This window comes from Nelumbo lutea, chromosome 1, assembly GCF_056320005.1.
Source record: "Nelumbo lutea isolate HS-2025 chromosome 1, American lotus-T2T, whole genome shotgun sequence".
Lineage (NCBI taxonomy): Eukaryota > Viridiplantae > Streptophyta > Magnoliopsida > Proteales > Nelumbonaceae > Nelumbo > Nelumbo lutea.
Genome location: NC_142684.1, coordinates 167,303,818 through 167,375,906, shown reverse-complemented (window position 1 = coordinate 167,375,906; position 72,089 = coordinate 167,303,818). Strand labels below are relative to the sequence as shown.

General features: G+C 38.4%; 1 protein-coding gene, 1 long non-coding RNA gene and 1 other non-coding gene across 7 annotated transcripts; 2 read left to right on the top strand and 1 right to left on the bottom strand.

Annotated features, from left to right (window-relative positions):
• Window positions 1-12,182: 12,182 nt before the first annotated feature.
• Window positions 12,183-65,515, top strand: LOC148879007 (magnesium transporter MRS2-I-like). 5 transcript variants are annotated; one of them, XM_088960370.1, is made up of 13 exons: window positions 12,210-12,267; window positions 12,450-12,863; window positions 12,980-13,009; window positions 13,324-13,474; window positions 13,808-13,929; window positions 26,353-26,427; window positions 40,919-41,146; window positions 41,229-41,273; window positions 64,213-64,257; window positions 64,355-64,384; window positions 64,616-64,735; window positions 64,824-65,015; window positions 65,179-65,515. In XM_088960370.1, the coding sequence occupies exons 2-12, from the start codon at window positions 12,621-12,623 to the stop codon at window positions 64,908-64,910; spliced, it is 1,176 nt and encodes a 391-aa protein (XP_088816496.1). In that variant the 5' UTR covers window positions 12,210-12,267; window positions 12,450-12,620; the 3' UTR covers window positions 64,911-65,015; window positions 65,179-65,515. The 5 variants fall into 5 exon arrangements, with proteins under 5 accessions (XP_088816495.1, XP_088816492.1, XP_088816497.1 ...); XM_088960369.1 differs by having other exon boundaries at window positions 12,183-12,863; XM_088960368.1 differs by lacking the exons at window positions 64,213-64,257; window positions 64,355-64,384; window positions 64,616-64,735; window positions 64,824-65,015; window positions 65,179-65,515 and adding an exon at window positions 48,793-49,177.
• Window positions 53,932-54,038, top strand: LOC148879008 (small nucleolar RNA R71). Its single transcript, XR_016106068.1, has one exon. It is a non-coding gene; the product is annotated as a small nucleolar RNA R71 (small nucleolar RNA).
• A 1,668-nt stretch (window positions 65,516-67,183) lies between the features above and the next one.
• LOC148879006 (uncharacterized) lies at window positions 67,184-69,539 on the bottom strand. Its single transcript, XR_016104097.1, has 2 exons — window positions 69,384-69,539; window positions 67,184-67,680 (listed from the first exon to the last, which is right to left on the bottom strand). It is a non-coding gene; the product is annotated as an uncharacterized LOC148879006 (long non-coding RNA).
• Between the last annotated feature and the right edge of the window lie 2,550 nt (window positions 69,540-72,089).

The following is a 72,089-nucleotide window of genomic DNA, read 5'->3' as shown; positions in this document are numbered from 1 at the left end:
ACGGAGGTATGCAAAAACTTTGCGCTATCTGGTATTACCTTGCTTTTGAAAGATTCTAACTTGAGCTTCGGAGCCTCTACACCGGGTTCCCCCCGGAGCTTTCCCATCTCTCCCATTTCAGGATCCCTGCTACCTCGTTCGAAAGCAAGGCAGCGGACAGCTAAGACCAGCCGGATCGCGCTCCATCATATATATTTGTTAATTATCTAAAATAAATAATTAATCAAATTCAAATTGTATTGAATATTCGAATATTTAATCAGATTCAAATTCGAATATTAATTTACAATATCTGTCGGATACCGAAGCGTATTCGGATATTGGATTTTCTAATCTGATTCGAATTCGGATATTGCCTGATCCGATTCGAATTCAATCACGATTTTCTAATCGTGAATTTTGATAAATACCATCTGATCGACCAAAAAAATCCCTTTTTGGTTTCAAATCCTAATTTTAACATTTTTTTTGCAAATAAAAAAATAAAGAGTGAAAATAAAATATATAAATTAAATATGAAATAACACATATATTACATATAGCATATATTTAACATTATTTATTGACGCATGCATATACATGTATAAATTTAGCATGCTGACATGTTACGGTCTGACCCATTTGGTCTAGGCTGTCGAACTAGTGACATGTGACCCAAAAGCAAATAAGGGTTTGGCCTTTCAAACAGTTTTTTAAACAATGCTTTTATGATACTAGTCAATTGGTTATTCTAGGCCAGTTGGGTTGATAAGTTTATTGGTTTTCCTATTAAGGGCCCATTTGGGAGAGAGAAAGCTTTAATTGAACTGCTTTTTGAAGAATATACTAAAAGAAGCTACACCGCAAAACCCTTTAGCTTAACAGCAACAAATATGGGCTTTTTGAAATTTTCACCAAATTGCTTTAAAGAAGTGCCTGTTTGGCAAGTCTTTTCCAGAAGATCTATTACAAGATCTAATAGTCAAAAGACATGATGAGCTTTTGCAAATAGATCTTGGAGACAAAAGGTTGTTTGGTTGAAATATTTTTCATAGATATCAGGAAATACCATAAAAGCTAGAAGATTGTTTGGTAATGTGATGAAAGTATGTGTATTATGTATGAATGAATATCTTGCGTGTGGGTCAACGAACCTTTCATTTAACACGTGGAAACCACACATATTTTCTAAGGTGGGCCCCACATACCATTGGTGGACATGTATGTGGGCCCCACATTCATTTTGCAAGGTTGGCTCTACATACCATTGGTGGGAATGCATGTGGGGCCTACATACATTTTTAAAGTGGGCCCCACATACCATTGGTGGACATGTATGTGGGCCCCACCTTGTATATTTTAATATATTATTATATTATATAAATAATATAATATATTACTTTATAAATCTAATTTCTAATCGAATCGGATATCTGATAATATATTCAAAATCAAATTCAAAATCATAATTTTGAAAATTTGGCAGATCCCTATCGGATTCAGATATTTTCTTAACGAGTCGGATCAGGTATGCCCTTACCGAATCCGATCCGATCCATTTGCATCCCTACTGGGATTGAATCCTACCTGCACCTAGGTTTGGGGGTTATGGGTAAGGGTGCAACTTGGGTCGGGTTGGCTCAAATCCAACCCAAATTTTTTGAGATGGGTTGGGTTGGATTGATGCTTGGGTTAGGGTTAGGGTTGAAATGCATCAACCCGACTTTACTTCGGGTTGGGTTAGGGTTGACCCCTTCGGCAACCCGACCCAACCCAAATGGCCAAACCCGACTCTATAGTACATGTCACATATAAACATATGTTATATATGATATATCAAACATTGATTTGTTTAGTTGCATGATAGTTGTATAACCCCCATTACATACTAGCATGCCTTTCTTTCAAGATAATCACTTCACTTAATCCTAGTCATAACAACTAAAACCTTAATAACATATGTTTATGTTTTTTGAATATTTTATTCTTTATTTCCTCTCTACTTTTTGCTACCCAAAGCTTGCAGCCCATAAAAGATCTATCATAAATTATAATTCATAATAAATTATAGTCATTTCAAATACTTTTTTTTTTATTTTTTTTATTTTGTACTAAAAGAACTAATAAAACCAAGGTTCAAAGTATCGGAAACACAAGGTGTATTAGAAAGACAACTTTAAAAGACGTATCGGGATACGCTTTGGATACACATAGATATGGACGAAAAATTAAGATATGTATAAATATGTTAGGAAATTCAAATATATCCTAAAAAATATATTACTAACAACAATTACAAGTTTTAAATGATTGTAAATAAAATATTAAAATGTGAAAATCCATATTAACAATCATTTAATTGTAAATAATTACAATTAATAAGTGTTGAAAAATGATGGAATAAATAAAATATGAGGAAACAAAAAAAAAAACTAAAATATGAATGTGTATACATCAATTTTCAAATAACCAATATAAATGTTATGCGTGTACATCAATTTATATTAATGTTTGTTAATATATAAGTTTTAATAATTAATTCTAGCATTTATTAATAAATATATATTAAGAAAATAGAAATTTTACTTAAAAATAATAATGCATACGACCACAACAAACAAAAGGGCGTGGCCTAGTGGTTACTTATGGTTGTTAAAACTTAGCGGCTAAGTTCAAATCTTGTCATTGTTTAAAATAAGTAGATTTTATATTAATAAAATGAAATTAATGAGACATGATCATTAATTAGCGGAATTAATGAGAGAGTATCATTAATTAGTGGAATTAATTAATAAAACATGGTTCATTAATAAATACATTATTAAAAATACTGTTAATTAATAAATTACTGTAAATTAAAAATATCATTAAATACTATTATTTATTAAAAATACTGTAACTATTTTTCATACTATTTTTTGATAAATATTGTAGTTACTAAAATACTATTAATTATTAAAATATGTAACTATTAAAAATATTGTTAATTAATACATAGATTATTTTTAATAAACCCTGTTTATTAATAATTTTCTTGAGAATACTACTAATTAATAGATAAAGTTACTAAAATATTATAATTATTAATACCATTCTTGAATAGATACTATTAATTAATACATACATTGTTAAAAATACTGTTAATTAATAAATATTGTAATTATTAAACTAATGTATTTATTGAAAATACGGTTAATTAATACTATTCGTTATTAACAATATTGTAGTTTTTGGTTATTTTCTTTGCTAAAACTAATTTATAACAATTTTTTGGTAATTAAGTGCAATTTTCTGATAATTTTTCTTGGCTAAAACATTAAATTAAAATGAATGTTGAAAAGTAATTAGTGTTAATTATAAAATAACCATTATATTACTGCTAATTACTTTTAATTATATTATTGTTAATTAATAAATACTATATTTAAGTTAACGTTTTGTTCATTTGATTAATAAATACTATATTTAATTTAATTATTCAAAATACTGTAATGTTTTGTTATTTCTTGGCCAAAACTAATCTGTGACAATTTTAAGTAATTAAATGTAATTTCTGATAAATTTTCTTGGCTAAAACATTAAATTAAAATTAATATTAAAAGTATTTACTGTTAATTATAGCATAACCATTATTTTTATACTATATCTATCAAAATACTATTAATTATTAAAAATACTATTGTTTTTTGTTATTTTCTTGGAAAAAACTAATTTATGACAATTTTTGGTAATTAAATGTAATTTTCTAATAATTTTTCTTGACTAGAACATTGAACTTTTTCGAAATTAAATGTAATTTTCTGATAATTAACAGTAATTACTATTATTTACTGTTTAAAAGTAATTACTAATAATTATGTTATTGTTCATTAATTACTGTTAATTTTTGAAATAAAGTAATTATTTAAAATAAACTAATTACAGTTTAAAAATAATTACTATTAATTAATGTATTGAAAATACAGTTTTTCTGGAAATTAGATGTAATTGTTAAATTATAATTACTGTTAATTACAGTTTAAATTATAAATGCTATATTTATTTAAAATATGGTTAATTAAAGAAATTATTTAAAATAAATGTAATTACTATTAAATGTAATTAAATTTTAATTATTGTTAAATTAAATTTTAATACTGTTTTTACTAAATAGTATTAATTAATTAAAATATAATTACTGTTAAATACTATTAATTAATAAATACAGTAATATCTAGAAACTAAATGTAGTTTTCTGCTATTTAACCTTAAATTATAATGAGTTACTTGGCTTGATACATAGTGACTTTGGAGATATGAAAAACACTATGTTTAGAGGAGGAAAATCATATTAATTTAATTTTGTTGATGATTTTTCAAGATTTACCAAAGTTTATCTTCTTAGAAATAAAGATGAAGTAGAATAAATGTTCTATAAGTAAAAAAAAAAATGAAGCTGAACTACAACTAGGAAAGAAAATAAAAAAGACTCAAAACTGATTGGGGAGGAGAATATGATTCCTTATCTCTCAAGAAGTTTTTTGAAAATATAGGAATAAAACATGAGATAACCTCTCTCTTCTCTCTCGAGTTGAATGGAGTTGTAGAAAGAAAAAACTATAACTTTAAAAGAAATGATGAATTGTCTACTAATAAGTTTTGGTCTATCACAAAATATGTCGGGGGGGGGGGCATAATAATTGTTTGTTACCCGCAAAACAAGATTTCTTATAATAAAATAGAAAAAAAAAACACCTTTTAAACTTTGGGAAGGTTATTTAAACCAAATCTGAAATTCTTGAAAGTGTGGGGGTGCCTAGCAAAAATTTGAACCCCAAACTTAAAAAGAGGAAAATTGGACCAAGAACAATAAATTGTATTTTTATTGGATATGCACAAAACAATGCATCTTATAGGTTTCTAGTCTTAAAATCTGAAGGCAATATTATAGAGACTAATACTATCTTAGAGTTTCAAGATGCAGAGTTCTTTAAAACCATCTTTCCCCATAAAAGGGATGAAACCAATAATGAAAATAGAATTGGCAAACTAACTAAAACACCTAACACCTAAGTACCTGATAATAATTCTGAATCAATTTTTTACCTTAGAAGAAGCAAAAGAGCAAAAAATAAGACCTATAATGGTAAAAACAGACATATCAGATTGAGACATAAATGTAGTGAAAAGGTTAATTTCTGATGAGATAATATCCCTTTATTTTGTACGGTCAAAAAAGAACATGGAAAATCCTCTGGCCAAAGTTCTTCCTAGGAAGCTTGTGTTTGAATCTTCTGGAGGTATGGGACTTATGCATATTTCAGAGGTCATTAGCAATGGAAATCCAACATGTGCAAGTGGAGATCCCATGAGCTAGGTTCATATGGGAAAAATGAAGTCACCAGATGACCCATTGAACATAGTTAATTTATTTGTTCCTATCTCACTTTAAAGTGCTTATTGCTTTTAGGTTGAGTTGCATACTCTTAATGAATCCTTGCTAATTTCATGATTGCTTATTATGTGATTAAGCAACTCACACTTGTATTGTACATTTTGGATTCACTTATGTGAGCTTGGAGGTGAGGCCGCCTCATATGAAAACTTAGGCCGGTTTTCTAGTAAGCTCATGAAACCATGATGGCGTAGGGCCTATTTAGTGCCACCCCGTTGAACATGCAACAATTATAAGACATCTTTGTGGGTAGAAAATCAGTAGACCTATGATGAAGAGGACTAGTTCATAGGCTCAGTCCACCAGATCTCTATAGACGTGAGCGTGGGGGGGAGGGGCGTGGGTGTATACTTTTATGACCGGTTATCTTTTAATTTGAATAGTTGTACTTTTCATTTTAAACTTGTTTTAATTTTGAATTCAAACAAGTGACTATTCATTTTCTTCTTTCTAATCAAAACTGATGGTCTTGACTTAGGCGTCTCTTCATTACAACCTTTAATGGTGTTATCTCAAAAGAGTCGTCACCTCTTTCTCTTGCATTAGAAAATCTATTTATACCCTATAAGTTTTATTCCCAGTATTCATTCATTCTCAACATATTGCATTCATTTTCCGAGTTGAGAGATTGTTGCAGTTCGTGTTACTCAGTATTCCGAGTGCACTGTTACTGAGTGCCTTGAAGGTTGTTGAATTCTGGAGCAGCACGCTGGGTTTCTTGTACTGCATTAGACATTATCTAGAGGAGGTGAAATTCTGCTTAAGGATAGTGTTACAAACATGCCTCAGCCGATAAGTCTTCAAACTCGATTTACCTTTATATCCTCTGCACATTCATAGTAGCATCCACTTTCACACACAACAATCATCTTCTATTTGTTGTGGAAAAAGCACTTGGTCCAGTATTACAAAGTTCTTTTTGTTACATTATAAATCCTCCCCTTTGGCTAGAATCATATTTCTATACTTGTAGCCAAGGAAAACTTTGTAATTTGGCTCTTGAGTAATGCTATCTCTTTTCTTTGCGAAAAAAAAAGCACTTGGCCCATTGGTCATTTACAACATGAGCAATGTTGATGGAATTCACATCAGCCCCCCACAAGGGGGCACCCCACAACGTCCCACAACACATGTGTATTGGGAACATCTCCTTATGATACTTCATCATTTTTTGTACTATCATTGGGAGATGTTCTCAAGACATTGCTGGGATGTGCTATGCAATGTCCCCTTGTGGGGGGCTGATGTGAATTCATGTTGATGTATAATGACAATATTTTTTTGGGTAAATTACAAAGACCCCCCTGTACTATGGGGTTTGTGATAAAGACCCCCCGTACTTTGTTTTGCGACAAAGACCCCCATGTACTATGATCGTGAGACAAAGACCCCCTTTCGTTGAAATCCAATATTGCAATATTTTTTAATCCCCATACTACCCTTATAATAACTATTCGAAGAAAAACACTGTTCATCTCCCCCGACCTCATGATACATGAACAACAATGGCGGTAGTTGTTGCAGCAGCGACGGACTTCCAAAGTCCTCCCTCTCTCCCTCTCTCTCTCCCACAACCTCTCTTCTTCCCCTTTCCCTTTCTCTCCTCCCCTTTCTTCTTCCTGATTTCCTTTGTTTTTCATTCCTTGCAGGTGAATGATCTAAGCCAGATGAGGAAGTGTATCCTCCTTGATAATGTAGATTTAGAGCTGAAGTTGTTTTACGACTGTAATCTAATGGGGGTTAATCTAATGAAGTTGTTAAAACAAGAAGAAAGTGGTTAATCTAATGGAGTAGGGATCTAGTGAGGGACTTATGTAGGTAAATAATTAAGATTACTCGTACTTGTAAGATTACACTTACGAATCCCATTCTTCTTGATCCAATGTGTTATTAATGAATTGGGTTTTTTGATCTTGAACATGACTGTTTCAGTATAGAGTTGGAGATGTGCTTCGACTCGCGGGGCTCAAGAACAATGCCCCACAATTCAACTTCATATATCGAAAGAACATTGTCTTGAGCATAGATTCGGACAAGACCGACGAAGTTGAGCTGTAGGCTGCGATGAAAAATGCCATCAATCATCTGGTGCCATTTGACATCTCTTACTAAGTACACAAGACTAGGTGTTGTATCAAAATCATAATCAGGTCCACCAAGGCAATACACACAGATGTTCTTGGTGGTAGCGATGTGTAGAAAATGATGGGGCTTCGACATGATAGCCACAACGGCAATACCAGAAGTGGTGTGGGCGGGCTTGGCTCAGAGGCGAGGGAGCAGAGACTCGCGTTCCAATTTTGGCACCACTGCTATCGTCTCGATGAGTCTGGGGGCAAGAGAGAGGCCATATTTGCGACAAGCTACGGGTTTGAGGGCGTTCATATCAAAGTTCTCTCCTTTATGCGAGCGCTCCACCATGCTATTCACGATCTCTGTGATTTTCTGGACTCGTGCTTCCTCTTTGCTGAGCCCGTGGTCGACCACCCTGCCTCGACCAGGCTGAGGCATCTTCCTTGCCTTAATGACTTCGACCATCGCCATGGATACACGAGTGAGAGAAGATGGGGAACACTCTGTAACTCGACCGTCGCCATTTGTGGACAACTAGAACTCTCTAAACGGACAAATGGAAGGCTCGAGAGTGGTTCAACTCAAAACCTACAATATCAAGGAGGATACACTTCCTCATTTGGCTAAAATCATTCACCTACAAGGAATGAAAAATAGAGGAAATCAGGAAGAACAAAGGGGAGGAGAGAAAGGGTAAGGGAAAGAAGATAGATGGGGGGGGGGGAGAGGGAGGACTTCAGAAGTCCGTCGCTACTGTTCGTGTAACGTGAGGTCAGGGAAGATGAACAATGTTTTTCTCCGAATAGTTATTATAAGGGTAGTATGGGGGTTAAAAAATATTGCAACGACGGATTTCAATGGAAGGCTAACGGAAGGGGGTCTTTGTCTCACGGTCATGGTACATGGGGGTCTTTGTTGCAAAACAAGGTACGGGGGTCTTTATCACAGACCCATAGTACAGGGGGTCTTTGCAATTTACCCTTTTTTTCTAATTTTTCTAACGAGTGCATTACTGCATTGTGAGCTGTGCATTTACAACATTTTGTTGGTGAATTATGATTTGTTCCTATACCAATCTGTTGGTGCATGATCTAGAAGCTCCTAGTTGAAAGATGACCTGGAAGTTGGTTGCATAGTGAGCTGGTTCGAACTGCAAGAAAACAGATCAGAGAACCCGGGGTGGGCTAACCCGGCGAGGTCACTTCGATGCTTAAGTCAGTATTGTGTTATCTTGGTTGCGAGCTAAAAGCTTGAGTGTAGAGAGAGCTAGTGAGCAAATAATCGTGCGTACCTTCTCGTGTCATTGGGGTTGGTGCCTTTATATAGGCTTTGTTTGGCGTGGGCTTCATGCACCGCATCCAAGGTTTTTGGGAGGTCACCTAACTGGTCTGAGACCCTCGGAGGTAACCGCCACACATGTTGACCATCCTCTGGAACACTCAGCGAGCACAACTCGCAGGTCGCTTCCTGGACCTTAGTCAGGTCGGCAAGCCCTCGAGGGAGGTCACTCCATTTGTCGAGTCAAATCGGCCAATGATGAAGTGCTAAAGGTCGTCCCTAGACGAGGTGCTCCTACCTAGCCTAAGTTGTGGTCGAAGTTGTTAGGTCGGAGTGAAAATGAACTGCGATTTGGGATTCCAAATCATTGCTTAGTTTGTGTCCATGTGTCATACAACCGTTCCAAGATGCCATGTGTCACGATGTGACTGGAGGGCCTCATTTATTTATGGTGCATTTGGGTTACCATCAGAATCGGAAAACCCCTTGGAACCTGAGCCAGTTGTTTGGTTTAGACTATATTTGAAATGAGAATCAGAATTCACTGGAATGAATTTTCATTCCCAAAGGAAGGGGGAGGGAATGGCCATAGAAAATGCCATTCCACCAAAAATAGAAATGAAATTCTAATTTCACCCAACCAAACAGTACCATTCCAATTCCAGACCCTATTCTTGCAAATAAAAGCAGCCTTAAACCGGTAAAATTTTAACATGAAAGTTTATGACAACAATGAGGACAATTTGAATACTAGAAATTTTGGCACAACGTTTTAGGAGGTATTTTGCCGATGGTAATGGAATGGTTTTCTTTTCTATAACAAAAACCGCTGTGACATCATTGACCGGTAGTGACACTTGCGTTTTAGAAATAGAAATCAAAACCATTCACATTGGTAAAGACACCAAAACCCTATTTTTTGTGTCAATAGGGGTTTATAACACTTTGTAGCAATTGACTATGAATTTATAAGAGTTTGTAAAGATTAGATATCGGTTTGTAACAGTTGAATAACAATCGAATTCAGATAATCATATTTGTAACGGTTTGTAGTAGGTTCATAAAAGTTTGTAAAAGTTGAATAACCGATGCACATACCAATATCGAGGTAGAATTTTACCGAGGTTGATGATTTCCTACCCTGCCACATATTAACATCAAAAGTCAATAGAATTGATACTTAAAATCATGGATTTTGAACTGATTTAGACGGTTAGACCGTTTGGCCTTGTTCAGTCAATCAATTATATTTTATTCCAAATCTAGTTTTTGGCTAAAACGTTAAATCAATTAATGTTTGTTAATTTGGACAGTCAAACTTCCTATTTAATAGTTTTGACTAATTTTTATTTTTAATTATTTTATTAAATTTTTAATTTTTATTATCAGAATGAGCCATCCATTCTAATTGAACGGTCCAACCAAAAACCATGGTCAGAATGATTCTATTTCCGAATCGTTTTTTAAAATCATGCTTAAAACCTTTGACTTGACATTGGATTGAATTGTTACCGGATACCTAATCCAATCCAATCCAATCCAAGCGATGTAATAAGTTATGTTCCAATCCAATCCAATAGGCATAACGATTTATCCATATCCAATATATTTTTGTTGGGTAGAAATCCATATCCAATACCTTGACAGCCCTAGTTTAAGATCCGATGATTTGGACTACTGATTGGTCTATCACTAGAGAGTTCAAATCTGCGCCCCACCCGGTTTCGCCCCACAATTCCCCACGTGCTCAATGTGTGCCACCTGTCCCTTCACACGGTTTTGCTAGTAGCGCATGCGGGGCTATTCCGTTAGCCCCTTCAGTTACCCCTCAAAAGTCTTAAACCATTTCATTCGAAAGACTAGGGTATCTCAAAGTTCCTTTCTCCCTCGTCAGAGTTCCCTTCTCCTTCTCTGACACCGGTGACCTACAACGATAACCGGCGGTACTCTCCAGTTCACCTTTTCACACATTTTTTTCTTTCTTTTTTTTTTTTTGGTATTTTCCTTTTCCAGAAACCAACGGCAGAGTTAAAAACGATAAAGATGCCAAGCTCTTCTTATGAATACCTATCTATTTGCTGCCTGCACAATTCTCTGCCTTGTCAATGGCTTCGCTAACTACTTATATGGCTTTGGTTTGTCTCGTCTACCCGTCTCAACCGATGGTTTGATAGGTTCCACTCAGTTGATCTTCACAGCAGTGTTTGCATTCCTTCTGGTTGGGCAAATGTTCTTGTTTTACTCCATAAACTCAGTTGTTTTGTCAACCATGGGTGCAATAGTTCTTGCCCTGCGTGCAAGCTTTGACTGCTCTACTAATGAATCCAATACACAGTATTACATGGGTTTCACTATGACAGTCACCGCAGCTCTGATTAATGGATTGATGCCTCCTCTAATTGAGCTCATGTACAAGAATTGAAGCAGGGCATAACCTATTCTCTGGTAATGGAGATTCAGATTGTAACATCCTTCTTCTCCAATGTTTTCTGCACAGTTGGAATGCTGGTCAACAATGACTTTCAGGTCTCTCTCTCTCTCTCTCCATGGGGCTCTTGAGAAGGATCCCAAAGAGTTTACTTTTGGTTGGTCATTCCATGGGCGCAAGCATCCTTCGGAGGAAATGGGCACAAAATCAGGATTTTCTTTTTGCCTAAACACTCTCTTTCAGGTCTGATGTTCAGGCCTAGTCCTGTGTCCATCCCTGGGAGATAAAAAAGATGCTTGCTTCTTTCATGGAATGAGCCAAATTAAAGCAAATTAATCCCAAATGACCTTGAATATCCACTTGGCAACATGGTTTGAAGGATTGATATCACTCAGAAAATTGCCATGAATGAGGTATAGCTTGTGGATAACCGGAGAAGGAGAAGACAACTCTGCTACCGGCTTCTCTGATTTTTGGAAAACGAAAATATCAAAAAACAAAAAAGTGTGAAAATGTGAGCTAAAGAATACCGCCGGTTGTTATTGTAGGTCACCGCTGTCGGAAAAGGAGAAGGGAATTCTGACGAGGGAAAAGGGAACTTTGAGATATCCTAATCTTTCGAATGAAATGGCTTAAGACTTTTGGGGGCTAACGGACGTCCCGTTTGTGGGGCGAAACCGGGTGGGGCGCAGATTTCAACTCATCACTAGGGTCTTATCTCGTGGCGGATCTACTCATAATTCCGACGAGGTGAACCGTATGGCTATAATTATGTAGCACTCGGTCTTCCAAGATCCAAACCGCTTGTTTTCGTCGGTGGGCCTATACTTTGTTCCGTTACGTGGCATTCGTGATGATTCAACCTTGAGGCGGGGGCGGACGGAAAGGCACGTGCCGTGAACATCCTTCATCTGTATCCAACGGTTGCGAGTATTTGGGGTCGACCTCATTGTATAATACAATAAGGGTAATTGTATGTTAATATTTCCCAGTTCCGTCATTAATTAATGCAGGAAATCTCAGCTCATTTTTGTATTGTTTGCTGAAGACTATCGAAGAAAGCAAGTCTCCGGTGGTAAGCCTAAAAAGAAGACTATTTTAAACTGCTCACTAATTACTCTCTTTCTCCCTCGCGCCGTCGCGCGCCTATACGCCATGTAACGACCTCAGAGCTTCGGCGTATCGGTTTATGGCGATTTGTGGGGTTTTCTCTCCAAACTGAATTTTAATTACAATCGTTTTTTGCCAAAAGAACAGGTTATTTGTCAAGGTTTTCCGCATGGTATCGGATTCTCGGTTGATTGCGGGAATCCTCCTTTTCGGGAAACCTTGGGGAAAGCTCGTTAGCTTTTTTTACTGGTTCTGGGATCTATATGCGCAATTCGACTAGGGTTTGTTTTCCTGGGATGTGATTTGGGGTGGTTAGGGATGGCTCGAGACGGATACATCGTCCCTGTAGATCCTCAGGCCGCCTTGAAGAAGAAAACCGCCGTCTCGAGGAGTTGGATTTTGTTGGATTGTACCGGAGAGGGGACGATCCTGGATGTCGACAAGTATGCCATTATGCACCGGGTTCAGATTCATGCAAGAGATCTTCGGATCCTTGATCCTCTGTTATCATATCCTTCGACGATATTAGGCCGAGAAAAGGCCATTGTGCTCAATTTGGAGGTGAGCTTCATTTATCTTTTGTTTATTTTTCGGTGGCTTTGCGTTTTTGGGTATCTTTGTGTTGCTAATTTCATTTTACTATTGGGGGTTTTGTCTTGGACTTTGGTATTCGTCAGCACATTAAAGCAATAATCACTGCAGAGGAGGTGAGCTTTTATTGGTTCTTTCCTTTTCCCTTATTATCCTTACTTGTTCATTCTTGTTTCTGTAGTCTCAATATTGCTGGTGCCTGAATTCTTAGCTGGAGAAGTTAGATTTTCCATTTTTAGTGACTTGCTCGTCGTGTCCTTTCATTTTATGGTTGAAATTGTGAAATTTCCTGTCTGTAGATAGACCTTATTTAGTTCGAAGTAATTTCAAGCTTGAGTGTCCAGCCTGTATGACAAAAAAAGCGTTAAAAAATGAAAAGAAAAGCCTGTCTTCTCTCAGAAGTTAACTACTTGTATTGTCTTTTGAATAGGTGTTTCTTAGAGATCCGCATGATGATAATGTTATTCCCATTGTGGAAGAACTTAAAAGGCGATTGCCCCCTGTAAATGCCCGCCATGCCCAAGGAGACCGGAAGGAGAACCAGGATAGGCACAATGATGCTGAAGTGAGTGAAGAGGATGGTATGTTGTACTAAGTGATACTTCATTCTGTTTCTGCAAGGTTTTATTTCTCTTTTGTAACTTTCTGTTTTTAATGATTTTGAGTTGGCCCAAAACAAATTAAGTAAAATAAAATAAGATAAGATAAAGAGGGAAGAAGATTCTGAGTGAGCCAAATGAAAAGATAATAGTTATATTGATTTTTTTGGGTGGGACATGGCACCATTTTCTTGTTAGGATGTTGCCTTTCCTTTTTAGTTTAAAAATTTGAAGCAATTTTTCTTTGTTTTTCCCTTTAAGTATGATACTTGTTACTGTGTGGCATCTTTAACCATGTTAACTGATGCACTGTAGAGTCTCCATTCGAATTTCGAGCCCTAGAAGTAGCACTTGAAGCTATTTGTAGTTTTCTTGGTGCACGTACAACGGAACTGGAGACTGATGCTTATCCAGCCTTAGATGAGTTGACCTCCAAAGTAAGTGACTTACTCATTCTATATCAAAATTGTTTGTTCTTTTTTTTTTTTTTTTTTTTCTGTGTTGGTCAAGACAGTGTGATTTGGTAGCTTCTAGGCTTATACTGTCCACAGTTGCCTGTCTTTGAAGATGGGCATATGATGTTATGAATAGGGGGAAAGAAGATGTCTGCATGGTATCACACAGGCTTTTGAAATCTTCCTTTTTGGGCTTTCCAGCTTTTAAATTCTATGGTTAGGATAATATGATCATACAGAGTTAGAATTGTTAGCTAGATTATTTTCAGTTGATGAACTTTGCATTTGTGTTATAGAATTGTTGTTAGATTTGTTTTCCAGGGGTATGCTAGGGATGCTCTACTTTCTATTTAATATTAACCCATGGATCAGATCAATTGGCTGCACCAATAAGTTAGAATTTGTTAAATTTAGTTTTGCTTGTCATGGAAAATGGGCTTCTGATTATTCCAGATTTTTATTGAATGGCCACAAAAGGACTTAGAGAGATAATTAAACAGTTTTCATTAACTTAAAGACTGAAAAGAAACTGGCAACTTGGAAGAGAAGCTATATTTCTTTGGAGGTAGGATCCTGATGATCAAGGTGTCACTATCAAATCCACCTATATATTTTCTATTGGTCGTTATGAGCCCTTCTTAGTCCAAAACGATTGATAAGATAATAAGGAATTTTCTGTGGGAGCCAAGTTAGTCTACTAAGGACAATTTAGTTAACTAGAAGACTATTTGCAAAAGCAAGAAAGAGGGTGATTAGGCTTAGGGAGGATAGAGTACAAGCAAGATTCAAAATTTTGTCACGTATCGGCCCGTATTGGTCAATACGTATCGTACCAGTGGGTCACCGGTACACGAAATAAGGGGAGTTTCGGGGTAAGACCTGTTTCATGGGGTAGCCAGGTCTCTAACTGACCCCTATGAACATGTTTGAACATGTTTGATACAAAGTCTGATACGCCTGTATTGATACTTTGAACCTTGAGTACAAGAACTGTTCTCTCCTAAGCAAGTGGCTATGTGGTTTCCTTTGGGTTTAGGTGGACTGTGGCATGAAGTTATTAAGAGCATTTTTGGTCTTTCTTCAGATGATTGGGTTCCAACTTAGATGCTGGAGCATCTTTAACTTATCCTGGAAAGCTATTTCAGCCTTATTCCCTGCCTTTTCTCAATTCTTGAGATATGGCGCTTGCAATTGGAATAAAACTAGATTTTTGGAGGACCTTTGGTGGGGTGATATTTCTTTGAAGGACAGACTTCTCTCTCTTTACTCTTTTTCTTATCATCATAATAAAACCATCTTTAGTGTGTTTCTTCCTACTCACAAGGTTTGAATTTGGACTTGGGACTTAAAGGGTTTAAGGGACTTCAAAGTGTCTGAAGCATTGGCTGTTTTAGACTACGTTAAAGATGTTCTCCTTGCTTGAATCTTGTACTGACCTTAGGATCTAGACTCACCTCACATTGGCTGTTTTAGACTACGTTAAAGATGTTCTCACTTAGTTAAGCTTTCATGGCAAAATCAATACTTGCGTCATGATTCAATGATGGAGGCCATCTTGGTCCCACTTTTTCTGTTCATTGTTCAGCTGTCGGTCGATCCCAGATGATTTGATTAACTTATTTAGTTCCACTTACTTTTCACTACTATAAGAGAGCGGTGGATTCTTATGGAGGTGTGCTAGGGCGGCCATACTTTGATGCATTTGGGAGGAGAGACATGCACAATTGTTTACGGAATAAAGCAAGGGAACTGAAGCAATCAGTGGAATTGTTAAGATATAAGTCATCCATTGGGTCGAGACTTTGGAAACCTTCAGACACTTCTCAACTGTTGATATTCTCAGGAATTGGCAACGGGTGGCATTCTCCTTCGCATCAATAACTGTCTGACCTCAAATTGGACCAAACTGAATTTCAATGGATGTAATATAGGAAATTCAGGCCCACCAGGTATAGTGGCTGTCATTTGAAATTTGAGGGGAAGCATATTGGCAGTATATTCAGGACCAATAGGAATTGGTGATTCTTTTGAGGACACAAGTTATGGCTGTTTTATAGGGCCTTCGGTTGGCTAAATCTTTAAACTTCAATGTTATTTTGATTGAAGGGGGACTCACAGGTTGTTATAGGATTGATGAAATATTTTGGCACGGGATAACTTGATAATGAGGGGCATTTAGGTTGATGATTTGGGGTGTGTCCTGTATCACAGATTTGAGGAATCAGATAATCACCTTTTGCTACATTGTGAATTTTCTTACGGAATATGGATGAAAAATTCTTCAGCTTTTTGCAGTAAAGGGGTATTTCCTGGCAGATATGATGAGTTTCATGGGTGGTTTGGTATTTGAAGGGACTGAATAAGAGTGGTAATGTAGCATGGAGGGTCACTCTGGCAGCTGTCTTTTAGGCAACCTGGGCTGAAAGGAATAGCAGCATATGAGAACCAGCAAAGGACAGAGGATGAGGTGGCTAAAGATGTAATGGGAATGCTGTGTTCATGGATGGCAAATGACACTCTTTAAGGGAAGAAGACTATATAGCTCTTTTTTGCTTTTGATAATCTTTTTGTAAAACCTTAAAATATACAATCTATTTTTTTTCTGTAATTGCTTTTCAGATGTAATGGTGTATATCCCCATTTGTACAGAGATCCTGCTTGTAGTTTTATCTGAATTTAGTACAGAATCAATACTTTATCCTTTTTAAAACAAAAGAATGGATGAAGAATGATGAAATTGAAGCATGGAGATACAGATATTTGATGAGGGAAATAAAAAACTGGCAGCTGAACTAAGAACATACAATTTTTATGATCAGTTGAACTGAGAACATACATTTGGATTCCTAGGTCATCAAATAACATGACAGAGCTAAGCTAAGATTAACTGAAGTTAATTGTTTTTGGAGTCTGTGAGTCAGAGGTAAGTCTTAAGAAGGCTATCTGAGGCTTGCTATATCTTAGGGGAGTTAAGTTTCTCTGATGTACATTTGCCGAATATCATTAATATTGTAATTCTGACTGTAATTGGTAAACTAATATCGTATGTATGTATATGTATGTCTGTGTGTAGGGGAATCTTCATTTATTTCCACCTCACAAATTTTTACTTTACCATACAGTTGGGAAAAGTGACACGGGGGGGTATGGTGTGATTTAGTGGGAGTGTTGGAAGTTTTAAACTGTTGTGAGTGTACGGTGAAGTAAAAATTTGTGGGGGCATGCTTCAGTGAGATTTCCCCAACAGTAATTTGAAAGAGTCTAATTCCTTTGCTTTGTTAATCCTTCTTGATCTCCTAGGATAAATCTCCCCACCACAAGTAAAAAAATGTGTTTCAGAAATTATAACTGGATTGCACTATCAAGTTATTTTTTGGTCTATTTTCTTCACCACTTTTCTTGAGAGTGGTTATGTAACGATTGATAATTGTGCTTGTTGGATGTTTTGTGGCCCTATTTTCGTATCCTAAAAGAATATAATTCCTTTGTGATTGTGATTCTGTAATTCTGTGTTTCATACCTCAAAGTAGAAACAATACATTGCAAGAAGTTCATGACAGAACAACATGCTTATACTTTTTTTTTTTTTTTGATTGGAAACAGTAACTTTCATTAATTCTTTAAGAAACTTAGTACAACTGTCACCTTCAAAAAACAAGGTGACCCCTCCACAGATTACAAACAGGCCCAAAAAAGGTTCTGCCTACTAACTCCTTGCTTTGCTAAAGTATCAGCCATTGCATTGGCTGATCTCCTACTCCATTTAAACTTGACTTCAAGCTCCCTTGTTAGTTGTATAATCTCCCTTACAGGTTGTTTAAGGGACCAAGCACCTAAGCTGTTTGTTTGCATCCAACCCATTACCAATTTCGAGTCTCCCTCCACTTCCAACTGCTGAAAACCCAGCTATTTAGCCAGCTTGAGCCCTTGTAGGAGTGCCAAAACTTCTGCTCTAAGAGAGTCCCCCAGTCCTATCGGGCCAGAATAAAGGGCCAGGACATTTCCTCGCCCATCTCTAAAGACACCCCCAATTCTAGAGGGGCCTGAATTACCTATAGAACTGCCATCAAAGTTTAACTTAACATCCAAAGAAAACAGGGGCGACCAGTCCTCTTGAATAGCTAAAGAGGGGCAGGAAGAAGCTGCTACCGCACTCCACCCTCTAGTTAAGCCATCTACAGGGAAGTCCTTGAACAGATCCAGCGATTTCAGCCAATGTATGATCTTGATGGTGATCCCTTCTATGACTTCATGTGTTGATTTTTCTTTCTTTCCCTTGAAAGGTTATGTTATTTCTCTCTTCCCACACTGCCCAAACAACTGCCGCCCTCGTTGCTCTCCACATTACCCTTCCTCTTTTCTTTGATTGACGTAAAAAGCTAGATTCAAAAAGATCCACCACGCTTGTAGGAGGAACTCACCTACACCCAAAGAGAGAGGAAAACCAATCCCAAATAAGAGTACCAAAAGGACAAGATATTAGTAGATGATTTACCGTCTCACCACTCTTCAAGCAAAGGCTACAAACATGAGGGGATAAGAACCAATTCGGTCTTTTTTCTGAAGCAAATCCAAAGTGTTGATTTTTTGGAGAACCACTTCCCAACAAAAAGCCCTCACCTTTGGAGGTACAGGAGCACTCCACACTTCTTTTATAGGAAAAGAGTAAACTAATTTGGAAGAGTGCACTAAAGCATTAAAGAAAGAAGATCATGAAAAACAACCGGAGGGCTCTTCAGACCAAATTCTATTATCAGGTCAAGAATGATCCGAAAACACTGAATTTAAAAGGGAGAAAAGATCATCTATCAACCCTATTTCTGACTCCCTTAACCCTCTCCTAAACCCTAAATCCCACACCTCATTAGAAACACGAAAGGTAGAGATGACTTTAAATTTGTTCAAGGACAAGGAGTAGAGGGCTGGGTACCTATCCTAAAGAGTTTGGTCCCCAACCCAAACGTCCTCCCAAAAAAGGACCTTATTACCCGAACAAGCGTCATACCTGATGAAAGGAGAAAAGGCGGGCAAGATACCAACAATGCCTTTCCACGGAGAGGAACGAGAAGCCCTTGGGTTGATACCAACATCCCATCCATTTGCTGCCAATCCATGTATGCTTTCTATCACTCTATGCCACAAACTTTCTTGCTCCTTGGAAAACCTCTACAACCACTTACCAAAGAGTGCTATGTTTCTTAGACGGATATTTCCAATCCCTAAACCCCCTTTGTCTTTTGTCCTAGAGACCATTTCCCACTTCACTAGGTGATCCTTTTTTGACTCCCCAGGTTCCCAGAGGAAACCTCTCATTACTTTTTCCAACCGATTTGCCACCTTGACAGGCACTTTGAAGGTAGACAGGAAGTACACTGGAAAATTTGCTAAAGTTGACTCAATTAAACTGAGTCTACCTCTTAAAGAGATGTAATTCCTCTTCCACCCTGCTAGACTCTTTGTGAATCTTTCTAAGACTGGGTACTAGAAACTTTTTGACTTTGGGTTTCCCCCCAGGGTAAACCCAAGTATTTTATGGGCCAATCACTCCACTCACAGCCTAACAACCTAGCCAAGGAAGACACCTCCTCATCTGATCTATTAACCCCAGCCATACAACTTTTATTTCAATTCACTCTCAAATTAGAGACCTTTTCAAAACCTTGTACCAACGATTTCGGATTCATCATCTCCTCAGGCTCTCCCTCACAAAAGAGAATTATATCATTTGCAAATTGTAAATGAGTAACCACTACTTCTTGCCTCCCTACTCTCCACCCATGAAAAATATTTTTGGAGTCATCTCTGGAGATCATAACACTCAAGACATCCACTATTAAGGTAAAAAGGAAGGGGGGAAAGAGAGTCCCCTTGTCTTAGACCTCTCTTTGCAGGGAAGAAATCCCTAACTACCCCATTCACCAAAATAGAGTAGTGGCATGAAGTCACACAACCTTTTACCCATCTACACCACATTTCTCCAAAACCTCTGTTTCTTAAAACTTCTAATAAAAAATCCCAATCTACCAAGTCGTAGGCCTTTTCCAAATCAAGTTGCAGATCAACCCCTTCTCTCATTTTCTCTTTCTATAATCAACACACTCATTAGCAATAAGGATTTGATCCGTGATTTGTCTCCTAGACACAAAGGCTCCCTTGTTTGGAGAGATCATATAAGGAAGTACCTTTTTAATTCTTGAGGCTAACACCTTAGAGATGACCTTATACATGCTGCCAATCAAACTAATGGGTCTAAAATCCTTTGGGTGTCTTGCTTCCATCTTTTTGGGGACCAGAGCTATAAAAGTAGCATTAGCACCTGAATTAATCCTCCCTCTCTCAAAGAATTCTAAAAACACCTCCATTAAATCTTCTCCTATGATTTCTCAGCAATTTTGATAAAGGGCCATTGTGAATCAATCTGGACCTGGGGTTTTAGATCTTTCCATTGAGAAAACAACATCTTTGACTTCTTGGATCTCAAAATTTCTTTCCAATTCCTCCATTAGTTCTCTACCCCCTATTTGCCATTGAAAATCAGAAATGTCCTCTCTCATCCTGCTAGGACTATCATAAATGGTTTTAAAGTGGTCCACAAATGCTTTTGCTATCTCTTCCTCCCTTGTAAGCACTTCTCCATTCCATTCCAACCTCTCCATAGTGTTCTTCCTCCTTCCATTTGCCAGGGTATGAAAAAATCTAGTATTTCCATCTCCCTCCTTGAGCCATTTGCATCTAGACTTTTGTCTCCAACTTATCTCCTCTTTTCTTAAGATTTCCTCTAATTTTTGTTTCAAGTTCCACCTTTCTCCCCTTTCTTCTACTCTTAATCTTCTCTCTGCTTCCTCTATATCAATTTCCTGAATCCTTTTAGCAATCCATTCCTTTCTCACTTCGACTCTTCCAAACTCCTCTTTGTTCCACTCTTTGATCCTAGCTTTTAGAACTTGTAGCTTTTTGTAGAATCTATAACCTTTCCAATTTGAACTCCACCTGATCTTCTTCCCACCACTGTTGTACTTCCTTTAGAAATTCAGGATGAAGTAGCCACATGTTCTCAAAACGAAATGGACAAGGTCCTCCTCCTAATTTCTCTTGTCAGAGCCTAATTGGACAGTGATCCGAAGTTGGTCTAGGAAGTGCCCTTACTACCATTCCCCTCCAAGCAGTCTCCCAATCTATAGAGAATAAGAATCTATCTAGCTTACAACACGGGTTCTTGAAAGTTGGACCAAGTGAAACTGGCTTGTAGCATGGGTAGCTCTCTTAGCTCAAAGGACTCCACAAGAAGGTTGAATTTCCTCATGCTAGAGGTGATCCTATGGCTAGGATTCGTCGTTTCGTTCAGAAATCTAATGACGTTAAAATCTCCCCCCAAACACCAAGGCCCACTCCAGAGATCTCTTATGGCTGCCAGTTCTTCCCAAAAGTCTTCCCTTTCCCTGTATAAATTTGGACCATAGACATTAGTTAAAGCCCATTCTAATCCATCATCTTTCCTCCTAAACTTCACTGTGACTGTAAAGTTGCCAATCAGTTCTTCAATGCAGTCCATCTCCTCATTCTTCCAGATTGTTAGGATGCCTCCTGAGGCTCCCCATGACTGTGCACAAGCCCAACTTAAACCTCTAGCTGACCACAAACTTCTAACCCATCTTCTATCCACCTCTTCCAACTTTGTTTCTTGAATTAGAACAATATCCGGTTTTTCTTTTCTAAAAACTTCCTTAATCACCCTTCTTTTTCTTTGACTCCCCAACCCCCTAACATTCCAACTGATTATTTTCATGGGAAAATAAGATGTTGAGACCCTTGAGTTTTTTCTTAACCTAACCCAATTTCCTTTCCTTTTCTTTCTGCTTGTACCTCCTTTTTCATAATCAACTCTACATCTCAGCCTCTCCACCTCACTCATCTTTTTCTTTCTTTTTTTTGAAGACTCTAACTCCTTATTTTCTAATCTTTTCCTTTCTCCTACCTCTTTTTTCTGTTGTTTTTTATTGTTCTTTCCTTTTGTGTTTTTGACTTTCAACACCCTCTTTTTTTCTTCCTTCTCCTTCAAGCACTTTAGATTTGGACTACTACTACCTTCCTCCTTCAAACCTTCTCTAGACTGTATTTCTACCTGAACCAACTGATCAAAGAGCTGCATTATTATCTCCCAGATTCTCTCCCCTTCCTCCTTAGGATCCTCTACGACCTCAATATCTCCTAACACTTCTGTTGCCTCCAATGACACACTAGGGTTGGCAGTTGCTGGACAAGAATAGGTGTCACCTGAAGGCTGGACCACAAACATAGGAGGGTGGGGAGGGTTATCTGAAACACTGACAGAATTATCTAAAAATTGTCAAAACATACCAAAACCCAGAAACAAAGGACTGTCATGCAAAGAAGGCTGACTCTGAACAAGGCCGATGTTGGGGTAGTTCTCCAATCTGACCTTCGAACAGCTAGCAGGGGAAGGGGAGCCGTCTACAGCTTTTGTTTCCGAGCAATGAGAAATTGTAAATTCTCTACGAACACCCTGGTTTTGTCTCTCAGAAAGGGAAGGATCTACTCTGCCTTTGAGTGGGGTGTTTTCTCTTCTCAAGGGAGAAACTTTTCAAACTGTCGCTCTTCTGAGGTTCCAAAGAAAGTTTGGTTGGGGTCAGCAAAGAGTTTTCGAAGAGTAACCTTGTTCCTAAATCTACATCCTCCAGAAGAACATTCCGTGCGCTGCTTTTAATGCTGCCGATACTAGACTCTTCTTCTGAATTCTCCTCTTCACAGCTTACCCAGTCCAAGTCAAAATCTCCATCTTCCTCTTTGTTTCTATCATACCTCGGATTTTGTCGTCCAGGGGTGGTTGAGTAGCAGACCAGCCTTGGCCTCCATTCAAATTTCTCCATAACAGAGCTTCTCGGCTGGGGAAGACTCGGAACTGGTTGGGTAGGGGACTATGATACACCCAAGTTATTGTCCCCTTTATTTTTGTCTTTTTCTAAAGTCACATGGTTACTTAAAAAGTCACGTGATCTTTCTAATCTGCCTGGCCCAATTCTACTTGTCCCACCTGGCCCTTTACCATTTATCCCGCCTGGCCCATCTGATGGCCCACTTTGCAAACCCAAACACTTGTCCTGCTTCAAAAGCCCCTTTGAAGGCCCATTTATTGCTTTACTTAAAGTCCGTTTTGAAGTGACCTTTACTTCTCTCTGTTCAGCCCCCTTGTCAGTCCCACCAATCCAAGAGCCTTGACAGTCTGGTTTTGCATTTAACACACCTGTCACCACCTCTGCAAAAGTTCTTTTAAACTCTGAAGCTTTGCCTTTGCTTGCACTCTTTCCATTTTCCTATTCGGGTAATCCTTTCTTGTTATCTCTTCTTAAGCTTTCCAATTCTGTCATAGTTTCAGCTAATTTGAAATGCACCAGTCTTTTTAGGGCATAAAAGGGAAAAACTCTGGTCTGAAGCAATTGAAGAAATGGATCCTCCTCTGAGATATATTCTGATTGTGGCGATGCGTCCATGATTTGTTTCCCCTTCCTTTCTGTCACCGCTGATCTATCTTGCTGCTGAGTGCTGTGTATGCTTCTTTCCTGTGTTCTTAGCCGACCTTTGTTTCGGATATCCAATTTTTTCCTTTTGGGTTTCAGTGCTTCATTGCTGTTAGCCATTCACCCCTGCTTTCTGTCCTTTTACCTGTCATTGTTATTAGCTGAAGAACCTTCTCCATCAATTTCACCGTTGTATCTTTCCTCTTTGTTGCAAACCTTCTAAGCTTGTAAACGTGGAAGGTGATATCTCTCCTTGATAAGTAATTTCAATCAAGGATCAAAGATTCAAAATATTGCCAACGTATTGGGGCATATTGGCCGATACGCATCGTATCGGTGAGTCTCCAATATGCCCCTAGGCACCCTACACTGAGTGTTTCGGGGTCCCACCTCTTTCAGGGGGTAGATGTGCCTTAAACCGACGCCCCTGAACCCAGTTTGAAAAAAAAAAAAAACTAAATAAAAGAAGGCGGCCAAAGATACAGGCCAATGTGCCCATCCAGCATATCAGCCCGTATCAATATTTTGATCCTTGATTTCAATTCCTTCTTAGATACCTGCCACATCTCTCTCTCTCTCTCTCATTTAAAATTTAAAAACTGCCATCTGCTGTACCTGTTGAACTGATCAGTGTGTCAATTTTTTGACAGTCTGTATTTAGATCTATATCTTCTTCTTCTCTAGCCATCTGATTTTCCTCCCCCTTCTCCCCCATGCTTTTTCTGCCATCCCTTTCTATCCTCTTGAGCTTTTGGTCATTATCTGTGAAGAAGTCAAAGGCTTCCTCTTCATAGCTACAAAGTAACCCTCGTCATTGTGTACATCACATTGTCACCAGGGTCACTAAAGGTTTAAGTTCCAACCATATTGTCATTGTGTACGGCACATTGTCAACAATCAAGTTTACTGTCAGTATGTCACTGGAACAGTCCCCTTCTATTTTACTTGGATCTGTGCACCCATTCACACATTACAATCTCTCCTTTTGAGTCCTATGTCCTAATGAAGCCCCCCACAGTGGTCCTCTTTTGCCTGAATGATCATTAGTCTCCATAAAATCAGGGGAAGACATATCCAAACTATTTCCTCCCCTGTTGCCTCTCCCAACTGTTCTTTTGTGGTGCATCTTGTACTCCTGTTCCACTTTCTATTAGTAACCTATTATTCCCCATGAACCAGGTATCTTGGTTTAAGATTGTCACTGCTCCTCCTGACAATAGAATGAATAGGAACAGCCCTTAAATTAACATCTTCACTTCCACTTCATGCTCCAGTTGCCAGGGTTCTGTTGTCTCCACTCTTTCCACTCCCTCTGCCTCATTTTGAAACCTTTCAACTAGGATGCCTCATAGGAAGTGTTTCCTTGCCTTCACCTCTCAAGCTTCCTTTGAACATACCACTTCTTTTGTGGAATTGGATGTTCCCCTCCTTCAGCCATATGCTTTGTTTAACCATATTTCTACTGTGATCACCAGTTTTGCAGCATTAGTCTGCTGGTGAAAGCATATGAAGACATTGATTTGAAATATGCCCTAACCATGGTCTAGTTTTGCAGTATCCAAAAGAAATGGGCTCTTTTGGGCCACCCCCAAGTTACATCATTGTATTTAAATTTCGCCAATCTTCACAAACAAATCAAAATAGGGATATTTTAACATCATATTGGTGCTTCATACCAAAGAATAAAGAAAAAACCTCCACCGAAATTGACCTGTTTTGGCCTTGTTCGGTTGTTCCAACTTCCATTCTGGGCTCAAAATTTTTTTGCAGTATTACTTCTTGTCCATACGCATGTGTGGGCACATCACATTTTTTATTCATTGGGCACATCAAAATTGGTTTGGGGTGGCCCAAAAGAGCCCATTTCTTTTGGATACTGCAAAACTAGACCGGGCTGGGCCGGGCCAGTCCGATCCTCAGACGGGCTTGAACATGTTTATCGGCCTGAAGGCTTAAATTCGGGCCAAAATGTCGAACCCGCAATAAATTCGAGTCGGGCTCGGGTTTTGTCAAAATAGCTCGGTCCGAATCCGGCCTGGCCCGACCTAATATTAAACTTAAAATTAGTTATATGATTATGTCCATTTGAATACATTTTTTTATTTAAGAATGTAAAATTGTGTTTTAAAATATAAAAGAAAGGGAAAAATACCATCTTGTAGGCCTATTGTTTATTTAAATAGAAAAATACCAGCTTGAATTTAATATGTGAGGTCTATATATAAAAGGCCTGTGGTTGTGTTTTGTTAACCACAAAACTCATGTTCTGCTTGAAGGAAACAAACACAGTTTTGCTCTTCCTCCCTTCCTCTCTTTCTCTTCCTTTCTTTTTCCCTTCTTTCTTTTATGGATATCTTAGATATTTCTCCCTGTTAAATACTTTATTTTAGAGGGCTTCTTCAAGGCTATGTCCTGTCGTTTCCTTTGGCTGTTGTGAGGTGACATCCCTGTTAGTTAATGAAGCAGAAATGATGAAGGACAATCATGATGATCTACAAGTTTATAAATCAGATATCTTAGGCTTTTCCTGTTTCACTCTTTGCCGTTTTTTTTTTCAATAAATATGCTTCTCTTTATTGATTAGAGAAAAGATTCCAGAGTTTGGTTTTGGTCTTTTGATGTTTTTCCTGCACTTTATAAATATTGTGTCAGATCACTGTGGCAGTTATGCATGTGTGTTCAAGCCATTTAGTGTAGGAGCAAATATTCAATTGATTGTGCTTATTAGATGTGGCCCCATATAGCGTAGGAGCAATATTCAATTGATTGAATCACCTAGTCAAGGACCTTGTCATTATGTTTTTGTTCTTCATATATATATATATGTACTGTTCTAAGCTTTATGTTACACAATTACCATAACATGCAGATTAGTAGCCGTAACTTGGATCGTGTTCGTAAATTGAAGAGTGCAATGACAAGGTTGACTGCTCGGGTCCAGAAGGTATGACTATTGCCCTTTATTGTAGCTTTGGAAATTAGATCAAGTTAACCTATTTAGTTTACATGCCTTTTTCTTGTATTTATCCATATTTTGTGTTTATGGGGCTTGGCCGGCATCAATGGTGTTATTCTGTTACTGCATGATGTTAGTTATGTATTTGATAATGAGACATATGAGGCTTCAGGCAAGGCATGCGCTTAAGAAATGACATGTCCAAAAGTGTTAGCTGTTACAAGTTAAGGGGCTACAAGAGCTAGGGGCAGACTGACAAGGGTTTGGGTGGAAGTAATAAAAAATGATTTAAACACTCATAATTTAAAAAATGGATATGGTATACTGAACAGAATGGATGGCGAAACAGGATTCATGTAGCCAACCCCATATAGATGGGACAGAGCTTAGATGATAATGATGAATTAATATTAATATATTTCTGTTGCCTATTTATCCTTGAGATGGAAGTTAAAAAGACATCCATGTAGAGTTTGGCTGACCTAAGCATTGCTAGCCTTTTAAGAGAAGCTATCTCCTAGAAGGCCAAAGTTAAATTAAATATGTTTTAATTTCAAGGAATTAAGTCCAGAAGAGGTGGATATAATTCCGCTTATGATTATATGCAGCAGAAGTGGACAATTAAAAAGCAATTCGTTTATAATGGAGACGAGGACCTTGGGAGCGATGAATGACAACTATAATGGATAGAATTAGAAACAGATGCATCTGAAGGAATCTAGGAGTAGCTCCTATAGGTAATAAAATGGGGGAAAATGGACTGGGCATGTGAATGGAATACCACCTACTATACTTAAGGTCTGAATTGGTGCAAGTTCATGGTACTAGAACTGTAGAAGGGATGATAAAAGGCTTAAAGGGACATGGTTTTAGATAAAAAGAAGATTCAAAGAGTTAAAATTTGACAGGGGGTATGACCTTTGATAAACAGAAAGTGGGATTTGTGCAGGTGATCTCATGTATGTAGGAGTTGAGTTCAATTATTCCATTGGAGAGAATTGAAGGCATTGATGTACTAAATTTTGGTCATGCATATATTTGCATCATGGTAGAAACAAGTACCAGTACACCTTTTAAAATTTATAGCCCCTTTCCATATCTTTTTCTTAGTTCTGTATCTTTGTCCATCTGAATCTTCTCCAGTCTATTCTAAGCTTTGAAAAACCTTTACCTTTGAAAACAGTACTTAATTGTTCTAACTATACTTGCAGGGCGACTAGACTAGAGTTAGATTGGGTGGTGCCAGGTCCAGGATTGAATCTGTAAAATTGCTTTGTAGAAACCACTGATGTGGTCACCACCTCTTTCTATTGTACTCATATACAACTATTAGTTATTTAAGTCAGTCCACAATTAGTTATTAGTCTTCTATTAGGATTTTATTTTTGCCATGTAAGCAGTCTTATCCTTCAGATTTAATATAAATAGAAAGAGGGGACGGAAGATTAAGCATCCTCTTCTTTTCTGAAACCCTTCCTTCTCTTCTTCTCTCTTTCTCCTCTCATTCTCTCCTCTCATCTTAATTTCCTGTTGATTATACACCACAGCTTGGGCTGTTAGTAGTCTCATACGACTACATGGTATCAGAGCAGCCTAGGAAATCTTATGATAGTCTGAGATGGCCGGTTGCATAAGAATTTCCTGGGGCTGGAAAATTTCCAGCAAAAGGGATCATCGGCTGAATCTTGGAGATTGTTGGTGAAGCATCAGAGGATGACCAGCAGTCACGAAGAGTCAAAAGGGAAGAACCCTCAAGATTAGGGTTCAGACTTATGTTTGAAGGTTGCGGCCAGAGTTTTGCTGAAGTAAGTTAATCTTTGATATTGATCTATTAAAAGATTACCTTTTCTAGTTATTTCAAAGGTTCGACTGAAAGTTTTTTCCACCTGAACTGTTCTTGATACATTAAAAGAATAGTTTTTGGTTACTTTAAGAGGTGTGGCTGAGAGATCCCCCCTTTTCTAGCCACTGCTTGTGTTCTTGGCTTGTTTCTTGACCTTTGACTGGTTCTAGGTTCAAGATTCTAGTTTCTTGACTGTCGCCAATTCTAGGGCTGCAGTTAGTTTCAGCCCTGCACTCTAAGTTGTTCTTTGAATGTTACCTTTTTGGGTGGATTGCCGACCTAGAAGGATAAAGTAGATTCAGTTGTTAACAAATTCTGGGTGAGATTACCCAGCCTTAGTGATAGAAAGGTATTGTTTCTTGACCTTAGGCTCGGTTGATAGCAAATTCTGGGTGTAATTACCCGGTCTTAGTGATACAAGAGGCATTCTTTAACCTTTTCTTGACAAAGAATGGAGTTTAAGAGCCAAGGGGAAAACCTTTTAGGGGCTGGTGGTGCTGGTAGCATACTTGAGAACAGTTTTCAGATTACCATTGTAAAATTTGATGGGTCAAACTACCTAGAGTGGGCCGAATCAGCCATGATGGCTATTGGGGGTAGAGGAAAGCTAAGTTATTTACTGGGAGATGTCAAGGAACTAGCCAAGGATAACCAAATATATACCAAATGGGTTCAGGAGAACTATTTGGTTATGACATGGTTATGTAACTTCATGTAGCCACATATTAGCCGAAATTATTTACGGGCAAAAACAGGTAAAGAAATTTGGGATATCATGAAAGAAACCTACTCCCAACCCCTTAATGTTGCTAGGGCCTATGAGCTAAAATGTAAGGTAAATAACCTTAAGCAAGGAGAGAAGCCAGTCTTGGTTTATTTTTCCACCTTGAAATCCTTGTGGCATGAGATTGATCACTTACAAACAATTGAGTGGGAAAGCCAAATGGATGCACAGACCTATAGAAGGTAGGTTGATTGGGACTTGGAGACAAGGAAGGTGATTGGGACTGGCCGTGAGACAAATGGAATCTATCTGCTTAGAGGAAGTTCATAGTGGGTAGGTAGTGAAGTTAGAGGGTCTTTTGTTTCTCAGTCTATTGGTCAAGTCATGCTTTGGCATAACCGATTGGGTCATTTATCCTTTATTGTCTTTGAAAAGCTTGTTTCCTAGTTTATTTGAATCTATCCAGATGTCCAGTTTAAACTGTGAAAGTTGTGAGCTCGCAAAGCATTGTAGAACAACCTATTCATTAAGTAATAAGAGAAGTAGTGTTCTTTTTGACATTGTGCATACCAATGTTTGGGGACCATATCACATCACTGCTATGGGGGGTACAGATACTTGCTGTTTGTTGATGACTACACCCGGTTTTCTTGGGTCTACTTGATGCATTCTTGAGATGAGGTTCCTACTCTGACCCAGACCTTTCATAAGATGATTTTAACCTAGTTTGGGGTAAAAACCAAAATTTTAAGATCCAATAATGCGAGAGAATACTTTAAAACATCATTAGCATCTTATTTTCTTGACCATGGGATTATCCATCAGAGTACCTGCCCTCATACCCCTCAGCAGAATGGGGTGGTTGAGAGAAAGAATAGGCACATATTGGAAGTGGCTAGAAGTGTCATATTTAACTCCAATGTGCCTATATATTTTTGGGGAGATGCCATTCTCACAGCTGTGTATCTCATCAACTGAATCCCTTCACGGGTTCGTGACGTGAAACCTCCATTCACTCTTCTATATCCTGATAAAGAGCTATTTTCTGTCCCTTTTAAAACCTTTGGTTGTACTTGCTTCGTACCAACTCTTGGCCCTCACCGTTCCAAATTTGACCCTAAAGCCTCAAAATGTATTTTCCTTGGTTATGCACAAACTCAAAAGGGATACTATTGCTATGAACCTACTTCAAGAAAGAGATTTGTATCCATGGATGTTACTTTCTTTGAGGATGTACCTTATTACTCTAGGATTTCTTCTCAGGAGGAGAGTAGTAAGGTTGGGGTTAACACATTAGAAGTCCCTTGAGTGAAGAGGGGTGTAATGGGGAGGGTTGTCAAAAATGTTGGGATTTGAGAGTTTATTACATGCAGTGGAGGCAGTGTGGTTTCGGTTATCAGCAGTCTAGGCTAGCTCCAATTCCTTTTGAGGTTCCAAATCCAGGTACTACATCTCTTCCATCTCCCATTACAGATAAGCCTTCTGTTGTTGAGCCTTCTCCATCTTCTGAGCTCTCACTTCCATTGAATGACCTTGACCTTTCCATTGCAATCCGTAAAGGCAAATGCCATTGCACCTCATCCATAGCCCACTGTATCTCACAATTCTTGTCCTATGATCATATGTCTCCCTCTTATGAGTCTTTTCTTACATCCATTACTGATATTCCCATTCCCAGAATAGTACAGGAAGCCTTGACCATTCTTGAGTGGAAGGATGCAATGAAGGTAGAAATGGATGCCCTTCTGAGAAACAATACCTGGGAGCTAGTTGATCAACCTAAAGGGAAGAAACCAGTTGGATGTAGATTGGTGTTTACTGTGAAATACAATGCTGATGGTTCCATTAAAAGGTATAAGGCCCGATTAGTTGCAAAGGGATTTACTTAGACTTATGGTATAGATTACTTGGAGACTTTCGCATTGTAGTCAAAATAAGTTTGAGCAGGGTAAAATTCTTCCTCAGACATTGGCTGGAAAGGATGGAGAAGAAAAAGGATGATTGTTGTATTATGAAGGGGGGGGGGGAGGAACAAAGAAGAAAAAAAGATCTGAAGTGGAAAGGCTAATCTCAAACATTGAGGGGGATTTAGAATTCAGTGGTAGAGGGGATGGGAGGAAGGGCCTAAAATGAGGAGATTATGGCTTTTTTATGGTTTATTTTTGCTATTTTGTCTCGATGAAAATTATTAGTTGGAATGTAAGAGGGTTAGGGAGTGCAAGAAAGAGATGGGTGATCAAAGACCTACTCCGAAGGGAAAAACCCGATATTGTGCTGTTACAAGAATCCAAAATGATGGAATTAGATGGGAGATGGGTGAGGAGTTTTTGGAGGTCTAGAGGTTTAGGTTGGAGCTCGTCTCCTTCTTGGGGAGCCTTGGGGGGGGATCGTAACACTGTGGAGGGAGGATGTGGTGGAAGTAGTGGAAGAATTGATAGGATGTGGTGTGTATGGGTCTTAACCAATATTTATGGACCTAATTCCTATAGAGAGAGGAATGAGATGTGGGAGGAACTATATGCAATCAAGGGGCTATGGGATGGCCCTTGGTGCCCGGGCGTGGATTTTAATGTCATTAGATTCTCTGGTGAAACCAGTAATCCCCAACAGGTAATTACAACAAGCATGATGAAATTTAATGGTTTTATTGAAGAATGTGAACTGAAGGAAATACCTCTGCTACAAGCCAGTTACACATGGTCCAACCTTTAGGAAACCCGTTTGTGTTTGAGGTTGGACAGGTTCTTATTTAACATTGCATGGGAGAATAGTTTGGAAAACTTGGTTGATAGAGCGTTACCTAGGGTCACCTCTGATCATTGTCCTATTCAGGTAGGTATTGAGTTTTTTCCTATAGGACCCAAACCTTTTAGATTCGAAAATATGTGGTTTACCCATCCAGATTTTGTGAAAAAAGTGAAGGAATGGTGGGGTGAGGAGGAGAGGGGGGTAAGATGGAAGGGGATCAAGTTTCATAAGAAATTAAAAAGGTTGAGGGCCAAAATAAGAGAGTGGAATAGAGATCATTTTGGTAGAATTGAGGAGCAAAAATTGTGCCCAATCTCTCGAATAGAAAACTTGGATGTAAAGGAATCTCAAAATGGGTTGACCGAGGAGTACAGAGTGTTAAGGAGACAATTGAAAAAGGATTTGGAAGAGGAGTTACTGAGGGAAGAAATCAGTTGGAGACAAAAAGCTAGACACAAGTGGATTAAGGAAGGCGATGGGAACACTAGATTTTTCCATGATTTGGCAAATGGGAGACGAAGAAAGAATCTTGTGACCAAGCTAGAGATAGGAGAGGAGGTGATTACCACCCAGGATGACATTGCCAGAAAATTTATGGACCACTTCAATCGATTTATAGAAGACCTTTGAGTGAGAGAGCAGTCGTGGATGGGGTGGAATGGCCAAGAATTGATGACGGAGTGGCAAGGTGGCTAGAAAGGGATTTCGAGGAAGAAGAGATTAAGAAAGCTGTCTTTCTAGTGGATAGATCCCAAGGCTCCAGGTCCAGATGGCTTTACAATGGGTTTTTATCAAGACCTCTCGGAGATGTTAAAAGAGGATTTAGTTGAAGCCTTTAAGGAATTTGTAGACAATCACATTATAAGCCCTGGAATTAATGCCACCTTTTTGGCCTTGATACCTAAGAAGAATGATGCCAACCACCCAAAAGATTATAGGCCTATTAGTCTGGTGACAAGCATCCATAAAATTCTGGCTAAAGTGCTCTCGTTGAGGATCAAAACAGTCCTCCCTTCTATCATTAGTGAAACCTAAGGGGCTTTCATTCAAGGGCGACAAATAACAGATTAGATCTTAATTGCGAATGAGTGTGTGGAGGAAATGAAAAAGGTCTAGTAAGAGAGGTTTCATTTGTAAATTGGATCTTGAAAAGGCCTATGATTTGGTGGACTGGAAGTTTCTATTAGAGGTTATGCGAAACTGTGGATTTGGGGACAAGTGGTGTAGTTGGATTTTTGGGTGTATCAGTACTTGTCACTACTCTATTCTGGTAAATGGTATGGTGAGGGACTTTTTTCCAGCTTGCAGGGGTGTCAGGCAAGGGGATCCACTCTCACCCTTCCTTTTTACCTTGGTAGCTGATGTGATTAGTAGGATCATTACTAAGGCTGACATTGAAGATGCCATTAGGGGCTGGAGAATAGGGAGACAACAAGTTCCTGTCACCCACCTTCAGTTTGCAGATGACCTAATGATCTTTTGTGAAGGAGGTTTTAGCGAAAAGGTAGCAAACCTAAAGGAGCTAATCAAAGGTTTTGAAAGTACTTCTAATTTGAGAATAAATTTGGAAAAGAGCTACATAGCGGGTATAAATTTAGAGGTAGGGGAGGTTGAGGCTATTGCGGAGTGGCTTGAGTGTTCCACCTCTGCTTGGCCTATGTCATATTTAGGGCTTCCTTTAGGGGCAAATCCTAGGGAGAGTAGATTTTGGACCCTGGTGATAGAAAAGTTTGAGAAGAGATTAGCCTCATGGAAGAGGAATTATGTCTCTTTAGGAGGGAGAATTACCCTAATAAGAGCTACTTTGGCCAACTTACCTACCTATTTTTTGTTTGTTTTTAGGATACTAGTTAGGGAAGCTAGGAAACTGGAGAAGTTGATGAGAGGTTTCTTATGGGAGCTGGGACAAGAAAAAAAGGATCATTTGCTTAATTGGGAAATTGTGTGCAGAAGTAAAGAAGAGGGGGGTTTGGGACATGGGAGGGTAATTAGATAAAATCAAGCTCTGTTAGGGAAATGGTTGTGGCGATGGCCATTGGAAAGAGAGAGATTGTGGCATGAGGTGGTGGGAAGCATTCATGGGAAGTCAGAGAATGGATGGGATGCAGGTGTATCAAGACAAGCTAACCTAGCAGCACCTTGGGAGGCTGACCATTCACAACACCCTTCCTCAATTCCTCAATTTTATCAGGTATGAAGTTTGTTCTGGCAACACTGTTCATTTTTGGGAGGATATTTGGGTAGGAGACGCACCTTTAAAGGATCTGCTCCCTTCGCTATTTTCTATTTCTTTGTACAAAGAAGAGGTGGTCTCAAAATTTGTCTCACCTTTGGGAACACCCTTTGATCCTACTTGGGATTTTGGGTTTCTTAGATGACTTAGGGATGATGAAATTGAATCTCTTTCTATTTTGCTTGGTTGTCTTAATCAGGTTTGTTTGAATCCCTCCGAGCCAGATAAGAGGGTATGGACTCCTAGACCCAATGGAACCTTCACTTGTGCTTCTTTCTTCAAGTCCATCTCTCAACTTTCTACTCACCAACCCTTTCCGTCAAAAGAAATTTGGTGCAGGCCAGATCTCCAAAAAATTATGGCGTTTTGTTGGGAAGTATTCCATGGGAAAGTAAACACTCTAGATAACCTACAAAAGAGAAGACCTTTCCTCTGTATCTCTCCTAATTGGTGTATCCTCTATAGAGCTCACAGTGAGGATTGTTACCACCTATTAATATCCTGTCCCTTTTTTGCAGACCTTTGGGCTTGGCTACTTTCGTTGTTTGGGAGTAGTTGGAGTCTACTAGCAGAAGTTCACATGCTCTTCAACCATTCTACCTTTTATTGGCCTACAACAATAGGGGGAATTATGTGGTTATGTGCTCGTGCTGCCTTGATTTGGACTCTTTGGGAAGAAAGGAATATTAGAATTTTTCAAGAGAAGGAAAGGAGCAGTTAGGAAATGAAAGACTGTGTGTTAAATAGGGCAATACCTTGGCTGGAGACCTTGGAAATCTTTCATCAATTCTCCTTTAATGACCTTTGGAGAAATTGGTCAGCAGTAGCGAGGTGTTCATCCCTAAAGGACAAATCGATTACAAGCTGGTCTCCTCCATTCGAAGGCTCACTGAAGTTGAACTTCATGGAAGTAGCATGGGTAATCCAGGATTATCCGGAATGGGGGGGTGCTTTGAGAAATGAGAAGCGAGAGATTTTGTTGCTCTACTTAGGTCCCTTGGGAATTGGGGACTCCATCAGGGCAGAACTTTTAGCTGCTGTACAAGGGGTGCAATTTGCAAACCAGCTGGGGGTACAACACCTCACAATCGAGGGGGATTCCAAAGTGGTGGTGGGTTGGTTGGAAAATCCTGAAGAGGCTATGCGGCGTTACAAGAATGAAATGAAGAAATTTAGTTGGTTGACAAGGAATATGTTGGTCACTGTACAATGGGTGGGGAGATCAACAAATACTTTGTTAGATGTGTTAGCTAAGCAAGGGGTAAATAGGGAAGAATTGTTTTGGGCTCTGTTGTGATTCTTGCTTTTCTTTCCTAGTTTACTTGTAAGATTCAAGGAGGGGCTGCAGCTCGCACCTCTCCCTAGGATGTTGTATGAACTCACTCTAAATCTGCTTATGAATTAATAAATTTATTATCATTCATAAAAAAAAATAAGATTAGTTGGGAAACTACTCTATCTTTGTCTTACACCCAGACATCAGCTATGCAGTCAGTGTTGTTAGTCAATATATGCACTCTCCTAGAACTACCCACCTACTTGATGTTGAGAGGATATTGGCATATTTAAAGAGGTGTCCAAGCATAGGTGTACTATCTAAGGATAATAATCACATGAAGATAGAAGTTTACACAGATGCAGATTGGGCCGGTTGTATTGATGATAGAAGGTCTACCTCTGGATATTGTGCCTTTGTCAGAGGTAACTTTGTTTCTTGGAGGAGTAAGAAACAAAATGTTGTTTCTCGTTCTAGTGCTGAAGCTGAATATCGGTCCATGGCAAATGGTGTGGCTGAAATACTATGGTTGAATTCACTGTTTGATGAATTGGGTATTACCTATGACAAACCTCTAATGTTGTACTATGATAATCAGGCTGCTATTAATATAGCTCATAACCCGGTACAACATGACAAAACCAAGCACATTGAAGTGGATCAACATTTTATTAGGGAAAGGGTTGCATCTCAAGAAGTCTGTCTTCCATATATCAGCTCCAACATGCAGCTTGCCGATCTTCTCACCAAGGCAGTTTCAAAGAAGAAGTTAAGAGCAGATCTATGCAAGTTGGGAATGACAAACATCTTTTCCCAACTTGAGGGCGAGAGTAGAAACCACTGATGTGGTCCCCACCTCTTTCTATTGTACTCATATACAACTATTAGTTATTTAAGTCAGTCCACAATTAGTTATTAGTCTTTTATTAGGATTTTATTTTTGCCATGTAAGCAGTCTTATCCTTACTTACGAATTAATATAAATAGAAAGAGGGGGTTGGGGCAGGGGCGGCAGATTAAGCATCCTCTTCTTTTCTGAAACCCTTCCTTCGAATTCTTCTTCTCTTCTTCTCTCTTTCTCCTTTCATTCTCTCCTCTCACATTCTTAATTTCCTGTTGATTATACTCCACAGCTTGGGCTGTTAGTAGTCTCATACGACTACAGCTTCTATCTTTAAAGCGTTTGTATGGCAGCCTTTGGCTTTTTCTTTGTTATGGTTCCCTCATTCTAAACCCTGTGGAATGATGAGTCCTTTCTGCATTTGATCAATAAAATTTGATTGCAGTTACTGATAAAGAAGGTAACTATACTTTGTAAGTATTTAATCATGATTATATAATGTAGCTATTAATCAAAATTTTCATTATTTTGATAAATCAGAGTTTTTACACAATTAACATTGTTATGAGTGATTGCCTAATAGCTACTGATCACCTAGATCCTAGTGCCGTAGGGATCCTTGAGTAGGTACCTCAATCCTAGTTGATGTTTTTAACCATTTCTGATGGATACAAGCATTCTGCCGCAATAAGCAGATATGGGAATCAATGGCAATCTTAGTCCTGAGTCCCGACAGAGGAAAGGAAACTAGACCAACAATATATATCTATATAGTAAATCAAATGGATTGGTCTTGTATGAGCATAATTAATTGGGCAAGTATCATATCTCTTTTTTTTTTTTTTGATCGGTTATCCTAACCCTGACTAGAGGCTAAAAGAGTGTATGGGCTATCAAGTTCCTTTACAACAAGATGAGTTACATAATAAAACATACTGCTGATAATAATCCGAAGCAAATCTTCAAAGCCATACAAGCATCCCTAGGATATTATTAATAAATTTTTCATTGATAATAAAAGAAAAATAATATGAAGCAAATCTGCTTCCTTATTTTCCTAGCTATTTACAATATTTATCCATGATTGGGCAATTTATAAACTGGTGTAATCTATGCCAGTATTAGTTGTCACTGTCAGCATCTATTTGTGGCGGCTACCCAAGGTTATAATAATGGGCCAGATGGAACCAATTGCTTTTTCTTTTAATGAGTCCACCCTACCAAGCTGCCCCTGTCCCCCCAGGTTACAGATTGGGCATACCCAACTTAACCTAAACCCTGACCTATTGGTACTATGCACAAGTAGGGAGGAAAGGAATAATAGAATATTCCAAGAGAAGGTGAAAACCAGGGAGGATATTATTGAAAATATAATTGTCATGGTAGCACACTGAGTGAACTTTGCAGTTCTTCAAGGATTATTCAGTGGGTGACATCATTAGGGAGTGGATAGTGGTGGCAGATTCTTCCACACACGAGGACTGGACTCCACCAGAACATAGTAGACTCAAACTGAACTTTGTTGGTAGCTCTAGTGGTAATCCCTTACTTTCTAGAATAGGTGGATCTTTCAGAAACCATGAAGGCAGAATTGTGGCCTTATACCGAGGACACTTGATCATGGAGACTCTTTGGGGGCAGAAATATTGGCATTACAGCAAGGGTTGAGGATTGCAAAACAGCTAGGTTTCACAGCACTTGAGGTGGAAGGTGATTCTTTGTTAGTTGTAAACTGGATGATAATGGACGGTTTGAGAGTTTGGAATAACAGAACAGTTATGCAAGAGGTAAGGAATATAGCAAAAGAAATGGGAGTCAGATGCAGATGTGTTAGAAGAGCAGCAAATGACCTGGCTGATGCACTTTCCAAACAAGGGATAAATAGGGATGAGATTTTTGGGCTAATTTGTCAATATATCTATAATTTCGTAGGGTTGTAACACATTTTATCGCGGTGTAATGTCATTTATACTTCATTGATTAAATAAAATCGGCAGTTACCATTATTTTTTTTTTAAGAAAAGGTAAAGTATGATTGTATTAATAAAAGGTCCTCTCCACATTGAGAAGCTGTACAAAAAGGACCTCAAAAAAAGGCCATCCTCAAAAAAGTATAATCAGAAGTACTGTCTTTAAAATAAGTATGTATAGACATCCAATTTCTAATAGCCTTTATGGCCAAGTTAATGACCTCAGCTTCAGTAGAAGTTTTTTTTTGTTTTCAAGTATCCTATTGTTTCTTTCTGAGCACACAGCCCACAGAGGGATGGAAGACTGGCATAACTTTCCTTTCTTAGACAGCCCTGAATATGCCATTCCTCTAACAGAGCTCTAGCTAAGGCTGGCATGCACCAGCTTAAGTTCAGGGATTTCAAGAAGTGAGTCCAAACTGCAGAACTAAACTTGCAGTGAAGTAAGAGATATGCCTGGAGGGTTCTACTTGCACATTGGAAAAACAGCACCTCCAATCTGACAAGTTAAAGCATTTTTTCAGCAACATTTCTTTAGACAAACACCTCTACAGAGCTGCCACCCATGCAAAAAACTTGACTTTTGGAGAAGCCAAATTCCCCCAAATGGCCTGACTGGGAAAAAGGACTTCAGACCTTCCCACTGGAAAATTGTAGAAAAATTTAACTGAGAATTCTCCAGACTTTGACCATTTCCCAACTCTTGAGTCTTGCGTCTGAAAATTTAGCTGCTGGCCTTGTAACAGATTAAGAAAGTCTGCCACCTGCTTAATTTCCCAGTCATTAAAACTTCTCCTAAAGGGAGGAACCCAGCATAGCCTTCCTTCCTGGATCATGAGAGAATCAGCCACTAAGGCCCCCTAGCCACATTATACAAGGCTGGGAACAACTCTTTTAGAGTGCTGTCACTAGTCCAGTGGTCTAACCAGGACCTGGTTTTTCTTCCATTATACAAGGCTGGCAATTACCATTATTATTGATTTGTACATCCTGGAAAAAATCAGATGGTTTGTGGTATTCTTTTATGGATAAAGTCCATTACTCAATGGGGTGGCTTAGCATTACTAGGGAAATGGCTATGGAGATTTTCATTGGAGAAAGAAAAACTTTGGGTAAAGATAGTGGGAAGTATTCATGGGACGGCAGACAATGGATGGAACTCTGGGATTCTAGCAAGGACCACAAGAGCATCCCCTTGGAAAGCTATTCAAGCTACTTTGCCCGTTTTTTTCTCCCTGGATCAGGTGGACTCTCCTTTTGAATGTGCAAAGCTTATTCACTTCCTTGCCCAACTGCTCAACAAAAAGGGCAAAGGTTATGTGGAGATGTGTAAGGGCTGCAGCTTGTTGGACTGTTTGGGAGGAGAGAAATTCGCAGATTTTTCTAGACAAAGAGAGAAGCTTGGAAGTAATCACATTAGGGTGATACATTGGTTAAAAACTTTGGAATTGTTTGCTGAGTTCTCAGTTGATGAGATGCTAAGGAATTGGAAGGAAAAATCAGAATCAGCTTCAGGTAAGAAAGCTTAAATTTCTTGTTGGACCCCTCCACCAAGCGGGTTTATCAAACTGAACTTTGATGGCAGTAGTTTGGGCAATCCAGGGCCCTCTGGAATAGGGGGAGTGATAAGAGATGAAAAAGGAAATCTGTTAGCTATGTATTCTGGCCCAATTGGGGTGGGAGACTCCTTCAGAGCTGAGATATTAGGAGCTCTTGAAGGAGGAGTACAAAGGGTCAAAGACATGCATATTAAGAAATTGATCATAGAAGGTGATTTTGAAATTGTGGTGAACTGGTTAAAAGAGGAAAACTCCAAGCTCTGGAACTACAACAATGAAAAGAGGAAATTTATGTGGCTGAGTAAGGACATGGAAGTTAGCTGTACATGGGTAAAGAGAAGTGCAAACTCATTGGCAAATGGCTTAGCTGGCAAGGGGTGAACAGAAACTCTATTTTTTGGGCTGTTTTGTAGTTGTTTATGGTTGGGGGGTGTACTTTGATGTTTTAGGGAGTAAAGTTTTTTTAGCTCCTTATTTATGTACTTTCTCAATATTTAATAAAATTCACTGTTATTTATTAAAAAAAAGGCCCATTACTCAATGGTGGTCCCAACTATCTGAGTTTGCTTAAGGGCTATCCTAAGTCTTATTGTATGGATAAATTTTGCAAATGTTATGGCATGGCTGGGTTGCTATTTTGAACCAAAAGGGAAGCCTTGTTTTAACTTTTGTTGCAAAAGATCTTTTAGAAAGAAAAATGTTGTATATTTCCTGGTAAAGTGGTAAGTACTTGTTTTGTCAAAGGGCATTGTCCTTGTATAAGAAAAGACTCTAGAGTCATTTTCAGGATAAAAGGGCTTAAAAATGTGTTTTCACCTTCACATACTGAATCGTGAAGGTTTGTTGGTTTGCTTTTTTTTTTCCTGTACTGTATGCCTTATATGCCTTTGAGGTTTAAGAAAATATTTCATTTACTTCAATCTACATGATGCATGGTTTTCTATCTAGTTAATTTGGACAAGAGAAACCACTTTTGATATCTAAACCTTTAGTCATGCATGTTTAGATAATTTTCATCTGTGCTTTGCCCTATATTAAATCATGTTACATGTTGCTGTGCATGGAATTTAGGACAGTAGTATATGTAATGGACATACCTCTCCTTGTGATCATATATTCATATGCTTTAGTTTATTGATTGTCTTTTCACTCTACATCCAATATGTCAACTTCTAACATTATTTTCTTATGAGTTGAAGTCCTCAGTATTGTAAAACAGACAAGACTTTGAATGTTGTCCATATTTAGATACTTGTTTTCTAAGCAAATATTTTGCTCTTTCCAGGTAAGGGATGAGCTTGAACAACTTCTAGATGACGATGATGATATGGCGGACCTTTACCTATCTAGGAAATTGGCTGGGCCTTCTTCACCTGTCAGTGGTTCAGGTGCACCCAGTTGGATCCCTGCTTCCCCTACTATAGCTTCAAAGATATCCAGAGCAAGTAGGGCTAGTGCTGCAACAATTCGTGGAGATGAAAATGATGTTGAGGAGCTGGAAATGCTGCTCGAGGTTATAACAGTAACCTACTTGTTTGTTATTCATGCTTGATTAAAACTAGAAGTTCAGTCTTGCTTGTTGCAAATTTTTGCAGGCATACTTCATGCAGATTGATGGCATATTGAACAAATTGACAACGGTATGCTCTAATAAATTCATGGTGCCATCGTATTATATTTTTAACATGGTTTAACTATTTGAAATTTCTCATGTATGCATATATTATGTGCATGGTAAACTTGTGTCATGTGACAGGGGATCTAATGTCCCATGGCCTACGTTCTAAAAGCACTTAAATGAAACATATCTCTTGCATAAGCAAGGAGAACCCCCAGCTGGGGGGATGGGGAATAAGAAAGAAGGAATTATACATACACAACAAATTGAAGGAATTATACATACAATAAGAAAGAAGGAATTATACATACCCATCTTCTAATATTGCCAAATTGATCTTTATTGTGTGTGTTTTTGTATTATACACACACAACAAACTGGTTTACTTAAGTCTGAGAGTTGGTCCATCATTTGGCAAAGATTCATACTACATACCTGAAAGCAGGCTTGAAGAAACCTCTTGCTTGAGCAAGGAAATCGACCTCAGCTATTCAAATTTTAACACAGGCACAATGGACATAAAATCATCTGGAATTGCAGTAGTGGCTATCTAGCTAATCCTTCGGTGCTTTTCTCCAACTTACCACAAATCTATCAAGCAGTTCTTTGTTCATAATCAGCATGCAATATGCTGTGGCAATTATTGGCATTTTTTTTATGATTGATTGAATTTATTGGCTAGTGGAAGAATGTATGGAAGAAATCATCATATAAGTGGGAAACTTGAATGAATCTGGGGAGATATAAATCGTAGTCATGGCATTGGCATCCATGTATAGAAAGTTTTTTGTGTCTCTCTTTTCTGATGAAGGTGGTAGAACAAAGCATTGAAAAAGAAAGAAGAAATAAGTAACATTAAGGGCAATTCAAAAACTATATTGTTAGAACTTAGCTATCAGTGTCTCACTGATTTTTTATTTTTATTTTTGAGTAATCCACTAGGATGCTTTGTCATAGCTCAACAATTTATAGTACCAGTTTACTAGCCATATTTGTTCAGATAGTAATTCTTGACAGTAAATCTGATTGAAGGTTACAGCAAAGAGAAGAGAAGAGGAGAGGAGAGAAGAGAAGAGAAGAAGGAAGAAGTGTTGAGGCAATAGAACAGTACTGGTGGTGCCAGCTTCATTATAATATATAGGGCGAAAAAATAAGATGGGAAATGACCCTTGTGCCCCTACTAAGTGATAGTACAATAATAGATTAAAATAAAAAAGGCTTTAATCAGCCAAACAGACCCTAATAAACATAAAATCAATTATTTTAACACTTTCAACACTCCCCCTCAAGTTGGAGCATATATGTCAATCATGCCCAACTTGTCACACAAATCATTATGCCGCACATGATGAAGGCCTTTGGTGAAGATGTCTGAGCTTGTCTTCTCCTTGTCGTCATCTAGTTCCTTGTTTATCTCCTTTTTCACCGCCTTCCTCTGTACCTTCTTTTCTTTTGGAACTCTTCTCTTTATATAATACTCGAAAGATAAGGGTTCCCTATAGATTATCTCCTATAGGATAGGATTTGAATTCTCCTAAACAACTTCCTCTTCTCAGCACAAAAATAGGAATCCAGATATGGATCGAATCTGCCATGTTATCCTTCCAAAATAAAAGGAAATTCTTGGGGTGAATCTGCCTGGCAATTCGCTCCTTTCTTTGTTCGCCGCCTCCTTCCTCTCTTCACTTCAACTTGCGCCATAGATTTAGATTTCTACCAATTGGTATTCAATTATTCAATTCCAAGCCCATCGTACCTGCAACATTAATTTGGCTTCATTGAATATGAAATTTAAATAGAATTTATAAATGAAGCACAATTTTTGTCAAAATTAAAGGGAAATTATCTACAATTAGTATATACACTTTGCACTTTATCAAATTCCCCCATACTTAACATGATGCTTGTCCTCGAGCATACCTTAATCCAAACTTAATAATTTTTCCACTTTCCACTTCTTTCTCCTTAACTCATCAAAGAACAATCTCAAATCACCATTCCTCATGAACCCAAGTCAATTCAACAATCAAGGAAAACAAGCAATTCACAGAATGGACTTTTTAGGACTAAAATAAGCACTCATTGTCTTAACAATCTCTCTTAAAATCAAAATGCAACAAGATTCAAATACCCTCTCATGGTTTTCACTCTATGCACTCAAGGTGTTTAAGGTATGATTAGACTCTCAAGTCAAAACAAGGAACGTTATAACCATAAGCTTGCTTATATATCACATCTCCACCACTAAGCATGAGTTCATTGTATTAAAAATCAAGGTGAAATGGGGCTTGGGGTTCTAGGGGTGAGTGCATTTTATGCTCTATCTCACATTGTTTACAGTTTTTTGTTTTTTTTTTGAAAAGTAAAAACAACTTGCACTATATTTCTTCAGATTTCACAAGAGCACTACAACTTTCATTATAATCCATGAACTCATTAATGTGGTTTCAACATGCATAACAAAGCAAGTTCTAGAATAATCAAACCATGTTTGACAATCACTCAATCGAAAAGTAATTAGAGCAAAAATGACAGGATGTTCATTGGCTCAAAAACTCACATAAGGGTTAAATTTGTATTGAATCTTGCTCATTTTTCTTTTAATTTGACCATTCAAAATAATGAGGTACCTATCGCAGCAAAAAAAATTCAATTATTCATGCTTGCATCCTATCTTGTCTATTCAACCTAAGCACATAATTCATGATAATTTGAAGTCATTCAAAAATAAGTTTCAAGGGAGCAGAAATTTCGAAAAAGAAAGGTTAAAAAAAAGTGACGATTAAAGCATGCTAGAGTTAACACAAAAATGATCAAGTTCCCTCCCCCACACTTAATGTATACATTGTCCCCAATGTCTCATAACTTTGAGTAAAATAGGAAAATTTAACGGAACTTCCCTGAACGACGAAGTGGGGAGGAATGTTGAAATCCTACAGATGCGAAATAGGTTGCCAAATTTTTCTCCGTAATCAGCTCGTGGAGGCGCATTCGATGTGGAAGGGATATCTCGATCTTCCTCCACACCTAACTCATCTTCAGTGCCCTTATCTAGTTTGTGCTGGAAAATAGAACAGGAGATCACTTTTTGTAAACCACGACCATGTTCCTATAAAAATAAATCATAGCTATAAATTTTCTACTTTTTCTAACTAAAAACAATAAAAATAACTAACTGAACAAAGATAATTGAACTCATTGGGTTGCCTCTCACAAGTGCTCATTTTAAGTCGTGAGCTTGACTTTGCTCTTTCTTTCGTGGCTGTTGCAAGGAAAGAGTGGACCTATAATGAATAGGTTGCTCTCCTTTGATGTAATGCTTCAAATGCTACCCATTCACTTTGAATGTGCCTCCATTACCATGAGGGAATACCTTAGCCATTACAAATGGTCCACTCCACCTGGTCTTCAACTTTCCTAGAAATAGCTTGAGACGAGAATTAAAGAGCAGAACTTTGTCTCCCTCCTTAAATTCCTTCCTTGCAATACGGGAGTCATGCCATGCTTTGGTTCTTTCTTTGTAAGTCCGGGCATTCTCATACGCTTGATTCCTCCATTCTTCTATTTCGTTGAGCTGAAGTTTTCTTTTATCACATGCATCATTCAAATCGAAATTCATAAATTTGATAGCCCATTAAGCTTTATGTTCCAACTCAACGAGTAGATGACAAGCCTTACCGAAAACTAATTGATATGGAGACATACCTATTGGGGTTTTGAATGCAATACGGTAAGCCCAAAGTGCATCATCTAATTTTAAGGACCAATTTCTTCTAGATGTGCTAACCGTTTTTTCCTAAAATCTATTTTAATTCTCTATTAGAAACCTCCACTTGGCCGCTAGTTTGAGGGTGGTAGGGGGATGCAATTCTATGGGTAACACCATATTTGTTCAACAAATGCTCAAATTGTTTATTACAAAAATGCTTCCCCCCATCACTTATGACAACTCTAGGTGTTCCAAAACGAGTGAATATAAATTTTTTCATAAATTTAATAACCCGAGCATCATTAGTTGGATATGCACATGCTTCCACCCATTTACTCACATAGTCCACAGCCACAAGTATGTATGAATTATTAATAGACTTGGGAAAAGGACCCATGAAATCGATGTCCCAAACATAAAAAATTTCACAAACAAGAATATTGTTCAATGGCATCTCATTTCGATGGGAGATATTACTTGTCCTTTGACAATGATCATAAGCACTTACATAAGAGTAGATATCCTTGAAGAACGAAGGCCAGTAAAAACCGCTCTGAAGAATTTTTGAAGCAGTTCTTGATGCTCCATGGTGACCTCCTGCTTCCTTGTCATGGCAAAAACTTATAACACTCCGCATTTCCTCCTCAAGAACACATCTCCTTATCATTCTATCCATACAAATTTTATAAAGGTAGGGTTCATCCCACAAGTAACGCTTCACGTCAGAGAAAATTTTCTTTTTCTGTTGATATGTCAAGTGAAGTGGCGCCACCCTTCTTGCCAGAAAATTAGCAAAATCAGCAAATCAATGTTCATTTTTTATGTTAATCGCATACAATTGCTTATCTGGGAATTCATCATGCAATGGGAAATCATTAATGTTTTCAACATAATTTTCATCAAGCCTTGATAAATGATCAATTACTGTATTTTCACTACCCTTCTTATCCTTAATTTCTAGATTGAATTCTTGCAGTAGCAGAATCCATCGCAGCAATCTGGGCTTTGCATCTTTTTTAGTAAGTAAATATCTCAAAGCAGCATGATCAGTGAACACGATGACTTTAGACGAGCAAATAAGATCTAAACTTTTCAATAGCAAATATTATTGCAAGTAATTCCTTTTCAGTAGTGGAATAATTTCTTTGTGCTTCATTCATGGTCCTACTTGCATAATAAATGGTATGAAATTTCTTATCTTTTCTTTGCCCTAAAACTGCACCTAAGGTTTCATTACTTGCATCACACATGATTTCAAAGGGTAATTCCCATACAGGAGCTGATACAATGGGGGATTGAATCAATGTTTCCTTGAGAGTGCTGAATTCATGAAAACAATTATCATCAAATTCAAAGGTACATCCTTAATTAGAAGATTTGTCAAGGGTTTAGCTAGTTTAGAAAAATCTTTAACGAATAGTCTATAAACACTTACATGCTCAAGAAAACCCCTAACTTCTTTTAAGGATTGAGGTGGAGGAAGTTTTTCAATCAGTTCTACTTTAGCTTTATCCACTTCAATGCCCTTGGATGACACTTTATGCCCTAGAACTATTCCTTCCTGTTGTAAGGCTTGAGTGTTCCTTGTAATGATGTTAGTGGGACAGTTTCAGCTAGTAGTCCTTTCTTTCTTTCTTTTTTTATTGTTCTTATACTAGGATATGCCGCCAGGGGCATACTTGTAATTTTGCCTTTTTTTATAAAGATTAATATAAATAGAAGACTAGCGGTTGCCAGTACAGAGTTTTGCTTTTCTTTCTATCATCCATACCTCTCTTCTCTCTCTCTCTCTCAATCATCACAAGCAACAACATGGTATCAGAGCGGAATTTCTGGGCTGGAGAAGACCTACGATCCTAGCATCAGTCTTTCCAAAGGGGATTGGACGTAGCTACTTTTGTTTCAGAAGAAAAAAAAACCCTAGCGGCGGCTCGTGTTTTCAATTTTCTCTGGCGGCTGTGCTTGCAGAAACCCTAGTAAGTCCTATGGCTGTACTTCTGCTGAAACGCTAGTGGCTCCATGCAACAGTTACTGAAAACCCTAGATGTGCCTGGCCATGGGATGGTGCTGGTCTGTTGAAACCTTAATCGAAGGAAGGTGTTGATGGTGCAATGAAACCCTAGTAGGTTCTGATCTAGTGTTGAACATGTGTGGTTTTGTTTCAGTTTATCTCAGTATTCTTTATCCAATGGTGCGTAGGGCTTATGCCTTGATTATATGATCGCTAGTTTGAATAATTGGATGGTTAGAGTGGGGGAACCACATTCGGACTGACAACAATGTCTGAATTGGTGGTGTTGAACCGATGACTGGACTATTTATTGTTTTGTTTGGACGTTGTAGTGACTGATCTCTCATTCTCAGTAGTAGTTCTTGTGCTCTCAGCAATATTCAATAGTTTGTTGCTCACATTCTAGGAGTAAACCCTGAGTTGCCACATTCCACTAGTTGGTTGTAATTTTCAATGGCAAGTCATGAACTGACCTCATCGGGGAACACCTCAACCCGCAACACAGCAGGTATGGGAGGTGAAACCATGTCTTTTTCCATGCCAATTACCCCCTTGAATGGTCTGAACTACCTGGAGTCGGCTAAGAGTGTAAAACTCTATGTAACATCAAGGGGTAAGGCCGATTACATCAATGGAAGAGTGAAAGAACCCAAGGGTGATATAGCTGAACATGATAAGTGGGGCCAAGAAAACAATATGGTGATGTCTTGGCTCCTCGCAACTATGGAACTTGATGTGAAGAATTTTATGTGGGTGGTGTGAGATCTGGGAGCAGGCCAGAAGTACCTATTCTGAGCAAAGGCATTATGCCAAGATCTACCAACTACAAGTTGAGTCCTCTACCTGTAAACAGGGAAACCATAGCTTGTCCTCATATTATTCAGCTCTTACCTCCACATTGGAAGGAGTTGGACCATTATCAGGACATAGAGTGGAAACACGATGATGATGCTAAGGCCTACAGGAAGCTGATCTCTCAGCAACGTGTTTGCTTTCTTGTTATGGTTGAACCCTGTATATGAACCATTAAGGGTGCAGATTCTAGGAAGCAAAGAATTGCCTACATGAAGTATACTCCCTTGTCCAATTTGAAGAAAGCAGGCGAAGTGTGATGGTTACAGCTGAGGGGGAGCGATGAATAACAGCCCAACAGGGAAGAAAGGTGATCCTAAGAAGGCAGATGATAAAGATAAACTCTTTTGCACCCATTATTGAAGGTCACGACATACACGTCACACCTGTTGGGACATCAACGGGAAACCCAAGTGGGCAGCAAAGAATCAAGAACAGGGTAAAGGTCACGTGAAAAGAATGAGCGCAACACATGTGGCAACCCAAGACACTCAGGTTGCCGGTAGTACCTGGGACCCTCCTAATAAACCTGACCCCAAGGAGGATATAATGAATTCATTCAGAGAGCATCTAGAATCTTATGGTAGGGCATTGCGGCAATTGGACAACTCAGTCACTGGTACTCCCTCTACCTCTTTTGCATCTACTTCAGGTAATGTGGCTTCTGCATTCCATGTCACTCCCACATATTTCCCTTGGATTATTGACTCAGGGGCTTCAAATCACATGACCGGTAAGCCTAACCTATTCCATTCTTATAGCCTTTTGTCAGGAAGGAATGGAGTAAGACTTGCAGATGGTTCCTTTTCTTCCATTGCAGGTCAATGATCGATATCCCTTCCCCATTGCCTTAACCTGAATTGTGTATTGCATGTTCCTCAACTTCCCATAAATTTGCTTTCAATTAGTAGCATTACAAGTTCTTTAAACTGTAGTTTAATCTTTTTTGCTGACTCATGTGTTTTTCAGGACCCAACTTCTGGGAGGACGATTGGTAGAGGAAGCCTGGTGGACGGTCTCTACATTCTCGACAACAAAGCTAGTCTTTCCGTGTCATCCTTAGAGTCACATAGTCAGTCAAATGAGAGTCAAATTTTGTTGTGGCACAATCGTTTAGGTCATGTTTCTTTCGAAATAATAAAATGTTTGTTTCCACTTTTATTTAAGTCGTGTTCAGTGTCAGAGTTCATGTGTCAAACGTGTCAGTTGAGTAACAATGTAGAACAACCTTTCATTCAAGTAAAAAAAGATCAAATGTTCATTTTCATGTTGTGTATTTTGATGTATGGGGGCCTACAAATGTAACCTCTGAGGGTGGATATTGGTATTTTATTACATTGATTGATGATTACTCTCGCTATATATGGGTAATCCCTATGCGTAGCAGAGATGAGGTTTCAAAGATAGTGCAAGACTTCCAGAGGATGGTGTTTACACAGTTCCATGTTGAAATACAGATCTTCCAATTTGATAATGCTAAGGAATGCTTCCTCGGGGAGCTAAATGAGTTCTTCGCCTCCCATGGGTCTATTCATAGAAGCTCATGCGCCAGAACACCACAACAAAATGTAGTTGCAGAAAGACAAAAAAGACACCTCCTTGAGATAGCCCGCGGGATGATGTTCCACATGAATGTCCCAAAAAGGTTTTGGGTGGATGCTAAACTTACAGCTGCATATGTCATCAACCGCATGCCCTCCAGAGTATTGAATTACATGGCCCCTACTGTACCCTCAGTCACCTTTATTTTCTATCCCCATGAGAGTCTTTGATTGTCGGGCCTTTGTCCATGATTTGTCTCTATTCAGAGGTAAGTTAGACCATCGGTCCATTCCTTGTGTCTTCCTGGGGTACCCATCCTCTCAAAAGGGGTATCAGTGTTTTGATATAGTCAGTCGTAAATATTTTGTGTCTATGGATGTGTCTTTCTTTGAGTCCGAGCCGTTCTTCCCACCTCATCAGGGGGAGAACTGTAGTGTGGAAGAGGAGAAGCGGGTTCAGGTGTCTCTTCCTTCTATTCCGGACCTCACTCCCTTCCGTATCTTCCAGCGTACTCGTCGGAGAGATCAACAGTGTGATAGAAATGTGGAGCAACCAAACACTGAGCAACTGACATCATCAGAATCCCATGAGGTAAGTCCAATCCCTAACCCGTCTCTCACTGTGGACGACCTAGACATCCCTATTTCTCAACGAAAGGGAGTTAGGTCGTGCATTACCAAGCACCCCATTACCCACTTTGTTTCCTATGACCACCTCTCCCTCGTACCGAGCCTTCCTCTCGGCAGTTGACTGCATCTCTGTTCCCAAGAATGTTGCAGAAGCCTTAAAATACCCTGAGTGGATATATGCCATGGAGGAGGAGATTGATGCCCTCCACAAAAATTAGACTTGGGAATTGGTGGATCCTCTAGAGGGGAAAGAACCCGTGGGGTGCAAATGGGTGTTCACAGTTAAGCACAAGGCATATGGAACAGTTGAAAGGTACAAAGCAAGACTAGTAGCCAAAGGGTACACACAGGTATATGGAGTTGATTTTGATGAGACTTTTGCCCAGGTGGCTAAGATGAACTCGATTAGGGTTTTCCTATCCTTAGTTGCTAACTTTGACTGGGAATTGCATCAACTGGACATAAAGAATGCCTTCCTGAATGGTGACTTGGAAGAAGAGGTATATATGGTTCAACCTCCTGTTTTCTCTGCCAAGGGAAGTGAAAACAAGGTGTGCAAGCTACGAAAGTTTCTCTACGGCTTAAAACAGTCTCCCAGAGCCTGGTTCAGCAAGTTTCACATGGCAGTTCAAGAGACGGGGTTCCAATAGTGCTAGTTTGATCTTACACTCTTTGTGAAGAGATGTTAGGAGCAGGTTGTCGTATTGATAGTGTATGTAGACGATATCATCATTACAGGGAGTTGGAGTTCAGAGATACAGAAATTGAAACAATTCTTTGCATCCAAATTTGAAGTGAAAGATCTAGGACTCCTAAAGCATTTTCTTGGGATCGAAGTTGCCCATTCAAAAAGGGGAATCTTTGTCTCAAAGGAAATACACCATTGATCTATTACGGGATACAGGTAAGTTAGGTGCAAGGGCGGCATACACTTCTATGGATGCGGAAATACACCAATGAACAACTTGTTGATGTCCTCACAAAAGGACTCCCGTGTTCGTAGCACAATGAGCTATGCGACAAGTTGGGCATGATAGACATTTTCAGCCCAACTTGAGGGAGAGTGTTGTAAGGCTTGAGTGTTCCTTGTAATTGATGTTAGTGGGGCAGTTTCAGCTATTAGTCATTTCTTTCTTTTCTTATTGTTCTTATCCTAGGATATGCCACCAGGGGCATACTTGTAATTTTGTCTTTTTTTTTAAAGATTATTATAAATAGAAGATTGGCGGCTGCAAGTATAGAGTTTTGCTTTTCTTTCTATCATCCGTACCTCTCCTCTCTCTCTCTCTCTCAATCATCACAAGCAACAACACTTCCTTAACCATGAAATGACATTTTTCCCAATTCAAAACAAGGTTAGATTCCTTACATCTTTGAAGTACCTATTCTAAAATATGTAAGCACACATCGAATGATGATCCATAAATGGAGAAATCATCCATAAACACTTCCATGAAATCTTCAATGAAATCGCCAAACAAATACATCATGCAACGTTGGAAAGTAGCTGGTGCATCACTCAATCCAAATGACATTCTCCTAAATGCAAATGTTCCATATGGGCGAGTGAAAGTAGTATTCTCTTGATCTTCAAGTGCAATGGGTACTTGAAGATAACCAGAGTAACCATCTAAGAAACAATAATATTCATGTACTGCAAGTTTCTTTATCATTTGATCAATAAATGGCAAATGAAAGTGATTTTTCCTAATAGCCTCATTCAATTTCCTGTAGTCTATGCACACCCTCCAGCCAGTTACTGTTCTTGTGGGAGTCAATTCATTATTTTCATTTAAAATTACAGTGGTCCCACCCTTTTTTGGCACAACTTGAACAGGACTTACCCATGATGAATAGGAGATAGGATAAATAATACCTGCTTCGAGCCATTTAAGAATTTTTGTCTTCACTACTTGTTGCATTTTATGATTTAACCTTCTTTATGGTTGTGCCTTGGGTTTGCAACCTTCTTCCATCAAGATTTTGTGCGTGCACGCTAAAGGGTTAATCCCTTTTATGTCGGCGATGCTCCATCCGATAGCCAATATATGTTGCTTGAGCACCCTTACGAACTTTTCCTCTCGGAGACCTGTCAAATTAGAAGAAATAATCACAGGTAAGGTGGAACTTTCTCCCAAAAATATATATTTCAAATGAGAAGGTAAATGTTTAAGTTCCAAAGCTGAAGTCGTTTCAATGGACGGTCGCAATTGCTTGGTCGAGGTCGGTCCATCCAGTGGTAAAAGTTTTCCTTGTCTTGGCTTGAGTCCTTCTTGACCAACCTTCAAATAGTTCAAAACCTCCTTAATTTCTTTATCCAAGATCTGCACGTTTTCACAAGAATTACGAATGCAGCTTCCTAAAGGATCATCTAATTTAGATGCATTGATTTTAGCTGCCCAAACATCAATGCTATCGATTGCATATATTTCATGTTCAATTGTGTTAGGATACTTCTTGGTCTTAAATACATTAAATATTTCTTCACCATTGATCCTAAGAGTAAGTAGACCTTTTTGCACATCAATTAAAGCATTACCAGTAGCAAGAAAAGGTCTCCCTAAAATAAAAGGCATTGTCCTATCTTCCTCCATATCCAACACAATGAAGTCAGCAGGTATAATAAAATTGCTCACTTTGACTAAAACATCTTTTACTATTCCCTTAGGATATTTAATACTTCTATCAGCTAATTGTAAGGTAATAGTAGTAGGTGTTAGTTCATGCTATCCAAGTTTTTCAAAAATACAATATGGTATTAGATTTATACTAGCACCTAAATCACATAAAGCTTTTCAAACTCAGTATCTCCTATGGAGCAAGGAATAAAAAAACTCCCTGGGTCCTTGAGCTTTGGGGGCAATTTATTTTGAAGAATTGCTGAGCACTCTTCGTTAAGTTTCACCATTTCGCACTCCTCCCATTTCTTTTTATTTGACATCACCTCTTTTAAGAATTTGGCATATCTTGGCATCTGTGACAGTACATCAAGAAGAGGAATGTTAATATGTATTTTTCTAAACACCTCTAGAAATTTTTCGAATTGTTTATTCAAATTAATTTTCAAAACTCTTTTAGGGTTGGGGAGAGGAAGTTTAATAGCATCTAAATTTAGTTTAGGTGTACTCCCTTTGATCTCCATTTGTGAATCAGCTACCTCAACTTTTTGATCATCATCATTGATCTCGCCAATAGTCTTTCCACTTCTCAAGGCAATGGCATTCACTTGCTCCCTTGGGTTCTTCTCTGTATTGCTAGGCAATCGTCCCTCTTTTTTTTTCTGACATGTTCACGATCTGCCCCACTTGAATTTCTAAGTTTTTAATAGATGCCTCTTGATTTAAGAATCTCTTTTCATGATCTTGAAGCTTTGTTTCAGCAATATTAATGAACTTAGAAATCATGTCTTCTAAATTTCCCTTCTTTTCTTGTGGGGGCAGCTGTTGTTGAAATCCCATGGGTGTTTTTTGTTGGTTGTTATTCCACGAAAAATTCGGATGACTCCTCCACCCTGTATTGTATGTATTCGAATAGGGGTTGAAATTTGGCCTACCACCATGAGAAACAAAATTAGCACTTTCATGTGAAGCAAAATGATTACCTACCTAACAATCAGAATTTGTGTCCCAATTGGCCACAAATGTCACATGGATTACAAGATGACACATTAATTGCTGCAACACTAAGATTGTCTAATTTTTTATTCAAACTAGCAAGCTGAGCAGATAAAGCTGTAAAAGAATCTATATGATGTATTCCCCTTCGATCAGTTCGGTCATTATTCCATTGGTAGCTATTTGATACCATTTCTTCCACTAGATCATAGGCTTCATTTGGAGTTTTCCTCGTGATTGTGCCTCCTATTGCTGCATCAATAATGGAGCGATTAGATGGAGTAATACCATTATAAAAAGTTTGAATTTGACGCCAAACTGGTATTCCATGGTGAGGACACTTTCTAAGCATCTCTTTAAATCGTTCCCATGCCTCATACAAAGATTCCCTCTCTAGTTGAACAAAAGTAGTGATATCATTGATCAATTTTGCTGCTTTAGAGGGAGGAAAATACTTAGCCAAAAATTTTTGAGTCAAGTTGTTCCAAGTAGTGATACTTCCTGCAGGGAGTGAGTTAAGCCAATCCTTAGCTTTATCACGTAATGAAAATGGAAAAGTCTAAGCCTAATAGCATCATCGCTAACTTCATTATGCTTGAATGTGTCGCATATTTCTAGGAAGTTAACAATGTGTGTATTAGGATCATCACTCGGCAACCCACTAAACTGAATACTCGTTTGGATCATTTGGATAATCGTTGGCTTGCTGATGGTAGAAGTAGCCCCATCAATTGTTGGACAAGCATAGTCCAAAAGAGTTCGATTTGATTCGTCTGCCATCTCTTCCTCAACTTCTTCTGCTGGTTCGCCTTCTTCGACTTTCTCTCTCTCTCTTTACTTTTGTTGGCTCTTTGTAGTATGCGAAGGGTTCTCTCTATTTCAGGGTCGAATTCTGCTAGTTCTTTGCCTCTAGTGCGTGTCATACACTAATTAATCTGAACAAAGCAAGAATTTGGATACATTAAATAAAGAGTAAAATCCAAATTAACCAAGGGTAACAAGTTCTAATATTATTTTAGGATTAAATCCCCGACAACGGCACCAAAAACTTGATAGTTATAATTATATAACCCTAGCAAGTGCACTAGTTATCAAGTAGTATAAAGATATCGTTCCCACGAGGATTTAACAAAATAAGTACTAAAACTGTAATTTCCATTAATTATTTGGACAACCGAATTTTGGATCTAGCAATTTTAACTACTGAAAATTAAAGATAAAAGAAATAAAAACAAAGGCAATCAATGACTGAACTTTCAACGATTTAATTGAAAGCACCAGGACTATTGGTCCACCTAACCATTCCAATGAACATCAATTTATTAAATTAACCAAGATAATTTATTATTTTCATAAGCTGAAGTTTTTCCTAATTTATATAATATTCCCTTTCAGGATATATCAAACCTACTTCTATCAAGTAACCCTTCGATTCCTCTATTAGAGTTCTCGAGATAGAAAGTGCACTAAGTTCTATGAAAAACCTGTATCACCAGATGAATCATGCATATATATTCCTATATACCATTTGATTCACACTATGAATTATTTAGTCTATTATATGAATTTCCCTTCCGATTCATTCACATAAACCAAATCAACTAAGGGGCGGCCAAGCTCCTAATTGCATTGCGCATAATAACTAATAGACAATATGAAAATAAAAACAACTTGGTTAAATTAAATAAAAATCAATACACGGTCGTGGTTAGGCTTTCCATAGCCCTAGCTACAATTAAACTAGTTCATGATAAAGGAAATTAAACAAACAAGGTACAAGAAAGAACTCATGATGTCCCCTTTGAGGTTGAGATCGATGAACTTGTCTTCTCCTTATCATCGTCCAGCTCTTGTTTGTCTCCTTCTCCTTTTCCGCCGCCTTCTTCTGTCTTTTCTTTTCTTTTGGAATTTTTCTCTTTATATAATACTCAAAAGATAAGGGTTCCCTATAGATTATCTCCTATAGGATAGGATTTGAATTATCCTAAACAACTTCCTCTTCTCAGCACAAAAATAGGAATCCAGATATGGATCGAATCTGCCATCTTATCCTTCCAAAATAAAAGGAAATTCTTGGGGTGAATCCGCCTGGCAATTCGCTCCTTTCTTTGTTCGCCGCCTCCTTCCTCTCTTCACTTCAACTTGCACCATAGATTGAGATTTCTACCAATTGGTATTCAATTCTTCAATTCCAAGCTCATCGTACCTGCAACATTAATTTGGCTTCATTGAATATGAAATTTAAATAGAATTTATAAATTAAGCACACTTTGCACTTTATCAATGTCTACAAGTTGTTCTTCCGAGCTGACATATGGGGTGCACACTTCTCCACTTACAAGTTTCTCTCTAATAAATGCTTGTCCACTTCAATGTGTTTCGTCCTATCATGGAGGACTGGATTAGCTGCAATGTTGATAGCAGCCTTATTGTCGCAATAGAGTGACATAGGGTTACTAACTGTAAAACCCAGTTCTCCTAACAGATTTCTTATCCACATGATTTCAGCAACTCCCTGAGACATAGCTCTGTATTCTGCTTCAGCACTAGACCTAGCCACCACATTTTGAATCTTATTTCTCCATGTGAATAGGTTTACCCCTATAAAGGCATAATATCCACTGGTAGACTTTCGGTCATCAACTGCCCCCTGCCCAATCAGCATCAATATATACCTCCACCTTTAAATGTCCATATTTTTGGAACAGGAAACCAACTCCAACAAACTTTTTGAGGTATCTGAGGATCCTCTCTGCAACTTCAAGGTGAGTTGTCTTAGGATTGTGCATGATTTGAACAAGGACACCCATTGCATAAGCAATATCAGGCCTGGTCATAGACAAATACAAGAGTCTCCCTACAAGTCTCTGAAACTTCTTCACATCTTTCAAGAAATCTCCCTGACTGTCTCCTAGATGATGGTTAGGTTCAATTGGTGAGTCAATTGGTCTCACCCCCTAGTTTGCCTGTATCTTCTAGTAGATTTAGTACGTATTTCCATTGGGAAATAAAGATGCCCTTGTAAGTGCGGGCAACTTCAATTCCAAGGAAATAACGTAAGGGGCCCAAATCTTTCACCTCAAATTGAGTGGCCAAGAACTTTTTTAGTCTCTGTATTTCAACCTCCCAATCTCCTGTGATCACTATGTCATCTACATACACAATTAGAGTTGCAATTTTTCCTTCACCTTTCTTTACAAATGGTGTGTGATCTTGACTGACATTGTTTTAACCCTATCTGTTGAACTACTGAGTGGAACTTACTAAACCAGGCCTAAAGATTTTTTTAGCTTGCATACTTTTTGTTCATTGCCTTTAGCACAAAAACCTGGAGGTTGGGTCATGTACACTTCCTCTTCTAAGTCACCATTCAAGAAAGCATTTTTTATGTCCAATTGGTGAAATTCCCAGTCAAGATTTGCCGCTAGTGAAAGGAGAATTCTGATAGAGTTCATCTTGGCTACTGGGGCAAAAGTCTCTGCATAGTCCACTCCATATACTTGTGTAAAACCTTTTGCCACCAGTCTGGCCTTGTACCTTTCAATAGTTCCATCAGCCTTGTGTTTCACTGTGAACACCCACTTGCACCCCACTGGTTTCTTCCTTTCAGGAAGATCCACCAACTCTCAAGTGCCATTTTTGTATAATGCATCAATCTCTTCCTTCATTGCATCTGTCCATTCAGGTTTGGATAAAGCTTCTACCACATTCTTAGGAATGGGGATACTGTCAACAGAGGAGAGGAATGCATGATATGAAGATGAAATATGATCATAGGACACAAAGTGAGAGATAGGATGGTTAGTGGTATAAGATCTAACACCCTTTCTCTTAGCAATAGGAACATCAAGATCATTAATGACAGGGGAATCAACATTGAGAGGAGCAGGCATATCAATAGAGGCAAGTGTACCTGGCTAATGGGAAGGATCAACCTTTGGTGAAGCCGATGATGTTGGTTGCATAGTATTAGGTTCCACGGCTCTTAAACTTTGCTGGCTTTTGTGGCGGCGAAGAAAGATACGGAATGAAGGAGGGTCAGGTAGAGGAGGTAGTTGAGTCTGAGCTTGTTTCTCCTCAACCCTACTCTCCCCCTGAGGAGAAACCGAGAAGTAAGGTTGATTCTCAAAGAAGGATACATCTATTTATTTATTTATTTTGATCAATAACAATTTCATTAATTCACCAAAGAGGTTACATAAGGAAGACAAACACACTTATCTTCCAAATACAATCAAGAAAACAAAAGAATAGGTAGATCCCTAAAGACACCCCCAATCCCGGGTTCCCCCTACTACTCCCATCAAAATTTAATTTCATGAACCCAACAGGTGGAGGTGTCCAAGACACACTCATTACTGACTTGGTCTGTGTGCACTTTGTTATTTCACCCCACTTCCTCAACATGCCATCCACTATGTAACCTATGAATAGGTCTAACGATTTCAGGCACTGTACAACCCTAATATGAATGATAGCCTTTAGTTCTTCCACCCCTCTCTCAGCCGCTAAGAATATCCTGAAGTTTCTTTCTTCCCATATTGTCCAACATATTACAACCCTCAAACATCTCCACATAGTCCTTCCCCTTTTCCTATGCCACCTGAAGATAGAAGGGGAAACAAGGCCCTGCAGATTTGATGGAGGGTTCCATCTACACCCAAAGAGGGAAAAAACCCATTCCCAAATTGACCTCGCAAAATGGCATGACACCAATAGGTGAAAACTAGTCTCCCCATCCGCTTTACATAGAACACACCAATGGGGTGACAAACAAGTATTGGGTCGCTTCTTTTGGAGTAGACCACCAGTGTTGAATCTTTCCAGATAGGCTTCCCAACAAAAACTACCAACCCTAGGAGGGATTGCTCTACATCAAACCTCATCAACAGGGAAAGATGGGGTTATAAGACTGGTGGACTGGCTTAGGACTTTGAAAAATGAAGCAAAAGAAAAGAAGCCAGTGGGGGTAGGGGTCCAAATTCTAGAGTCTGCCCTTGTGGGGTCTAAGACAACATTATAAAGAAGTTCAAGAAGGCTCTAAATATTAGCAAAGTCTGAATCCCTCAAGGCCCTTCTGAGACCCAAATTGTAATGAAGGATGAAACTGTCTCATTTTTAAGATCAGATAGAGCATACAAAGAAGGAATCTGATCCTTTAGAGGGGCACTCCCCACCCAAGTTTGTTCCCAGAATTTTATGGAGTTACCGGAATTCAGATCAAACCTGATATTAGGGGAGAATACTGGAAGCAGATCGTGAATGGCTTTCCAATGAGAAAAGCTTGTGGTCCTAGCTTTGACTCCAACATCCTAACCATTGTGCTCCAGCCTATGTATACTTGCCACTATTCTAGCCCATAACTTCTCCTTCTCCAAGGGGAGCCTCCACAACCACTTCCCTAGAAGAGCCATATTCCTTCTTCTAACATTCCCGAGCCCCAAACCACCACAAATTTTACTCTTGGAAACTACCTCCCAACTGACTCTGTGATCCCTCTTCTCCTCTAATGGGCTCCCACAAGAAGTCTCTCATCATCTTCTCCAACCTGTTAGATACATTCACTGGGATTTTGAACACAAACAGGAAGTAGATGGGTAAATTAGCAAGCGTGGCCTTAATCAGTGTAACTCTTCCACTAAGAGAAAGGTAATTCTTTTATTTCTCAAAGGAAAAGAGCTTCTACAATGTTTACTCAATTGACATGTCTGACACTGCTACTGACTCACTGACAAAGACTCAAACAATTTGGAAACATAACTTTTAACGACTCAAAAGAAAGATGACCAAAACGAATATGCCATAAATAGGCTTGACTCTCATTGGACGAACTCAAAGACTCTGTAGCCACAAGACCAGCTTTATTCTCCAACACGTAGAGGCCATCCACCATGCTTCCTCTACCAATCGTCTTCCCCGAGGCCAAACCCTGAAACACACATGAAAACGGATAGAAAGTAACTGAACAGTTCAAGGAGTGAGTAATACTACTAGTGGAAAGCAGATTTATAGGTAATTTAGGAACATGTAGTACGTTATGAAGGGTAAGGCCGAGTAGGAGAGATATGGTTCCTTGGCCGGCTATGGTGGAGAAAGAGCCATCAGCTAGTCTCACGTTATCTCTCCCAGAGAGAAGATTGTATGCCTGAAATAAATTTGACTTACAGGTCATGTGGTTTGAGGCTCCGAAGTCAATTACCCAAGGGGAATCAGAGGCACGAGATGACACATGGAAGGCAGTGGCAGTGTTACCTGCAGCATATGCAAAAGAGGTAGGAGTAGGACCAGCATCCATATGGCGAAGAGTCCTACCATATAACTCTAAATGGTCACGGAAAGAGTTGATGATCTCTTCCTTAGGGTCAAAACTGGGGTGCCTTTCCTGAGTTACAATGGGACTAGTCTCTTGAGATGCCATATTAGCTGAGTTATACCTTTTCTGATTTTGCTGACTTGGTTTTTTGCCCTGATCAGTTGTTGACTTCTTACCCAAATCTTGTGCCCATTTAGGTTTTCCATGGAGATCCCAGCAGGTATCTCTGGTGTGTCTTGCCTTCTGGCAGTGAGTGCACGAAAGCTTATTCTTATCATATGCTCCCTTCTGAGAGTCACCCTTCTTAGAACCACCTCCAACATTAGAATCTGAACTTCCCCGGACAGCTAGAGCAACTGGCTCCCCCTCTATAGAATTCATCACATTTCTTCTACTTTCTTCTGACTGAACCAAGGCATAAACCTCTTGAACTGATGGCAAGTCTTAACTTCCCAAGATTTGCACCCTGATGGACTCGTATGAAGGATTCAGCCCCAAGAGGAAGGTAAATACCCGTTGCTGAGATACAAGTGATTTGTATGCCTTTGCATCCTTATCACACTTCCAGTTAACATTTTGATAGTGATCAAGTTCTTTCCATATCGATGTCAGATCCGAATAGTACACTGAGAGACTCCTTTCTCCCTGCTTACAAGTGGACGATTCAGCTTGCAATTGGTATATCTTGGCATAGTGTCTCTGTTCTGAATAGGTGGACTTTGCTTGTTTCCATATTTCACAAGCAGTTTCAGCCCACATAAAAGTTTTTCTCACCTATGGCAGCATGGAAACCAAGATCCAAGACATCACCATACTATTTTCTTGGTTCCATCTATCATATTCAACACTTCCACTCTTCGGTTCCTTCACTTTCTCATTGATGTATCCTATTTTTCCCCTAGTAGTGATGTAGAGTTTTACTCCCCTAGACCATTCAAGGTAATTCAAACCATCAAAAGGAATGACAGCCATGGAGAAACTCATATCCATTCCCCCACTTACCCCATTTTGATTTCCAGAAATCCCTGAAGTAGCAGAATTCTCAGAAGACATGGTCAACATAGAATTATTTTTATAAAAAGACTTCAACTTAGGATCCCTCCTTATATCAGAACAAAAAACTCCACACATAACAAGTGATTAGACCAGCACCAATTTCCAGAATAAACAAGATGACAGATATGATTTTCAGACCTGTACGGAGTAGCGGTCCCAACCTACTAGTTTTCTCAGCAGATCTACAAGCAATAATCACAAGGGGAGATCCTTACACACAAGGCATCAAGCCAACAAGTAGAGAAAACAGGTCATATGTGACCTACAACAGCCTTTCACAGGTACGGGATCACACGATTCAAAACAAACAGAGGAAAAACCTCACAAGGGTGTGCCAACATTCAGTGGTTCAGGTCCATTCATTTTCCTCTTGGTACACGACCAAGGGAAGATAAGAAAAGAAAAAAAAATGGGGCGGTACCAGTTGCAGGCCTGACTCGAACAACCCAGATGTACTCTGTTCTGCCCAGATTCAGCAGCTTGGAGATGACACTTGATGCCCAGATTCAATGGCCGCACTCTGATACCATCTTGACAGTAAATCTGGTTGAAGGGTACAGCAAAGAGAAGAGAAGAGCCAATGGAACAGTACTGGCGGCACCAGCTTCATTATAATATATAGGGCGAAAAAATAAGGGAAATGACCCTTGTGCCCCTATTAAGTGATAGTACAATATTAGATTAAAATAAAAAGGCTTTAATCAGCCAAACAGACCCTAACAAACATAAAATCAATTATTTTAACACTTTTAACAGTAATAAAGTAACTTAAACTTAATCACTTGGTAGAGGCTAAAAAATCATATTTTTTTTATCAATAAACCTAAGAACCATATTATTCATAGTCCAATCTCGTACTATAGGTAATGTTGTTGTAAAAATACACAGTAGTTATATTACCACTTCCATTTGTCATCCCTAAAATTCACCAGCCATTCTTTAAATCCAAAATCAGCACTTTTGTTGTCATACAATTCATAGTCCAGTCTCTTGCTCCAGGTAATGTTGCAAAAATAAACAGTAGTCATATTACCACTTCCATTTGTCATCCCAAAAGTTCACCAGCCATTCTTTAAATCCAAAACCAGCACTTTTGTTGTCATCTCCTTTTGATTAACTGGTCTCCTTGAACAATTCTGAATGGATTTACCATGTATCTGTGAATGAGGGGTTATTTTAGAAGGTTTTACAGTGGGAGATGAAAGGGTTGAGGTTTCTTTATTGCAGTTTACCAATGACACTTATTTTTTGTGATGCATCTTGTGAACAACTTGGTTATATTAATGCAGTTCTGTGGTGGTTTGAGGTTGTGTCAGGCTTGCTGTGGGGGAGGTGCAAGAGCTAGAAAGGTGGGTGGTGGAATGGGGGTGTAGAACGGGCAAACTGCCTCTGAAATATTTGGGGATGCCTTTGGGAGCTAGGTGTAATTCCAAATCGATATGGGAACCTATTTTGGAAAGAATAGAGAAGAGATTAGCCTCTTGGAAAGCTAAATATTTGTCATATGGAGGTAAAATAACTCTGCTAAAAAGCATGCTGTCTTCCCTTCCTATATATTTACTCTCATTGTACCCAATTCCTGCTGGAATGGCAAATTCCATAGAGAAGATGAGAGAATTTTTGTGGAGAGGTTGGAGTCTGGAGAGATGAGAAGAAAAAATATAAGCTGGTGAATCAGAATAAGATTTGCAAACTTTGGAGGGTGGTGGTGGTGGCTAAATATGGTTACAGGAATTCTGGTTGGGTACCATGGGAGCCAAATAAACCCTGTGGATGTTCTGTTTGGAAAGGTATTGGGAAAGCTTATGATCTTTTCTCAAAAGGAATATGGTTCAGCGTTGGGGATGGACTCCGGGTAAATTTCTGGAAGGACATCTGGTGCAACAACAGACCCTTGATGAATATTTATCCCACTCTGTTTGAAATAGCTATGGATAAAGAGGCTCTTGTATCAGATTATTTGCAGGTGCAAAATTGAAGTTTGGTATGGGTGCCTCTTTTTAGACAAAATTTGAATGATTGGGAAGTGGAGTCACTGGTGGATTGAATGCATAAACTATATAGTACTCAAGTGGACGTAGGGAGAAAGGATAGAACTTGGAAGTGGGAGAAATCTGGGGTTTTCTCTGTCAAATCTTTTTACATCTCTAGGTCAGAAGATAAGCCCATCCCAGTCAACATCGTGTGGTGTATGAGTGTGCCCACAAAGGTAGCATTTTTTGTGTGGATGGTCTATCTGAACAGGATTTTAACCAGGGATAATTTGGTGAGGAAAGGCATGCTTCTGGACACCACCATTTTGTGTTCTCTGTCAGGAGCATAATGAATCAGTCAATCATTTGTTACTACACTGCAGCTTCTCTTCCGAGGTTTGGAATAAGGTCGGGTTCTTGTTTGAAGTGCAAAGATGCTGCCCTGAATTGGTGGACTTTGTGAAGAGCTGGAAATGTCTCACAAGAGGGGGGAAACTGGCGTGGAACTTGGCTTCTGCAGCAGTTTTTTTGTGTATTTGGCAGGAGAGGAATGCAAGGGTTTTCATGAATCAACATAGCTCTACAGAAACAGTTTTTCAGAAAACTTTGGGGAAAATGTTCTCTTGTCTAGCGAACAGATTGTTTAAGGACAAAATTAATCTTTTTATAAATCAGGGTTTGGGGGTATAGGACTGCTTGGGCAGTATTTGTAAATCCCTGTGTACAGCTCCTTCTTATACATGTTTTTTGCTCTATTTCAATGATATTATACTTTACCTGTTTCAAAAAATATCTGTGAATCAGTATTGGCATTTCTTTGTGATCTAAAGAGTTGATCAATGAGAGAAAAAATGTAAAGACCAGTTTTCAATATCCACTATTATTCTTCTTATGCTGTGCTCTTGTGAAATTTTAATATGAATTGGGAAGGAGATGAAACAAGCCAGTTTATGCTGGCCTATTTTATTTTGGATAAAAGTTTGGGATCTCAGCCAGTTTCTTCTGTAATTTGGTCAAATATTTTTTTCCATTGTATTGTCAGACCAATTTTCAATCCTGATATTATTCAATAGTGGATGGAACATTTCTAAACCGAGGTCAAATTGGGTTGTGATGGTGTGGTAATGTGTGGGGTCAAGATTGAAATTCAATATGGCATGCCTAATATTATCAGAGACTGAATTTGTTTTCAGTCTTTTCATGTTGTCTGGTTAGACCTTGTTAATGATACTAACCTGGATCCTTTTTTGTTTTCATGTCAGCTGCGTGAATACATTGATGACACTGAGGATTACATTAATATTCAGGTAATTGCTTGGAATCTTGAAATCCGAAATTACAAGCAAGTGGATCCACTTGAATGTTAACATGTGGTCTAAAGAACCTAATGCATTTTTATTGCAGCTTGACAATCATCGAAATCAGTTGATTCAGGTGATGCATCTGAGCCCTCTACAGATTTATTTCTTCAACGATGTCTTTCACTTCCATCTTCCCTTCGTATTGGTTTTCTTCTATTTTTATCGGCACTGTTTTCCTTCTATTTTGATTTTCCAATGAAGAGAAAAATGTGTGTTCTTGATGTTATTAGACCAGGTTATAGAATTTTGTTGTACCATGACCTAAAGGGCCTCTTTGTTCTTTCAACTTGCTTTTTTGCTTCAGCTAGAGCTCTTTCTAAGTTCTGGAACTGTTTGTCTATCCATCTATTCTTTGGTGGGTGGAATATTTGGCATGAACATCCCATACACATGGAATGATAACCATGGTTACGTGTTTAAATGGGTATGTAAAGCATTTGTCTTGTGAAAGTGAAACTGGGTTTGTTTCAGTGTATATGGATGATGTTTAATCTTTAAATTGTTGTTGACAGGTGGTCATCCTTACTGGAATAGTCTGTGCATCCCTTTTTGTATTGATTATTTCCTATGCCCGCTACAAAGGTCTTGTAGGATCTTGATATCTTCAACAGAAGTAAGGTACTCTGAAAGGAGATGGAAATCAACTCCTAGCACTCGTGGTCTGTACATGAAATAAGTTACAGCTGCTGAGACTTGACATAAAGGTTAGTGAAGCTTTTAAGAACATAATTTGCTCCTCCCCACTATGAGTGCTGCTTAAAATTAGAACGTGAGTTTTGAGATAGCATTATCATTTAAATTTTAGAAATTTTGTTTTTGTTCCGATTATTCTTTTAAGCGTTAAAATTTGTCCTTGTGGTTTTACAGAATTTATTGTAGGTTCGATGAAGCAGGCAGTGTTTTATGGCAGACTATGGTGGTTTTCTTTTAAGCAGCAGAATATTGTTTCTTCGGGAGAGAAAAATAACAAACTTATCTGTTCAAATTCAGGCTTCAATTAACAATGAACCATGAAAGGGTATATGCTAATTTTTTTGTTGATTTTTTTTATTTTTATTTTTTATTAATATTTTTTCTTGTTTTAATATACCTCAGAGTTGGGTGGAAACTAATGCACAAGTGCACCCATGATATATGTAATCAGTAACTGAGCTAGTAATCAGTTTATCGCAATGCATAATTGGATTGAGGTTCATACTTCAAAGTATCGTTAGTACAGAGTATTGCAAGGCAATTCTAAGATAAATATCAGTTTATCTCAACGAGGTGTAAGTACTTGGTATGAACTGTGAAATACACACTAAGTAAACATTGAGAGATGGAAAAATTAAGATAATGCATATAAGCATTTAAGAAACCAATATAAATCTCACTATTTTTTTCTTTATTTTTTAAGGGTAAATTGCATATAGATGCCCTGTACATTTTTTTTTTCACAAGAAAAACAGCTTCGTTGATTAGAAAATAATTTTATATGATTTTGGGTAGTAGAATGATATGCTAGAGTGACTTTACCCTTACAAGCAAAGTAAGCAAAAAGATGGGCCATTGGATTTTACTGTCTATTTACATGAATAAGCGAGAAGGATTGGAAACTAAGCAGCAGCTTCCGGATGTGAACCCAGTGCATCTGTTCTACCCATGAACTTGGTCTGGTGTGAATTGTGAAGAGATTAACAAGTTTTTGGCAATCAGAACATATTGTTATATCAACCATATTGGCTGTTGAGGCTGCTTCTAGACCACTAGTTAAGGTACGAAGCTCCGCATCATAACTTTCTACGGCGCAACAACTTCTGCCTTAAGCTATTGTGAGGTTTCTACCGGTGTCTTGAAGAACAAAAGCTTGTCCTGCAGCACCTGTGTTTGGGTCAAATGAGCCATCTATGTGAAGATTAGCACAATTCCCTACTCCAATCATGTTAATGCGTTGTGGTTGCATACCCCTTGCCAATAGATTGTTATCACCGGAGAGTATTTCTTGTTGCGTTCTTGCCATATTATGTAAACCATCACACATAATTTCCCAAAGAAAAGATTTCTTCCTTGGTCATTTGAAGTTGCAAAGACCTAAGCTACTCTTTAATTAAGAGTTGCAGAGGTTGCGTCACCATTGCGTCTGGATTGATTCCAATCTGTGCTTCACAACAAACAGCCCGAGCACAAGGGCATGTGAAGAAGAGATGATGAAAAGTTTCTTGCTGTTGTAAACAAAAACAGCCCAGTACTTTGTGTGTAGTCTCACTTTTGGGCTTGAACTTTTAAATGTGACACTATAGTACCCCCAACCTCTAGAATATACATTTAGGCTCAGTTTAAGAGTACAAATACAAGTATGTAGAGTGCAAAACCTTGTGTATATATTTGTACTGTTCATATTTGTAGTTGTACGCTTTCCAAATTGAGTCATAAGTCTAAATCTATTAAACTAATGTCACAGCAAGGGATAAAATTACGAAAATGCCTATGTTTTGATTCTCTTTTTTACTATTCATCTTCTTTTATTTTTGGACTTAGAATGCAAATTAGTGGTAGCAAATTAAGCTCTTCCTGATTTGTTCATTGTGGGTAGTCTCACTTTGGACACTTACTTTGCCGCCATTTTGACACTTATGTAATCTTACCCCTCACCATAACATTAATTTAACAAAGTTGGAGTTAAATGTATATATCTGTAAGTCAAGTGACACATTCGAAAGTTCAGACCTCTAAGTGAGGCTCCCTAAAGTATAGGATATCTTGGGTACTTATCTGTAATATTTCCTCTGTTTTTTTTTTTTTTTTAAATGTACTGATTCGTGTAGATTATGTATGATTTATGCTTGTTTTGGTAAAAAACGAATACGCATCAATGAGTGGAGTTGGTTCATATGTACATGCACATGGTCTGTAATGCGTAAATATATTGTTTACTTGGTACATGTTGGGGCACTACTATCACATCACCATTCATCATAGTACGAGGTTTCCCTTTTCCTTTCTTTTCCAACTTCTGTTGGACTCCTATTCCCTTGAAGCTGTGGTACTGCTTTCAAATATTCTGAAATCTTAGGCACAAATCGAGATTCGATTGGTTTCGGTCAGGGCAAGCCCGTGCTCACACCGTTCCAGCTGTCTTTACAATCTTGCACTGGGAAGCCGAACTTGCATAAATCATGGTCCGAGAATGGTGCCTTTGTGACAAATATATGCGCGCCTTCATCGACCAAATGTATTTGATTTTTTATGTGTTGCTGATGGTTTATCCGCACAAATATGTTCAATTTAACCAGGATTCTCTTGATAAGTTGAAAAGCTGTAACCATCCTAAAGTTCTTGTTCTTACAATTTCAGGGAAGTTAAACGTGGCTTAGATATTGGGAGACATTCCTGAAAAAAAAAAAAAAAAGTTTATGCTATTCTTGTATTCCCAGGAAACATAAAATAGCAATTGTTTTCTGCTTCCCTGGAATAAGAAAACAAAGGAAATGTTCGCAAGGAACAATGCCAAACATGGCATAAAAGTAGAAGTCTAAAACAATGGCAATCAATGGGTATTGGGTCCCATGTAGGAAGATTTTAAATTGGACAAAGTTTGATAGACATAATCATTTTCAGCTGCAGTTTCTGACTCGCTTTCTAGGTGGTATTCATTGAATGGTCATTTTACGATGTGCCTCTAATGGGTACCGGTAAACTGCCCTTATCTCTCATTCCTGTACGCATATGCAGATTTTTTAGGTGGTAGGTGTTATCTCCTTGGCGAGTTCAAATCTGTGCCTCCACAATGAAAGTCCGCCAAATGTCCTCCCACATGCATTCCCTCTTAACGTGTGCGGAGGAACTCAAATCTGCGCCCAAACGCCCCACACAATATGGAAGCCCACCAAGTGTCCTCCCACATGCGTCGCGTGCGGAGGTAAATCGTCCAAAACCAAAATCTCTACCCATTTCCGCTTACTCTCTCGTCCCCGGCGCCGGAGCGTTTCGGCAGACACACTGGAAACGACAAACGGTTTCTTCTCTGACCAGAAACGGTAATACCTTTCGCACAGTTCATCTTCTCAAACGGCAGCAGACCTCCCTCCTCTCCGACCTCTCCTCTCTCCCTTTCTAATTCCTTCTCCCTCTCTTCTTCTAACTCACGACACCACTACTGCAACTCGACCCAGCGGTGGGATCATCACGAACCCCCTGTCTCTCATTCTTCTCTTCAGTATTTCTCTCCTCTCTCATTCAACCCTATCACTCTCATCTCTTCCCTCCTCCCAGTGACATCTTTCCCCATCCTCACTCGATTCCGATGGATATCTCAACCTTTTTTTTTCAATTTCTCTCTTTTCTCACTACTTCTCTTCCCTCCTTCAACATCTTTGGGCTTTCCCTCAATCCCATGCAGAATCCCCTGTTCTTAATTATTGTTCTCTGCACCGACAATAATAATCGTCGCCTGAAACCATATATTTCTTAGATTCCGACGAGAATCATATCAAAAAGTCGGTCATCTTGCCAATCTCTCAGTTATAAACCTGCATCGCATTCGGATGCGGAATCCTCCCCCTGTTGTAGCATCTAGTTCACATCGGAATCATCTGGAGCTTACCCCATTAATCTATCACCTTAGGTCCTAAAAGTTAAAAAATAGGGTAATATACAAAAACCTCCCTAAAGTTTCCCCGATAATTTCATTTTAACAAATTGCGACGGAAAATGGTAGATTAATGTATCAATTGTTTTCAAATACTCATTATACCATTTATAAATTATTTTACATATAAAATTACTAAAATAATCCCATTTTACATATAATTTTACATACAAAATTACTGAAATATGTTTTTTTGTTGAATTAAAATGAGATTATTTCAGTAATTTTATATGTAAAATAATTTAAAGACCGGCGCATCAATCTAATGTTTTTGGTGAATAGTGATGGAAGGAAGGTTTTTGTTGAGTTTCTCAAAAGTTAATGGGAGGTATTTGTTAAAATGAAATCATAAGAGAGGTTTTTATGATTGTTAGAAATTTCAGGGAAGGTTTTTTTTATTCTACCCTAAAAAGATAAAGGATGTGGAAGAGAGACGAGTTCATACCTCTGCACATGTTGAGGAACCAGGGATGAGAAAGTATGGAGGAACCAGGGAGAGATTTTAGTTTTGGGCGATTTATCTCTGCACATGTTGAGGCGGTATTGCTGTTTCTGGTTGAAGAAGAAACCATTTTGCCATTTCTAGTGTGTTTGTTGAAACATTTGTCGATTTTAGTGATGAGAGAGTAAGTAGAAATGGATAGAGATTTTGGTTTTGGGCAATTTACCGCCGCACGCGTTGAGGGGTGCATGTGGGAGGACACTTGGTAGGCTTCCACTGAGTGGGGCATTTTGGGGCACCAGGCCATGGGGCATAGATTTGAACTATGAAAGTGACTGTTGCTTTCTGAAAAATATGATGGGTGGAAGAGTGTACGACGTAAAACTCCACTCCATCTAAATGCATGCAAAATTGAACCGGAGTAAGATTTCATATCAATTATAATTATACGCTCTTTTCAAACGCATACAAAACCGAATCATGTAAAATTTACATCGGTTATTGATTTACATCGTTTTCAATTTTTTATTTTTTTCCTATTTGCTGCTATGTATATATAATTACCATAGTACACTCATAAGAATCTAGAAAGGGAGCTTGTTGGGCATTATTCATTAGGGAGGCCTTTTCATTTTATTTTTTCTAAATTTATTGTTCTTACTTCTTAGACACTTAGACATAGCTATTGACTTGTGAGGCTAAGGTAATCAAATTCAAGGCAGCAAGCTTCATTTTGCAGAGGGGATAAAGATAACTATGTGTCTATGTGAAGAGTGATATAAGAAGGGTCTTCTCATCATATTACAAAATCAGCTTTTGATCAACCAAACTGCCCGCAGGAATAAAAAAACCGACCAGAGTCTCAAGTTGTTACAGTTCTTTTAGATGGGTTTACGCCTGAAGCTGAAGGCGGTGGCTGAGCCAGGATTGGATTCTTGTAATCTTCTTTGGGTTGGGGACTTGTTGACTTGGGGGAGGTATCAGCTCAGCGTCATACTTATAATTGATTGTGTATTGATGATGATTCTGACTGCCTATGTGCCTAGGTTTTAAGTTTCAACGGATCTTCCTAATAATTAGTTGGTTTGTTTTCCATTCAGGTCAGGTAGATGTGTGGCTGAAAGACTTGAATCACGTGGTTGGTAGGCGAAGACCCTCCTCTCAGAAATCTTTTTTTTTTTTTTATCTCATCCGTTGATAATATGGTGGGCTCCCCGTCTCAGCATTCTCTTCAACGACAAAGGTGCCAACCATTAACCACCTACCTACCGAGAACCCACCCACCCACCCAATTGTCTCGTAAATAATAATAATAAAAAAGGGTAAAATACAAAAACCTTCCGTAAAGTTTTTAATAATCATAAAAATCTCCCTTATAATTTCATTTTATTCAAAACCTTCCTTAAAATTTTAAATAATTAGACAAAAATCTCCCTTCCGTCAGTAACCCAGACGGAAATTATTCATCCACATTTACGAAATTGTTGCCCTTTTTAGACTCAACAACCTTCATCGGATTCGGATTTACGTTTTATTTTTTTTAATACAAAAAAAAGTAATTATTTTCAACTTTTATATAGAATAAATTAATGTAAATGTAACATACTAATTTACTTACTCAATATATATTCATATATAAAGATAATAATTTTAAATATAATTATATAAATATTAAAATCAATACATACTAATAACATAATGGGATTCAGATTTTAATTTGATTGGATGGAGTCAAATCCCAAATCCAATCGGATTACTAATCGAAGTCCAACTTTGATCTGACGAAGTAAATACATCATTTGAATTTGAGATAAATGAAATAGATGTTGGGTCGAGTTGTGGAATCCCATCCAATTATTAATTGAATACATATTGCAAAATCCAAATCCAATTCGATTATTAATTGAATATAGATTGTTAAATCTAAATTTGATCCGATTATATAAGCATATCATCCGAATATGAGATAATCACGAATTTATGTTAGATCAGACCATAGAATTTGATCCAACTATTAGTTGGATACTAATTGCAAAATTTGAATTCAACCCGATTACATAAGCACATCATCTGAATCCTGGGATCATCAAATCAAATGTTGAATAAGGCTACAAAGTTTCAAGTATCATTAACAGGCCTAACCATTGAGGCATGGGCAATCTTTGTAGGTGTGAAGTGGGCCTATCATTCAAAGAGGTATTAGAAGGATTTATATTCAAGGAGACTTGATGATGGTAATCACTAATTAGCAGGGTGTTTGGTTTTGTTTACATTTATTCAATAAACATTTTGTACTTGTGTGACCGCAAAACTGAGAAACAAATTTAATGAGGGCATTTATGACACATAGACGCCATTAGGCACCACATCAGCAAAATAACAATAATCGCCTACCCGTTTTAGGAAGCTCCAAAATGAAACTTCCTGAAATGGGAGAGGTGCACAGAAACCAAAGTACAAACTTTGATACACACAAATGCAATTAATGAGGCATTTGCTGATGGGGCGCATATGTGAAACGTTTACTCAATAAACATAAACGAAACCAAACATATACTAAATCGTTACAATAAAGAGAGACAAATAGGCAATACTTGTCTAGAGACTAAAGGGGTCTTTTTATAATTGTAGTTTTCTCATACAATGCATATTTTATATTGTTATTTGGTGGCTATCATAAATCATTAGGTGCTGCATAGACAAAAAGGT

What these genes read in the sequence shown, in the direction of transcription:
- LOC148879007 (XM_088960366.1), top strand. Translation starts at nt 12,621, where the DNA reads ATGGCTCGAGACGGATACATCGTCCCTGTAGATCCTCAGGCCGCCTTG. An exon ending in CCATTGTGCTCAATTTGGAG is followed by an intron (nt 12,864 to 12,979) that starts GTGAGCTTCATT and finishes GGTATTCGTCAG; the next exon opens with CACATTAAAGCAATAATCAC. An exon ending in AGCTGGAAATGCTGCTCGAG is followed by an intron (nt 41,147 to 41,228) that starts GTTATAACAGTA and finishes AAATTTTTGCAG; the next exon opens with GCATACTTCATGCAGATTGA.